Source organism: Pipra filicauda, unplaced genomic scaffold, assembly GCF_003945595.2.
Source record: "Pipra filicauda isolate LSUMZ 115617 unplaced genomic scaffold, ASM394559v2 scaffold423_size595307_pilon, whole genome shotgun sequence".
In the NCBI taxonomy this organism is placed as follows: Eukaryota; Metazoa; Chordata; class Aves; order Passeriformes; family Pipridae; genus Pipra; species Pipra filicauda.
The window spans coordinates 505,141-574,002 of record NW_024104558.1 but is presented as its reverse complement, the minus strand read 5'-3'; the positions used below and the strand labels follow the sequence as shown (position 1 = coordinate 574,002).

The 68,862-nt window shown below is 55.8% G+C and overlaps 2 protein-coding genes across 3 annotated transcripts in view; both read right to left on the bottom strand.

Annotated features, from left to right (window-relative positions):
- The window catches only part of ATP8B3 (ATPase phospholipid transporting 8B3), a 20,168-nt gene extending 7,269 nt beyond the window's left edge, over positions 1-12,899 (bottom strand). Inside the window, exons 1-18 of the mRNA XM_027711562.2 lie at positions 12,818-12,899; positions 11,996-12,087; positions 11,359-11,472; positions 10,328-10,426; positions 9,798-9,859; positions 9,166-9,238; positions 9,005-9,075; positions 7,758-7,840; positions 6,676-6,834; positions 6,150-6,238; positions 5,604-5,797; positions 4,700-4,908; positions 3,399-3,433; positions 2,934-3,075; positions 2,045-2,233; positions 1,297-1,409; positions 803-967; positions 193-304 (exon numbers count right to left, since the gene is read on the bottom strand). Coding sequence (XP_027567363.2) covers positions 193-304; positions 803-967; positions 1,297-1,409; positions 2,045-2,233; positions 2,934-3,075; positions 3,399-3,433; positions 4,700-4,908; positions 5,604-5,797; positions 6,150-6,238; positions 6,676-6,834; positions 7,758-7,840; positions 9,005-9,075; positions 9,166-9,238; positions 9,798-9,859; positions 10,328-10,426; positions 11,359-11,472; positions 11,996-12,087; positions 12,818-12,872 — 2,056 coding nt within the window. The 5' untranslated portion in view covers positions 12,873-12,899. The remainder of the gene's footprint in view (positions 1-192; positions 305-802; positions 968-1,296; positions 1,410-2,044; positions 2,234-2,933; positions 3,076-3,398; positions 3,434-4,699; positions 4,909-5,603; positions 5,798-6,149; positions 6,239-6,675; positions 6,835-7,757; positions 7,841-9,004; positions 9,076-9,165; positions 9,239-9,797; positions 9,860-10,327; positions 10,427-11,358; positions 11,473-11,995; positions 12,088-12,817) is intronic.
- A 10,160-nt stretch (positions 12,900-23,059) lies between these two features.
- REXO1 (RNA exonuclease 1 homolog) lies at positions 23,060-67,829 on the bottom strand. Of its 2 annotated transcripts, none has more exons than XM_027711563.2 (16): positions 67,552-67,829; positions 51,472-53,246; positions 47,309-47,410; positions 44,900-45,092; positions 44,100-44,263; positions 41,922-42,059; positions 40,596-40,719; positions 39,418-39,531; positions 36,860-36,997; positions 34,609-34,722; positions 33,957-34,030; positions 30,260-30,370; positions 29,725-29,840; positions 29,385-29,523; positions 26,513-26,633; positions 23,060-25,589 (listed from the first exon to the last, which is right to left on the bottom strand). In XM_027711563.2, exons 1-16 carry the CDS (start codon positions 67,730-67,732, stop codon positions 25,501-25,503), a joined length of 3,693 nt encoding a protein of 1,230 aa, XP_027567364.2. In that variant the 5' UTR covers positions 67,733-67,829; the 3' UTR covers positions 23,060-25,500. The 2 variants fall into 2 exon arrangements, with proteins under 2 accessions (XP_027567364.2, XP_027567365.2); XM_027711564.2 differs by lacking the exon at positions 67,552-67,829 and adding an exon at positions 60,968-61,035.
- Positions 67,830-68,862: the final 1,033 nt, after the last annotated feature.

Sequence of the window (68,862 nt, the reverse complement as noted above, 5' to 3'; positions counted from 1 at the left end):
TCCTCTCTGGTCACAGAACCAACTGGGTTGAAAAGACCTCTGAGATCATCGACCTCTGACCCAACACCTCATTGTCTACTCGATCGTGGCACTGATGCCACATCCAGCCTGTCCTTAAACACCTCCAGGGACAGTCCTGGGGAGGAGAGGAGCTGAAATTTGTTTGTGGGGTCTGTGGCTGCCTTCACTGACCTCGTTTGTCTCCTGTCAGCACCCACACTTTGATGTTGCCCAGTTTCAGCAGCTGGATGGTCTCAGGGACTCCATCCTGCAGCTTGTCCTCGATGGCCGTGGCCCCGAGCAGCTGGAAGGAGGGAGAAGGGGTATCATGGCACCAGGCAGGGCAAGAGAAGGAGCTGGGAATAACCCCTGGATGAAGGAGGGAGAATGGGTGTCATGGCACAGGGCAGGGCAAGATATGGAGCTGGGAATTACCCCTGGATGAAGGAGAGTGAATGGGTGTCATGGCACAGGGCAGGGCAAGATATGGAGCTGGGAATTCCCCCTGGATGAAGGAGAGTGAATGGGTGTCATGGCACAGGGCAGGGCAAGAGAAGGAGCTGGGAATTACCCCTGGATCCAACCAGCAGCCCTTGCTGTGGGTGGACATGACCTGACAGGTACCTACCCCAGTGTCTATGGACACAGAGTCACACCTGGGGGGAACTCCACCTGTCCTCCCACCCAGGGGGTGGGTGTTGGGCTGGACACTTCACCCCCTCATCCCAGAGAGCCGAACCCCACCCTCCTGCCCTCTGGGGCTGCTGCAGACGGGTCCTCCCAGCCCGTGTCCTCCTCCCACCTGCAGGTTCTGCTCCATCTCCTCGTACAGCCTGTCCAGCTCCTGGGCACGGCCCTGCAGCAGCACGGCGGCCTCGTGGTGCCTCCTGCCCCACTCCTGGTACTCGGCCTCGCTCACCTCCTTGCTGGCCAGGCACAGTGTCCTCAGGGTCTCCTCTGCAAAGAGCTGCAGGGAGGAGACATCAGGACTCCCCATGGTAACCATGGGTAGAGCCAGGGACAGTCCAGGACCTGAGGGTCTCTCTCTGGGCTCTGACTCCCTCCCCCATCCTAAAGCACCCCCACGAGCATCCCTGCAGTGCAGCTGGTCCGTGCAGAACACCAGAGGTGGGTTTGATGCCCTCTTACCCCCTGTCCCAAAGCAGGTGAGGCTCCCAGAGCAGAGGGAAGAAAGTACCAAAACCCTGAAGCCAGAGGGAGAAAGAGCAGCGAGGGACACTGTGGGACACCCAGCCCAAAGGCAGCAGGAGGGAGAGCAGTGCTGGGGGGACTCACATCCAGGGCCCTCTCGGTGAAGGCCTCGCTGCGGCCCCGTCTCCGCAGCCGCTCCAGGATGACGGTGTCGGCTCCCTTGGTGTAGAGCCGGATGCTGCCCTGGGGGTCTCGCACTGGGAGGGGGGGGAAGCACAGCTTAGGCCCCCTCAGAGACAGCTCCCACCCACCACCCCTGAACAACGGCCCCGCTGAGCCCTGTCGTCCCCCAGAAGGCACCGCAGGGCTCGCTGGTGCTTTTCCACGGGAAGCACAGGAATTTCCTGGGGCCTTCATTGCCACGAGGCAGGATCAGGCCTCGGGGACTGTCAGTTCCTCACACACCTCCTCTGGGCCCTGGATTCACTTGTTTTGTCTTGGCTGGTCAAACCCTTCTCAGATGCCTTCACCGAGGTATCAGGTGAGCAGAACCTCAGGGATGACCAGGGTGACCCTCAGGAGCCCCAGTGCCAGTTTTGGTCACAGAATCACAGAATCATTTTGGTTGGAAAAGACCCCTGAGATCATCGAGTCTGACCAGTGACCCAACACCACTGTGCCACCCAGACCATGGCAGTGATGCCACGTCCAGTCTGTCCTTACACACGTCCAGGGACGGTGCCTCCACCCCCTCCCTGGGCAGCCCCTTCCAATGCTCAGTCACCCCAATGCTCAGTCACATCCATCCCAGTGCCATCCCTTGCAGGGCTGAGGATGGAAGGGACCCTCCATGTCCCCACAGGGGCTCCCTGAGACCCCCCAGCCCCCTCACCCAGGACAGACATCCTCTTGCGGTCGCTGTTGAAGTCCAGCATGGCCAGCACTTGGTAGGTCCTCGTCCTCCCCAGCTCACTGATGGTGATGGTGTCCTGTGTTCGGGCCAGAAACACGTACCCCAAGCTCCTGGCTGCCAACACCAGGGCTTCCTCATCCGGGGAGGCTGCCTGGTAAACCAGCTGGTCTGCAGAGAGGAGGGAAGGCTGGACATGGAGACTCCCGGGCAGACAATGCCCGGGCTTCTTGTCCAGCACCAACATGAGTGGGGGAAATCCCAAAGTCCAAGATAACAGGCCAGGGAAACTCAATCCTACTTGTCTCTTCTGGAGAAGGACTTTGGACAAGGGCCTGGAGGGACAGGACACAGGGAATGGTTTCCCAGTGCCAGAGGGCAGGGTGAGATGGGATATTGGGAAGGAATTGTTGGCTGTGAGGGTGGGGAGGCCCTGGCACAGGTTGCCCAGAGCAGCTGTGCCTGCCCCATCCCTGGAAGTGTCCAAGGCCAGGCTGGATGGGGCTTGGGGCAACCTGGGCTAGTGGAAGGTGTCCCTGCCCATGGCAGGGGGTGGGACTGGATGGGCTTTAATGTCCCTCCCAACCCAGACCAGTCTGGGATTCCATGATCTCTTCCACTCACTGCCCCAGACAGGACAAATGGCCAGACAGGGACGGATTGTCCCCCTGTGCTTCTCTTCCCCCCGGTGAGCTTTAGAACCCATCCAAAGGCACATGTCCATGACAAAGGGACAGTGGCACGAGCCACCCCCAGGCTCTCACCCCCCCTGCTCCCCACAGCCGAGCTCTGCTGGGCTCTCTGCAAAGAGCCACCCCAGCCTCGGTGCCCCGAGGGGCAGCTCGACCCCACCCCGAGCACGTCAACCCACCACCCCTCTCCTCCACCATGACCGTGTGGCACAGGGCCAGCAGCCTCAGGAACTCCCTCAGCACGGGGTCACTGTCCCTCTGGGCGGCTTCCAACAGCATCACGTCCACCTTCTGCTCCCCGTGGTGGTCCCAGGCCGGCCCCTGCGGGAGGCACAGACAGAGGGAGGTGGAGATGGGGCACAGGGGATGTGACACAGCGAGGCTGAGCTGGCCCAGAGCCGGGGCAGAGCCTGAGCCAGCCCTGCACTGCCCACACCCAGAGTGTGACCAGGTTGGGAATGAAAAAACAAAATATGAGAACTGTGTTATTTTCCAAACCCCCTTTCCCTGTCCTTCCCTGGCAGCCGAGGACGGGCAGGGATCATCGCCTGCTCCAGCCCGAGGGAGCACAGGCCACTCTCAGAGCCTGGACACACAGGGCTGTGGTGACACTTGGTGTTCTGGGGCAGGGGGGAGTTACTCACTGGTGGCTGTTTGTTCTCATGGCCTGTGCCTGGACCTGCCAAAATAAAAACACTTCAGTTAATCGGGAGTGTCACCAGCGGGGCTTGGAGCAGCTTCTCCAGAGGGATTCCTGCTCCTGGGGGCCAACAAACGGCCAAAGGGCAGAGCTTTGGGATCGGGGTCAGGCTCCACTGGGATATCCAGGTCTGATCTTTCTGGGTTTTGGGCTGTTCAGAGTTTTGATACGATTTTAATGTTAAAAATTCAGCTCTACTTTCCCCCGCATTTCCTGGGATATTGGCCAGAGGCTGCCGGGATCAGGGAGATGCTGCTCCAAGTGGTGCACCCTGACACATCAGAGAGGGCAAAATTGGGGTTATTCCTGCTTTAAAACTTTGCTAGATTTTTTCCCCCTCCTTTCTTTTTGCTTTTATCACTGTCCATTTGTCTCAAGCACCTGAGACAAACTTTCCCTTATCTCAGGAAGAAGAGCTCCGTGCTAAAGCTCTGGCTCGCTCCACCCACTAAATTTCACTCGTTAAGCACCAAGGTAGCTCCCAAAAATGAGCCAAGAGCTCAAGTGAGTGTGGCAAGAATAGAAGGGACTTGGAAATTTTCAAGTTTTTAAGGGGAAAACCAGGCAGAGTCATTAAAAATAACAATTTAAAAAATTAAAATAAAAAGAAAAATGAAGGGCAATTTCACACATTCACTCTAATTAAACAACTTAAATGGAATGATAATTTCTTTGCCTCCTCCATAGGTCACCTGAAAGCCTCCAGGTGCCCAGATTTGGAAGCCAAGCTGGAGATTCACCAGAAAATGATGCAAAGAAGAAAAGCAACATCTTTTCTCCATGAGACCTTAACAGAAAATAAAAATCTGTGGGCTTCTCTGGCCCTTCTCCTGCTACTCATCTGCCTGGAGCTGATGATTCCAGGTGGGATCCCCCTCACCCAGGCTCTGTGTTTGCAGCTGGGTTGGGCTCCTCCCCCAGACTCCCTTTTGTATTGGGGAAACCTCACTGATCTCAGCTGAGTTTGGGCCATGAAGCCTCTCCACTGCCAGAGGGCAGAGCTGTGCCCTGATTCCATGTGCTGGGAACACCAGGCCAGTGGGAGCTCGGCCGTGGTGGCCCCACAAAGCACCGGTGACGTGGGACATCAGAACGAGCTGAATCCCAGCAGCATCATCTGTCTCCGTGCTGGACCACCACGGTCACTCCACGTGCCCTGAGCTTCCTGGCCAGGCAGGAGGAGTGGGAAAGAACCAGTTCCAGGCCCACACGAGCCCCTCCAAACTCGCTCCCAGCCGAGGTTACCGTAGATGGTGCCGTTGACGCAGCACTTCTTGAAGGTCATGATGTTCTGTGTCAGGGTGCCAGTCTTGTCTGAGAAGATGTACTCGATCTGGCCAAGCTGGTCATTGAGGCTGGTGCTCCTGGCCTTGGCTGGGATGTCCTTCACAGCATAATACATCTCCAGGTCCCAGTTGATAAAGAAGCTGTTCACCAGGTAGATGAATTCCAGCCTGGGGAGAAGAAAACAGGGAGAAGGAGACTGTGTTCCTCACATCCCAGGGGCACCTGGGCACCTGACCCGGGAAGGAAGGGCAGGGGGGAACTCCCCACCTGGATCTGGTTGCTCTGGGCTGGGGGAGACAAGAGGGTTTCTGAAGCTCAGGGCCAGGTTTCCAGAAGGTTCATCACCCACCCAGGCAGCTGGGCTCCCCTCTGGAATTCTGGCCCTTGATGACAGAATTCACAGATCTGGAGATTCAGTGAAGGGCCAGAAAGTTTGGAAAATGCTTTTTTTTCCAGCACAAACTGTGATCGTTGCCTGCTCACGGCGACTGTGCCCTTCTCTCCCCCACCCTGGGAAGCAGCACCTTCACCAGCCTCCCCCTCGGCCTGCCAGTGATTCCCAACATCAGAGCAGGTCTTGGATCCCTATCCTGGTTTTCCTTGGGGAATACCTCAAAGCACATCCTCAATGTTTGTAGGGTACACACCCCACCCACCCTCCCCCTCTCCTGGATAAGGGAACACATGGGAATGAGGTGCCCCAGGCCACACCCTGACCTTCAGCGCAGCCCCAGTTTGAGGCTGTGACCCCAGTTTGGGGCTGTGACCCCAGTTTGAGGCTGTGACCCCAGTGGCACGTGGTGGGCGAGGGCAGGGGGTGGGGTCCCGAGCCCTGGTCACCTCCCAGCTCCGTGATCCTTACGTGATGTACATGGACATGGGAATGATGACGCTCAGGAGGATGGTGAAGCCCCAGAAGGTGAGGAAGGCCTGCTGGGCAGGGCTGGTGTTCCTGTAGACAGCAGCCAGGTAGCTGTGCTTCTCCTGGAACGTCCGGGCCCAGAACCCAGAGGCAACGGCGAGGCCGAGGGATGTGAGCAACAGCAGCAGGAAGATCTGGGGAGGGAAAAAGGGATGGAAACGTCCCAGGATGGGAATGTCCCGGGATGAGAACATCCCACCACAGAGACCACCGCTTTTCTAGGACCAACGTTGCTTTGAGCACCCTGGTCCAGTGGAAGGTGTCCCTGCCCATGGCAGGGGGTTGGAATGAGATGGGCTTTAAGGTCCCTTCCAACCCGAACCGTTCTCTGATTCTGTGAATGTGTCAAACTTAAGGTATTTCGGGCAAAATATTGCAAGCTGAAGAAAATCAGCATCACCCAAGCAAGCAGCCTCTCATGAGGAGGCTGGTGGGCAGCCCCAGGAGGCTGGTGGAGCAGGGCAGAGGTGTTGGCACCACACTCACCACGACCACCAGCCGGTCCATCATGCGGTCCAGCTTGGTTTTCTTCCGCTTGATCTTCCCGCAGTTCCTCATGATTTTGGAATCAAATCCTGGACAGGGAATGTTTTAGAAGTAAAAAAGCGAGTCCACAGCCCCCCAGAAGGTTGGCTTGCAGCTGAGTGACGGGGGTTTCCTCCACAGCAACATCTTCCCTCCTCTGGAGGCTTTGGAGGACCATTCTCCGAGCAGTGCTGCTGACACCACATCTCCCCCCACGCCAAACCCCAGTGCCTTGACCTACAACGTGCAGAGGACCCAGGGTGTGGTGCAGGTGAGATATCACCTGGCAGAGGTTTGATGCCACCACACCGTGTCCCTGCCAGCGAGCCCGACACCAGCGAGGCTCAGGACCAACGTCTGGGGCTTGGCTGAGGCAGCAGCTCCTCCACCTTGTCTCTGCTGGGAACGGGACCTGCTGGTGCCAGAAGTGCTTGGGCAGCTTAAAATCCTGGTTGTTTTGTGCCCCTGTGCCCGGGGGTGCTCTCACCAGCGTAGATCACCAGCCCGTAGCAGACGTCGGTGTTGCGGATCCTGCAGCCCCTCAGCAGGATCCTCTCGCTGTCCAGGGAATGGCTCTGTCCCCTCCACTCCAGGGTGCCCGTGAAGCTGTGCATGTGGCTGTTGGGCTCCTCACAGGTCACCCTCCCTGCAGGAGAGGGCACAGGTCAGGGGCAAGCAAAAGGACCTTCCAAAGAGGGGTCTGGGGGCCTCTCGGGGAGATTCAGGCTATGCCAGGGCATCTCTTGGGATGCAGCTGCAGGAGTGCCAATAATGCCTCTGCCAACTCCAGCAGCTTTTATTCTCCTGTCTCTAGTGCCATAATAGACAGTGCCAAGGCAGAGGGCTTGGCTTTAGAAAACATGATGCTGCACTGGCAGGCCTTAAGCTGAGTCTCAAGGCTCTCAAAATTAAGGCACTTTCTCCTTTCCCAGCTTAAATTCCCGGGAATGAGTGCGGGATACAGCTGCAGGAATTGGAAGGCTGCTGTAGCTTTGACTTCCCAGCACAGCTTCTCCAATGTAATTTTCTCCATCCTCCTCACATCAGAAACAGTGAACCTGTACTGGCTTGTCTGAATTAGGTCAGTGACTAAGGGCACATTTCTCTCTTCTTCTGGTGCCTTCACAGCCCAGCTGAAGCAGCCAAGTGGAGCTGATTTGGAGGCTCAGATTCAGGTGAGGCTGGAAGTGCTGGGAGGTCGCTCAGTGCAGGATCTGCACTGGGATAGGAACTAGAGGAGGGACCAACACAACACCCCCAAAGCCTCTGAGAGGGGAGACTGAATCCTGGGGAGGAGCAGAGGAAAAAAAGCCCAGGGTCTGAGCTCAGGTTTGGGAACCAATATATTGATTCCAAGTGGGAAAATCAAGATCCAGGGCAGGGGGAAAGGTGCACAACCCTGATGGACCCATCACAGAGCCACTCAGCCGGGGAAGCACCTCCACCCAAGGTCTTTGTGTCCTGGCAGGCAGGAGGAACTGATGCATGGACTGACGGGGACAAGGGATGGGGGATCACTTCCCAAGGCTGAACCCATCCCATCCCAGTGGGATGGTCCTGGACACTCACCATCAAAGGCAGCCATGCTCTCCTCGCTGCCCAGCTCCTGGTGGGTGACCAGAAGGGCTTGCCTGAACTTCAGGTTTGTTTCCCTGTGAACAAGAGCCAGGGAAGGGAAAATAAAACAACCCTGTGGGGTGACAGAGCCATTAATCCTGCTGTGAGAGCCGTGGGACAGAGGTGGCCATTAATTACCAGGTGATTACAGGAGTGATGGCAATGAAATGCCAGATGGGGACTTATTGTGCCAGACTTGGGGCACCTGTGCAGGAAGAGCCCTGGCCTGGGGTCCCTGCCTTTAAATCATCCTGCAGATGGAGGGACAGGGAGCCACTGTGCTCCTGCAGCTGGGAGGGACTGAGACATGGAGACACGGCCACAAGCCACTCTGTGGAAACCTCACGAGAGGTTTCGGACTCCCATTTTCAAAATTTGGGGCTCAAATTCCATTTCTAGGGTGCCTGTGGGTTTGGGGTTTTGGAGGATCCCCCACATGCTTTGGTTTCTGCTGAGCCCTCACAGGGTGTCCATCGCTGGGGGGTCCCCAAGACCGGGGACTTCAGCCTCTGCCCCTCTCCCCCCATGGCCACGGAGTGCCCTGTCAGCTCCTCACTGCATGGCCACAATGTCCCCTGTCCACTCCTCCCCCCATGGCCATGGAGTGCCCTGTCTGCTCCTCACTGCATGGCCACAATGTCCCCTTTCCCCTCCTCCCCCATGGCCACAATGTCCCCTGTCCCCTCCTCACTCCATGGCCATGGTGTCCCCTGTCCCCTTCTCACTCCATGGCCATGGTGTCCCCTGTCCCCTTCTCACTCCATGGCCATGGTGTCCCCTGTCCCCTTCTCACTCCATGGCCATGGGGTACCCTGTCCCCTCTTCACTGCATGGCCACGATGTCCCCTGTCCACTCCTCACTCCATGGCCATGGTGTCCCCTTTCCCCCCCTCCCCCATGGCCACAGTGTCCCCTTTCTCCTCCTCCCCCATGGTCACAATGTCCCCTGTCCCTTCCTTCCCCCATGGCCATGGTGTTCCCTGTCCCCTCCTCCCCCCATGGCCATAGTGTCCTCTGTCCCCTCCTCCCCCCATGGCCACAGGGTGCCCTGTCCCCTCCTCACTCCATGTTTATGGTGTCCCCTGTCCCCTCCTCCCCCCATGGCAATGGAATGCCCTGTCCCCTTTTCCCCTCATTGCCAGGGGGTCTCTTGTCCCCTCCTCACTCCATGCCCACGATGTCCCCTGTCCCCTCCTCACCCGTCGATCTCCGCCGTCTCCACGTAGCACAGGCTGCTGGGCTCGGAGCTGCACAGCAGGAGCACGTCAGCCTTGAGGAGCCCAGAGGAGGAGAGAGGAGCCGGGTGAGCCCTCTCTGCTCACCAACAACCCCCCCCGTGCCCAGCCAGCCCCGGGCTCACCGGGACGACGCTGTCCTTGCGCAGCCGGACGATGTCCCCGACGCGGATGTGGCGCCACTTCTGCCGCTGGAACCTGCGGGAGATTTGGGGGGGGGGGGAAATGTTTGTCCCTGCAGAGCAGTGGGTTGGAGGCCCTGGGTGTTTCTGCCCATGCCTGCCCCAGATTCCTGTGGGAATGGGGTCTCCAGGTTCCTGTGCTGCAGGAGCGAGGGATGGCTGAGCACTGAGGGTGGCACAGGAGCCACCTGTCACATCCCTCATAACCACAGGGGACAGGGACCTTCAGCCCCCTGGGCACAGGGGGGAGAAGCTCATCCTTCCCTGGACCGTGCTGAGCAGGGACACGACTCTGTGGGTTAGATATGGTGACCTGGAGGGGCTCTGTGGCCAAGGGAACCCCGCTGCCAGCACAGCCCAGGGGGGCTCTCCTAGACCTGCTGTCCATGACCGGAATGGGATCGTCCCTACGGGGGAACAGTTGGACCTGCAGCAGATTTGGGAGCCAGTGGGAGTGTGCAGAGCCAGGGACAGTCCCAGCAAAACCAGCTGGGACTGCTGGATTCTCAGCCCTTCAGATGATCCATCACTCCACAGTGTGGAAAACACGGGCACAGCTCCCCAGAGCCCCTCACCTCTTCCCACAGAGGATTTCACAGGGCCTGCTGTTGATGCTCCTGTCGCTTTGGTGACGGCCCTGCACAGAGGGGAGAGAGAGAGAGGCCAAAGCAAAGGGATGGGCCATGCCAGGCTGCCCTGTCCCAAAAAACAACCCCCTCAATGCCACCACCTGCCTCCTCAGCCCCAGGGCAGGACCTGCCTTCTGAGCTATCAGGAGTTGTGTTCTGATTAATAAAAGGGTTGAATTCCCCCCCCCCAGGTGCTTCTGAGGACCAGCCTGGCAATACAGCCAGTGGTTAAGGTGTTAAAGATGACAGAAATGGGGGTCTAGACCCCCGAAAAAGCACCCAGCTGGTCACATCCTCCCCAAGGGAGGATCAAAGCACTGTGGATGTGGTGCAGTTGTTGATACCTCAAGAACTACGGACAACAGCAACTCCTGAGCTTCTCAGCTCACCTCACAGCAAGGGGCCCCTCTCTGCTCCTGTCCCCCAGGCCCCACATCCCACATCCCACCCCACATCCCACATCCCACCCCACTCACGATGTCATCGATCAGGTCCCGCAGGCCCCGGATGACGAGGAGGCAGCTGAGGGGGAACAGCAGAGTGTACCAGGGCACCGTGGAGATCTCGGGGAAGGTCTAGAGGAGGAGAATGTTACACCACTGACACGACTTTCACCCCACCTTGGGACTCTTGTGGTGGCTGAGTAACCCCCTCACTCCCCAGCCAGGGCCTGAGGGCGGCAGGGACCTGCCTGGGAACCATCGGATCAACATCTCTGCCTGCAGAGACCTGGATTGCTGGATTGCCACCCCTGTTTGAAGGGAAATGTGTGAAATGTGTCGTGGGTCTCTGGAGGGTTGGATTTCTGTTTTGGTCATCTGTGTGAGCTCTGGCTACATCCAAGCCCAGTGAATGTCACTGAATCCCAGAATGGTTTGGGTTGGAAGGGACCTTAAAGCTCATCCAGTGCCACCCCCTGCCATGGGCAGGGACACCTTCCATTAGCCCAGGTTGCTCCAAGCCCCGTCCAGCCTGGCCTTGGACACTTCCAGGGATGGGGCAGCCACAGCTGCTCTGGGAAACCTGTGCCAGGGCCTCCCCACCCTCACACCCAACAATTCCTTCCCAATATCCCATCTCACCCTGCCCTCTGGCAGTGGGAAGCCATTTCCCCTTGTCCTGTCCCTCCAGCCCTTGTCCCCAGTCCCTCTCCAGCTCTCCTGGAGCCCCTTTAGGCCCTGCAAGGGGCTCTCAGGTCTCCCTGGATCCTTCTCTCCTCCAGGGGAACCCCCCCAGCTCTCCCAGCCTGGCTCCAGAGCAGAGGGGCTCCAGCCCTTGGAGCATCCCTGTGGCCTCTCTGGACTCTCTCCAGCAGCTCCACATCCCACTGACGTTGGGAAAATTTAATTTAAAGTAACCAAACAACACGGGTTAAACCCCTCAGAGTTCACGAAAGACACTGGACACCACGGAAAAGCAACACCCTTGGAAACATTTTAGACCCAAGTTCCCCCCTCTGAACTCCAGAGAACCCTCCTCTCCCACACCCCCCTGGTGTCCTTGTCACCTGCAGGAGGATGACGAAGACGAAGTAGACGTTGGCCATCCTGTGGAACTGCTCGTAGAGGTTCAGGGGCAGGAAGGTGAGCAGGTTGTACTTGGCTGTTTTGATGGCATTGCCCTGCAGGGGAAAGGCAGGTCACAAATCAGGGATCTGCTTTCTGAATCCCCAAAACATTCCGGTGTTTCTGGGACTTTTCATGGGGTAAGAGGTGCCTTAAAAATAACCAAAGCCACGGGGGAAAAAAAAAGGGGGATTTATTAGAGCAAAGGGCCACATAAATTTGAAACAAGATAATTTCTTTTTGATCACCTAAAGCCCAGCTGACTGACCCCAAACAGATGGCCATTATTTAGCTAAAATAAAAAAAAAATCTGATTTTGTTCAATTAAAACTTTTTGAAAAAACTTTATATTTGACCATCAGGCTGAAAAGTTTCCTTCACAGAGTTGTGGTCCTTGTCTGACAGTTTTAGGGGCACCTGAGAGGGAGGGAGCAGGTTCTCACTGAGGACTATGGATGGGACTCTCCACCCCACTGGAGACCCCTCTGGAGCATCTCTGCCATGTCCCCCCACCCACCAGAGGCTCAGGAGTGAGGAGCTTGGTGAGGGAACAGCCCAGGCTGGGCTGGGCTGGCTCACCCTGTACTTCTTCCTGCTCAGGCAGAAGGCAAATTTCTTCTTGGACTGTGCGTGGTACCGTCGGTCGTTGGCCCTCACCTGCCACGTGAAGGCTGGGAAAGCAAGAGGACACCCCCCAGCTCCCACCAGAGCCAGACCCCCAGCTCCCACCAGAGCCAGGACACCCCCAGCTCCCACCAGAGCCAGGACACCCCCAGCTCCTCCCAGAGCCAGGACACCCCCAGCTCCCACCAGAGCCAGGACACCCCCAGCTCCTCCCAGAGCCAGACCCCCAGCTCCCACCAGAGCCAGGACACCCCCAGCTCCTCCCAGAGGGCACCAGGAGCAGTGATGGTCCCACTGGGCTCGTGGTGGGGTGGGAATTCCAGTTTTAGGGGTGCTGCTGGAGGCACAGCTGGGACAGGGCTGGGGGACAGGGACAGGGCAGAAGAGCAGAAGCTTCCAGAGGTGCAGGACCACTGGCAAACACCCCCCCTCGAGCCTCAGGCTCACCCTTTGGGCTCAGGGTTTGGTTTGTCTGCAGGATGAGTCCCCCCAAGCACAGTCTGTTCTGAAGTCCTGCTGGTTCCTCTCCTGATTTCATCTTTGCCATCCCAATGTTTTGCTGTCCCAAATTTTACCATCCCAGTATTTTGCAGACCCTGTTAAGCAGGGGACATTCCCAGCCGTGTTCCCAGTGCCTTCCCCACAGCTGGATGTTCCATCCTCACCTCAAATCTGCCTCTTGCCCACCTCACAGCCCTGTCCCATGCTCAGATTTCTCACAAACCATCTAAAAAAACCCAAGATAAAATCCCCAACCCCCCCTGGTTGCACACTGACCTGGCAGCTCCTTCTTCCCACGTGGGCAGCCCGTGCCTGGGTCCTGCTCAGCCATGGTGGCCCCAGCGCCAGGAGCTGGGAACAGGGACAACCCCAGAGGTGTGAAATGCTGAGCAGGGACAGCAGGATCCCACCAGGATCCCTCCCAAAGCTGGGCCCTCCACCCCTCCAGGGCAGGACACCACGCAGAGAGGACACCATTCCCTGCAGCCTTCACCCAGTCCGGCTGCCTGGGACAGCTCAAAGACATTTTTCCCCTCTGAGGGAGTTCTGGGGAATCACTGGAAGCCCTGGGTGAGGAACTGGAGCCCTCCCTGTCCTGCCCTCACAGCCCAGCACCCGTCAGGCAGAGGGAGCAGCCACCTCCATCAATGACAACGTTCCCCTGAGCTCAGTGACCTTCCTGCAGGGATGGTGGGGAAGATTAATTAATGCTTGTGAAGAGCTTTGTGATCCTTACATGAAAGGAGCCAGTGAGGGATAAAGCATTAATTACCTTATTATTAAATAATCCCACCAGAAGTCTGTCCCTGCCATTATTGCTTATCCCACTCCTTTGATCACCACTTTATTCCCCGTTCTTTTACTGAAGTATCTCCTTCCCTCTTGCTCCTCGTGGATGTTGGTTTGCCCCAACACACTCACAGGTGCCACCAGCTGGACACCCGTCCTCATCCAGGTCACCTCATCCTGGCTCCCATCCCAGCTCCAAGAGACCCTGAGCTCCAACATGGGCAGCACCTCTGCCCCTGCAGCCCAGAAAAACCTTGGATCCACGACATCCTTCCTTACCACCAAGGACTCGTGTGCCACCGTCCCTGGATCCCAAATGACACCCAGGCTTGGGTTGGGTTGGGAGGGACCTCAAAGCCCATCCAGTCCCACCCCCTGCCATGGGCAGGGACACCTCCCACTAGCCCAGGTGGCTCCAAGCCCCGTCCAACCCGGCCTTGGACACTTCCAGGGATGGGGCATCACAACTTCCCTGGGCAAGTTTGACCCCCAATATTTGGGGCCCATCCTTGTTTTGGCAGCACAGCTGAGGAGGAAGGAGCTGCTGTGTGTGGTGGGACACTCCTGCTACATCTCACAGCTCCCACTACCATTTGTCCCACAGATAGGAGGGAGTGGGAAGCACAGGGGTGCCTGGAGGGATGAGATTTCTCCCAGGAGGAAAACCCACAGAAGCCCCTCGGTGCCCTGATTGGCCCTTCCCCTTTGCTTTGTTGAGGCAAAATAGATTTGGCCCAGGGTCAGGTGCAAATCTCCACATCTTCCTCCCTGCTGTGACCCCACTGGTGCCCTTGTCCCAGGGGCACTGTCAGCTGGGGACACCTTTCCCTGCAGACGGACTGTCCTGGGCTGGATCTGGTTGGAAAGGGCCAAAGGGGGCACAACAAATCCCTCCCTCTCCAGCTCCTGGCAGGCACATTTCCCTGCCTCCTCCTGACAGAGGGATGGGCTCCCCTGGCCACAGCAGGAACCTCCTCCTCAGGGGCCATAAATGGGATCCAGGCTCAGGGGGGACACCTGCTCATGGAGAGCATCCAACAGGAGACCAGAGGAACCTCAGGGTGTCCAGTCACCTGCTCCCAGCCCTCCCAGCCAGCCAGTGCCCCGTGGTTTGTCCTGGTGGAGGTGACAATCCCTGCCCTGACCCCAGCCCTGGGAGTGTCCAAGGCCAGGTTGGACGGAGCTTGGAGCACCCTGGTCTGGTGGAAGGTGCCCCTGCCCATGGCAGGGGGTTGGAACCAGCTGAGCTCCCTCCCAGCCCAAACCATTCCAAGGTTCTAACCTGGAGCACTTAGGACAGAGCCAGGGGTGGCAGTTGGGGTCAGCCCTGAGCCTGGACCTCCAGGCAAGCTTGTGATGATGAGGCAGGTCCAGATTCAAGCTTGGAAGTCCACAGTCAGGATGACAAAGGAGACAAAGGGCAGGGTGAGAGGGTGAGACAGAGCCCATCCTTTGGGACAGGACAGCCCCAAGAGGCAGGGACAGGGCTGGGCCCATGGCCAGGCACGGATGTGTGGCCAAGCTGGAGACAGACCCACCTACCTGGGGGCTTGGTCTAGAACTGACCCCTGGGCTGAGCTTCCCAAGCCCACAGTGATGGGTGAGGGGTCCCAGTGAGGCTGCTCAGAGCCATTAACTCCTGATCATGCCCTCGGGGTCCTGGCCCTCGGCTCAGAGCATCTCCTCACCCCCTTCTCCAGGACACCACCCCTAGAGGTGAGGCTGGCAGTGATCAGTGCCAAGGTGTTTTCCTGGGCTCTCTCCTTCCAGACCAGCAACGGTGGTCAAAGGGTCAGGCCCTGCCCTGCTTCTCACCGAGACACACACGGGGACCTGGGTTTGTCTGTGGTTGTCCTGGTGCCCCCTGTGCTCAGGATCTGGCCTGGAGCTGGTGATCCATCACGTCCCCACCGGGCCTGGCACCTCTGAGCCCCATTGTACCCAGCAAGGCTCCAAAGTGTCCCTGTTCCCAAACAGTGCCAAACAAAAGTGTGGCTTATTAAGCACCTGCACTTGGCAGATGTGGGACACTCCAGGGGCTGAGAGCCGTGCAAAGGCAGCCGGGAAAAAAATGCCTCTTGTGGGGCCCGGAGCAGGGGGGAAGGGAGGGGAAAAAAGTGATCTAAAGCACTTGAAAAATAATTTCACGGAGGTATCCAAGAAACCTCAGTTCCAAGAAGGCTCTCGACAAACCTCACTCATCGCCTCAGTAATTAGAAATAAAACCTGCACTCTGGGGAGGCAGGAACAGGCTGGGAGTGGGTGCCAGGGCCCCCTGCCAGCCCCAGCCCTGCGGGCCCACAGCCAAACCCTGCACTGACCCCGGCCTGGGGCTTCCCAGGACACCCTCTGAGCACTGCCCCACACCTCAGAGCCCAGCAGTGATTTCCTAACCCATGGGCTGTTCCACCAACCCAACACCAGGATGATCCAGCTGGTCCATCCAGCCCAGCAGGGAATGTCCCATCCTGCCCATCCCTGAGGTTTCCAGCTGCAAAACAGCCCCACGGTGCTGCTGGGTGCTAACAGGACCCAAAGTAGGGTTTCCTCCCCCCAGCAGTGCAGGTCTGGGCTGTTGGGGGTTTGCAGGGCTGAACAAAAATCAGGTTTAAGCAGGGCTGGGCGTTGAGCCACGAGGGTTTGGCCCAGGCTGGGGAAACACGTGGAGATTTATGTCCCTCACTGACCCGACCCCGCTGCCACGGGGCTTCTGGGGCCGTGCTGTTCCTGAAAGCACCGGATCAATGTGGGGCTGTTGCCCGGTGCAGGAATTAGTTGGGTTCCCTGGGAGCACCCGGGAGATCCGGCACGGCCGGGGGGTCCCTGCTCACCTCTGTGCCCTCCTGCTCCTTCCCAGACAAAAACCAGGAGGGTCGGGACCAGCCTGACCCTCGTCCCTGTCCCGGTGCTGGCACAGGATCCCGTAAGCATCCCCGTGAGCGCTGCTGTTGTTTACCCGATCCCAGGGTCCCGTGGGACCCCCTCACCGCCAACCCCGCTCCAGCAGCGCCCCGGGCATCCCGTGTCACCCATCGCGACATCCGACAGTGACAGCGACACAGGACACGCCGAGCAGGTGGGTGGGGGCCTCCCCCCGCCCTCGTCACGCCGGAAACGCCCCCGCGCTTCGGTGCATCACGGCTCGTTAAAAGCCTCTCGGGGTTTATTTCCCCACTCCGAGGACGTGCCCGAGCCATGAGTTTCCCTCCGCTCGCCCTGTTTTTCCACCCGCTTTGTTGTGGTTTCAGGTGAAAAGGCGGCTCTGCCGATCCCAAAATGTGCCGGCATCCCGATCCCCGCGCCCAGCATCCCGTGCCCGGCATCCTTAGGGTGGACTGCCCTGGGTACCCCCCTTCTCCACGGGGTCCACGGGGAGAGGCGCAGCTCTCCGGGGAGCCCCAGATCTGCCCGCCGTGACCCCCCGCTGTCCCGGGGGGGTGTGGGTGGCTCGGTGCCACCCTGCTCCCCCCGGGGTCCCGGTACCTGCAGCGATCCCCGGCTCCGGGCAGCGCCGAGCTCCTGCCACCTCGCCCCGGGCGGGACTGCTGCCACCCGTCCTGCCCCACGCGGGGACAGCCCACGCCACACCTCCAGCCCTGGCTCCGCAGGGACCTGCCCGCCCTCCCTCCCTGCCCGTCCCTGTCCCTGCCCGGGCACCCCCGGCTGCCCCTCCTCGCTGCCCGCATTTATCGTCTCTGTTCCGAACACCTCGAGCTGCTGCCGCGGGAGCCGCTCCCGTGGGATCTGCCGGGGCTCGGGGCCGCGGTGTCACGCTCAGGGTGTCCCTGTCACCGTCCTGCTGCACAGTCGGGTGGTCCCCAATGGGTGCCAGGGCGCGGGTGGGCACGAGCACCGCGGGCGGGGAGCAGCGGGTTTGGGCAGCCCCGGGGCCGAGCTGCTCTCACCGGGGAGCGCTGGGCTCTCGGGGGCTCTCGGGGGCTCCCGGGGCCTGGTGCAGCTCTGCGGGGCTCGGGCAGAGCCCTGAGGAGCGAGGAAGGAGAGAGGAAGAGGCCGAAGGCACCAACGAGCCCCGGAGCCTTCGAGCGGCAGCACCGCGAACCCGGCCGGGGACAGAGGCCACCTCGTTGGCGACAAACCAGCGAGGCCAGAGCCAGCCCGGTGCCTGCCCTGTGCCCTGCACTCATCCTGCACCCCCGCAGTGGCTCTACCTCCCCCGTCATTAGATTAATTGCCGGCCGTAATTAACCACAGACACCCGGGGGCGATTCCCCAGCGCGGCCCCACAGTCCATAAAGCATTTACTGCTCAGCCAGGAATGGCTCCTTCCAGCCCCAGAAACAGCACCTGCTGTGTCCCTGTGTTCCCAAATGTGTCCCCTGTCCCCATACGTGTCCTTGTGCCCTCATGTCCCCATGTGTGTCCCCACAGCTCTGGGTCCTCATGTCTGCAAACACACCCCCCTGTCCCCCTGTCCCCCTGTCCCCCTGTCCCCCTGTCCCCATATCCCTGTTCGTGTCCTCATGTTCCCAGAAGTGTCCCCATACATTTCCCCATGTCCCCGTGTCCTCATACATGTCTCTCCATGTCCCCTGTCCCTATGTCCCTGTATGTGTCCTCGTATCCCCAATAACTGTCCCCATGTCTCCATATGTGTTCTCATGCCCCCATATGTGTCCCTGTGTCCCCATATGGGTTCTCATGTCCCCACAAGTGTCCCTGTGTCCCCATATGTGTTCTCATGCCCCCATAAGTGTCCCTGTGTCCCCATATGTGTTCTCATGTCCCCATAAGTGTCCTCGTTCCCCCATATGTCTTCCCATGGCCCCAAACATGTCCACATATCCCCATAAGTGTCCCCACATCCCCAGATGTGTTCCCGTGTCCCTGTGTCCCCATGTCCCCATACGTGTCCTCATGTCCCCATAAGTGTCCCCATGTCCCCATACATGTCACTATGGCCCTGTGTCCCCATAGGTCATCATGTCCCCCTGTTCCCATGTCCCCATACATATTCCCATGTCCCTGTGTCCCCATGTCCCCACAGTGCCTGGGTGACACTGGCAGCACCTGACCTACAGCAGTGGGGGCAGATTTGGGCACATCCCCATCCTGGGGCTGCTCCTCACCTCCTGGAAAAGGAGGGAAAAGCCCCTCCCAAGGGGCTGGTGATGGTGACACACGTTTGGAGACAAAGCACGGTGGCTGCTGAGGGGGGTCCAGCTCCAGGGGACGGGTCTGGGGCACAAGGGGCAGGAGGGGACGTTTGTCTGGAGAGAGAGGGCAAGGCCAGAGTGGGGCTGGGCTGGGGAGTCCTGGAGTCAGGACTGGTTGAGGCTGGGAGGGACCTTAAAGCTCACCCAGTTCCACCCCCTGCCATGGGCAGGGACAGCTCCCACTACTCCAGGTTGCTCCAAGCTCCTTCTCCCTTCCCTCTCTCCAAGTCCATCCCTGTGGATCCAGCAGGGCTGATGTCCGGCCCTGGAGCAGCACCCAGGAGGGAATTCAGCATCTTGGCCCTCACCTGCCACCTCCCACCCTCTGCTCCCCCTGTGGCACGAGCAGCACCAGAACCTGCCAACCCCCCTCAGACCAAGGTGGCACCCCCGGGAAGGGCCAGTGGCCACCAGGGCACAGCAGGGACAGGCCCGGCCCCAAACTCAGTCACCCTCTGCTTCCTGCAGCAGCAGACTGGATTTGGAGGACGGAAAGGGATTTCCACAGCCCAGCCCTGTGTCCCTCCTCCCTCTACAGGGGCACGGAGGGGGTGGCTTTGGGCACCCGGGAACCCGGAACACCAGAGAGCACCGAGGTCACCCTGGCAACAGAGGCTGGGAGGTGACATTTCACCAATCAATCACCCCCTGCAATTAGTGACCCCCCGGGCAATTAAGGGAGCGCCGGGAGGCCGGGCAGAGGATGCTCCTGGGGCGCCACAGTGGCTGTCCTGGTGTGTCCCCTCTCCTGCTGCTCCAATGGTTGTCCCAGTGAATCCATTCCCTCTCCTGCCACTCCAATGGCTGTCCCAGTTTGACCCTCTCTGGGCACCCCAGTGGCTGTCCCAGTGCAGGCATCACCCCTACAACCACCACAATAACTGTCCCAGCCTGTCCCCGTTCCTGCCACCCCAAAGGCTGTCCCAGTGAATCCAGTCCCTCTCCTGCCACCCCAAAGGCTGTCCCAGTGAATCCATTCCCTCTCCTGCCACCCCAAAGGCTGTCCCAGTGAATCCATTCCCTCTCCTGCCACCCCAAAGGCTGTCCCAGTGAATCCATTCCCTCTCCTGCCACCCCAAAGGCTGTCCCAGTGAATCCAGTCCCTCTCCTGCCACCCCAAAGGCTGTCCCAGTGAATCCAGTCCCTCTCCTGCCACCCCAAAGGCTGTCCCAGTGAATCCATTCCCTCTCCTGCCACCCCAAAGGCTGTCCCACCCCTCTCCGGGTGCAGGAGACCCTTGGTGGGAGCTGCCCCGTGGCAGACCCTGCCCCCTCACAGGGAGGAGTTAAACCTGGAGCCTGGTTTTCCCCCCTCCTCAGGCTGCTCCAGGTGCCCCGTTCCGAGCGGCCGAGCAGCTACAAAGCCCCGTTTGTTCGGGAGAAAATAATAATAATAATTTAGGAGCGTTTCCCTGCGGGACAGGGGTTGTTTCTCAGCCTGGGAGCAGCCTCGGGTGCAGCCCACGGCCTCCTCCAGGCTGGCACCTCCCAGGCTCCCACTGATGTCCCAAACTCCGTTCTGGAGGCGGCGGCAGGAGCGAGCGGTGCCCCAGCACCAGCACCCACCTCCATCACCGAAAACTCCCCTCCCAAAACCTGCACAACCAGTCCCTGCTGCCCTTCTCCCTGCTCCTTCCACCCTCCTCTTCCACCTCCTCCCCTGTTCCAGGCCACCCTGCAGCCACCTCAGGCCAGGGGAGGGGACAGGGTTGGTCACTGGTGCTGACCCTGTTTCTCGCCTCTGCTGCCCAGTGCGGCCAGTTCCTCTCTCTCACTGGTGGCTGGAGGGTGCAGGAGGATCCCAGTCCCTGCAACGACACAAGTGTCACCCACCTCACCCTGCGGTGGGTTTAGGGCTGGGGACAAGGACCCCAATGTCTGGGGAGTGTCACAGACCCCCTGCCCTGCACTTCGGGGGCACAGGGCCATGGAGGGGCACAGGGTGATCCATGGAGGGGCACAGGGTGATCCATGGAGGGGCACAGGGCCATGGAGGGGCACAGGGCCATGGAATGGCACAGGGTGATCCATGGAGGGGCACAGGGCTGTGGAGGGACACAGGGTGATCCACAGAGGGGCACAGGGCTGTGGAGGGGCACAGGGTGATCCATGGAGGGGCACAGGGTGATCCATGGAAGGGCACAGGGTGATCCATGGAGGGGCACAGGGCCATGGGGGGGGCACAGGGCCATGGGGGGGGCACAGGTATCCCCCGCTGCCACCCAGGAGAATCCCTGTCCCCACTGGCAGTGGCAGATGGGCCTCACCACGCCAACGTCACCACGTGAGGAGCTTTGCTGCCTGCACACAGGACCCTGACACGTGTTGGACACTCATCCCTTCATCCCCTGCCTCAGCCCTCACCCTCCCGGAGGGTCCGGACAAACCGGGATAAAAAGGTTTTTAGAGAGAGGGTCAATGGCCACGGTCACCTCTGAGCTGTGCCAGGAGGTTCAGTGGCAGGGACTGACACACAGACACCCCTGGGATGCCCCTTGCTGGGGGAAGGTGCTGCAGGACAAGGCAGAGCCCACCCCAAGCCCTGGAGCACAAAGGCACACAAAGGGGGCAAAGGTTTCAGAGAGCAGGAAAGCCCCTCCCTGGGGTTCTGGTGGCAGCTCTGGCAGTGCCCCTGGGAGACAGGACCTCCCAGGGAAAAACAGGGGTCACAGAGCTCGGAGGCAGATCCTGAGCACACATATTGGGCACTGGTCCCTGAATCCCAGCCTGGTTTGGGTTGGGAAGGACCTTAAACTTCATCCAGTGCCACCCTCTGCCATGGGCAGGGACACCTTCCACTAGCCCAGGTTGCTCCAAGCCCTGTCCAGCCTTGTGTCCATCTGTCCCTCCACATGTCTGGGCTGCTCCCCTGGGATCAGGGCTCTCATAATCCTAAAAACTCCACCTGCCTCCACCCTGGGCCCCGAGGAGCCTCGGAGGGTCCCTGTCACCCTCCAGGCTCCAAAACAACAACAAAGCAAAGTGCTCTGGGCACCACGGGGGTTCCCAGGCGTCACCTCGGGGTGTCACCCCCTGCCAGCACCCCTGCATGGCAGCAGGTCACCTGCAAAGGGGGGACACGGCGGGGGGAGAGGGACCAGCCACCCCCAGGGGATGGGATGGCACCCGGAGGTTGATGCCAGAGCACCCAGTGCCCCAAAGGCCCGGGGAGGTGGCAGAGAACAGGAGTCAGGCGTGACTTTTACAGCCTCCCGAGCACCCCCTGCCATCAGCAGCACGTTAAATAAAACACATTGCCAGTGAGGTCATCTAATGGGCCATTATTTCTTTATTTGAACTTTTTACCTTCACCTCTTCCTCTGTGCTGAGTCAGCTCCTTGGCTTGGCACTTTAATTCCTGCCCCATTTGGGAGATTGATTCGGGCTCTGGGGGGATGCAGAGGCTCCATCCCAGCTCCAGGACAGAGGCAGGAGCATCTCTGGGGGCAGGAAGGGTTTGCAGAGAGGGAGGGAATGGTCGTGGCACCCCCGGGCACCCCCTCCTTGGGCACTCCAAGTTGGGACGGGCACCAGTTTCACCCCTTGTCCTCAGGCCCCTCTGCTCCCCCCGGTGCTGGTGGGTCATGGAGGGGCAGAGAGCAGAGAGCTGGGAAAGGTGTGGGATCTGCTCCAGAGCCACTCGGGGGACAGGGAGGGATTAACAGCAGCTGCAAGTTGAAGGGATCATGGAATCCTGGAATGGTTTGAGTCAGAAGGGACCTTAAAGCTCATCCAGTGCCACCCCCTGCCATGGGCAGGGACACCTTCCACTAGCCCAGGGTGCTCCAAGCCCTGTCCAACCTGGCCCTGGACACTTCCAGGGATCCAGGGGCAGCCACAGCTGCTCTGGGAAATCTGTGCCAGGGCCTCACCACCCTCACAGCCAACAATCCCTTCCCAATATCCCATCTCACCCTGCCCTCTGGCACTGGGAAGCCATTCCCCTTGTCCTGTCCCTCCATCCCTTGTCCCCAGTCCCTCTCCAGCTCTCCTGGAGCCCCTTTAGGCCCTGCAAGGGGCTCTCAGCTCTCCCTGGAGCCTTCTCTCCTCCAGGTGAACCCCCCCAGCTCTCCCAGCCTGGCTCCAGAGCAGAGGGGCTCCAGCCCTTGGAGCATCTCCGGGGCCTCCTCTGGACTCTCTCCAGCAGCTCCACGTCCCTGTGCTGTTGTTCCCCAGGGCTGGAGGCAGCTCTGCAGGGGGGTCTCACCTGAGGGGGCAGAGGGGCAGAATCCCCCCTCCCCTGCTGCCCACGCTGTGGGACCAGCCCAGGGCACGGGGGGTTCTGGGTGCCAGCACACACGGTCGGGGTGTGTGGAGCTTCTCATCCCCCTGCACCCCAAATCCTTCTGCTCAGGGCTGCTCTCCGTGAGTTCCTCTCCCAGTCCGTGCTCGTGGCTGCAACTGCCCCAACCCCATTGCACTGGGACAGCTGAACCCTCTTCTCCAGCCCAGGCTGTTCCAGGGAAGCCTGTCCAGGCCCTCCCCAGCTCCAGGATGGCTCCAGCACCCCCGAGCCCGGCCCGGCCGCAGGCAGAGCAGTCCCACACGCAGGAACGTCCATCTAGTCAACACCCTTTTATTAAAAACAATTACAAAAAGTTACAGGTTACAGTCGTTCTGTACAACCCAAACAGCTCTTGCCCACCACAAAGCCCCGGGCTGGCAGTGCCAGGGTGCCCACGGGGGTCCCTGGGGAGGCCACGGCAGGACCTGCTCTGCCACCCCCACGGCGTGGCTGGACGTGGTTCTGCTTCCCCACAGAACAGGCAACCTCCCCACACACCAACCCCAGAAGCCTCATTTCAGGGGGTCCCAGCTGGGAAAGGAAGGGGAAATCTCACGGCCTGGCAGGATTCCTGCCCGGAGGAACATCCTGCCTCCCCCGAGCCCAGGCAGTGGGATCAAGCCAAGCAACCAGCTCCTGCCTGGGGGGGTCCATGTTAGAATGTTCCAGCTTTTCCAGGGCAGGAGCTGCTGGGGCAGGCCTGGAGAGAGGGGGCTGCCTCTCAAGGAACGGGGGAACCTCGAGGCAAGAGCCAGGTCTGAAATGAGTGGCTGCTCCAGGTACATTCCATGGCTGCAGCCAGGGGTGAAGATAAATGGGGGATAAACATGGGAAAGGAGGCAGAAGCAGGAACAAACCTTCCCTCCCTGGTCAGGAAGCACTGAACTATGTCTCTCCCACGGCCTGGGCAGGGACAGCACCATTCCCAGCAGGACATGGGAGAGGGGGACAGGCCAAGCTGTCCCAAGGCTGCAGGGCTGGATGTGGAGCACTGGGGCAGGGGCACTGGGGAGCTGCATTCCCAAAACCTGGGGTAAGGAACAGGAGCACAGATGGGCTCAGCAGCAACAAGAACCTTCACAGCCCCCACTTCTCCTGGTGGCTCCAGGAGGATTTGGCAGAACAGCCCCCTCCTCGCTCCGAGGGCAGCAGTGGGATGGGAGACCCTGCTGGGTGTGCCCACAACAGCCCCTGCAGCCCAGGAGGGGCTGGGGCAGATCTGCCACCCCTGCCCAGGGCACAGAGCCCAGGCCATGCTCCCCACGGGGTGGGACAGGCCAGCAGGACGTGCTGGGGACACTCACCATGTCCCCAAACCCTGAGCCCAGCGGAGTGAGCAGGACCCAGCTCTGACAGGAACCAAACCCCAGCAAGTCCCAGTCCCCTCTGCCCCCAGAGGGACACAATCAGCCCATGGCAGGGACATGGGGACCACAGCAGCCCCCAGGGGACACAACTCCAGTGCCACCAGGGTGGTGAGGGGGTCACTGCTCTGACAACAGGGCAAAACTGCTGCCTGAGCCCAGCTGAGAGACCCCATCCATGGGGACTGTCCCACTGAGCTCTGCTGTCCCCTGACAGCCCCAGTCTGGGTGCAGGGACCACCAGTGCCACCCAGTCTGCCAGGGGCTCCTGCCCCAGTCACACCAGGGTGACAGTCACACTCTCAGCAGCTGCTTTTCTGCAGGGGCCAGACAGGCAACAACGGGGTCCTTTGCTCTTCTCAAACCACCCAACATGTAAAAACCAGTTTAAAAGGAGGATTTTTCCCTATTGCTTTTGCTCCTGCCTGCACAGAGTCCCTGTGTGAGGGACAGGCTGTGGGGAGTCCTGCAGAGGGCCGAGGCCACCCTCAGGTGCAATGTGAGCTGCACCCAAGTCCCCCCAAAACCTTGATCCCAGCACAGCTCGCTGGGGATCTGCTGGAAGCTCAGGGCTGGGGAGGGACAGGGTGCCTGCTCTCCTGCCTGGCTCTGGGAGCTCTTTGTCCCTGTGTCACCACACAGCTCCCTGAGCTCTGGGCAAGGTGTGACACCCATGGCTGCCCTGCAGAACCAGGTGCCAGCCAGCCCTCCCCTGGGTCACAGCACGTGGCAATTCCCCAGTCCCACCTCGTTCCTCTCCCACCTGCTGCTCAGAGCCTCCCCCTCCTGCAGCTCCACAGGGTCTCTTCCCAGGTGCCTGATCCCCAGCTCCTGCCTCCCAGTCACACACCAACTCTGCAATCCACTCACTCACAGCTTCCTGCCCGACCTCCTTCCACCTCCCCCATCTCCAAACACTGTGGGAACCAACCAGCTCTGGAGCACAGAGGCAACTGAAGCTACACTTGGAAAAAAAACAAACGTACGAGATCTACCTTTAACTGAACCAAAAAGATCCTTCTGCACATATCCAACCTACCTCTACAAGCCTCTCCTAGGAACCAACAAGTTCTCCCTGGCTGTGCTACTCAAAACCACCTTGCTGGGCCCACAAGGCAGCTGCTGGAGCAGAGAGTGCCCCGGGTGGAGCACGAGGAGGGTCCCAGAGCCCTGCCCGGGCAGGGGGTGTGAGCTGAGCCGTGCCCACAGCAGTCCAGGGGTCCCATGGATGCTGGGAGAGCCGGGGAATGCTGAGCATGCTGCTGTGCACGGGTGGACAGTGTTACTCTGAGCAATTATTGCACTGCTTCACGGAGGCGCAGGAGGAGCAGGAGAGGGACAAGGCGAGTCATCGCTTCACCTTCGCGTCTTCTCTGATCTTCCACACCATCAGCTCCATGCAGGCTCGGGCGTCCTCGCTGGAGTCGTGTCCTTCCACTGGGGACACAGAGACAAGGCTGGCACTGACCCCTCTGCTGCACGTGGAATCATTCGGGTTGGAAAAGCCCTCCAAGACCACCAAGTCCAGCCTTGGACCAAACCCCGCTGTGCCCACTAATCCACACCACAACGGGCCACCTCTGCCTGCTTCCCGAACACTTCCAGGGATGGTGATTCCACCACTGCCCTGGGCAGCCCAGGCCAATTCTTGACCATTCTTTCAGTGAAGAAATTTTTCCCAATATCCAACCTGAACCTTCCCTGGTGCCTCGAGTTTTGAGGCCGTTTCCTCTCATCCTGTCCCTTGTTCCCTGGCAGCAGAGCCCAACCCCCCCCAAATCCCCCCTCCTCTCAGGGAGTTCAGAGAGGGAGAAGGTCCCCCCTGAGCCTCCTTTGCTCCAGGCTGGGCCCCCCCAACTCCCTCAGAAGTTCTTCAGATCCTTCTCCTGGTGCTCCAGCCCCTTCCCCAGCTCCATTCCCTTCCCTGGACACTCTCCGGCCCCTCAATGTCCCTCTTGTCGTGAGGGGCCCAGAGCTGCCCCCAGGATTGGAGGTGTGGCCTCAGCAGTGCCAGCACAGGGGAACAGTCACTGCCCTGGTCAGGGAGGACAGAAAGGAACAGGCCACACTTCAAACAGGAAGGTCAATCTGAGTTGACCACAGAGAGGAGGGAGGGCAGGACCTGACCTTGGCAGAGCCACCCCCAGCCTTCTCACCCCCCCGGTGCCCCCCTGGCCCAGGGAAGGACGCAGAGAGCGCCGCTGCCCCTGGCACAGGGCTCACACTGCACAGGGCTCACACTCCACATGGGGAACACTCCCAGCCACTGCCAGGGGAAAAAAGATTAGGAGCAGGAGGATGGGAGCAGAGGAAGGCAGAGCCAAGGAGCCTCGGAGGCGGCAGGAGCCCCCCAGCCTCACCGTTGTCCTGGATGATGCGCTTGAGGTAGTCGGCCATGAGCGTGCGCAGGGCCCGCTTGTAGGGCAGCCCCAGGCGGTGGGGGAACACGATGGCAGTGTCCACCACGGTGCCGTGGATCAGCTGCAGGAGGGAGGGAGCACCAGAGAAAGGGGGTTACTGTCCCACTGCCACACGGACAGACACTCCTCAGCACTGACCCACCTCCCGGCCAGGCCCCGGGGCCGCCAGCAACTCCCAACCCAACCAGTCCTGCAGGAAGGGTGACTCCCCCTTGGAGGGTGCTCTGCCAGGCAGACACCTGCCCCCAGAGCCCTGCCCATCCCACATCCAAGGCAGCAGAGATTCAGGGCTGACTCAGCTCATGGAACTCAACAGGACAGGTCAGTCCTTAATATCCTGGCCAAGCTGGAATAACCCTCAGAGTCTTTCACAATGAAGAACTAAACTGGGGAATCAGTTGACCTCACAACCTTGTAACAGCCTTTCAACTGCTTCTCAAGATGAAGCAGCTTGACCTAGTGAGTGGCAGCCTGATCCAGAGAGTGCCATCCCTGCCCATGGCAGGGGCTTGGAACCAGATGATCTTTAAGGTCCCTTCCAACCCAAACCATCCTGGGATGATTCTAAAATGTGGACAGAAGTGGGGAAGATGAGCAAGACAGAACTGCACCTGACCCAGTGCACATCACCTGCTGCTACAGAGCAGGCCTGACCTTCAGGGTGCAAACAACCCGAAATCCTCCCGTCCCTCAGCAGTGAGTCACCAGGAAGCTTTTAACCAGCACCAGCTCAGCCAGGATGAGGTGGGACAGGGAGATCCTATCACTGAATCACATCAGAGAATGGTTTGGGTAGGCAGGGACTTCCAACCCCCTGCCATGGGCAGGGACACCTTCCACTAGCCCAGGTTGCTCCAAGCCCCGTCCAACCTGGCCTTGGACACTTCCAGGGATCCAGGGGCAGCCACAGCTGCTCTGGGCAACCTGTGCCAGGGCCTCCCCACCCTCACAGCCAACAATTCCTGCCCAATATCCCATCTAACCCTGCCCTCTGGCACTGGGAAGCCATTCCCCCTTGTCCTGTCCCTCCATCCCTTGTCCCAGGTTCCTCTCCAGCTCTCGGAGCCCCTTTAGGCCCTGCAAGGGGTTCAAAGGTCTTTCTGGATCCTTCTCTCCTCCAGGTGAACCCCCCCAGCTCTCCCAGCCTGGCTCCATGGCAGAGGAGCTCCAGCCCTCTAATCTGATGCTGCAGCTGTGAAGTGACATCCTGCTGGAGGAACTGAGGTCCATGTGCTCCCTGCCCTGCACCAAGGGCCTGGGATGGCCAGGAGGCACCACCTGCCCAAGTCCACGATCACAGGGCAGGCTGGCTTTTTTCACACTAATTTCTAACTCTCAGGCTAAGACAAGAGCAATCCTTTCCTGCCAAGAACTGTGTTCAGTGAGAGCTAAAGGGAGGTGGATGAAGGCAATCCCACATCTTGAGCACAGGAATAAAATGCAGGGTCTAAAAGATAAACCTGCATCTGACCAAGACAGCTCTGCAAGTCTCGACACGGGATGACTCCTACAGGACCCTGATAATCCCATCTCCCTGCCTGCCTCAACTCTTCTGAGGCACCAGCTAATACTGCAGGACAACCTGTAGCTCCATCACTAACAGCTCCACAGCCCAGCTCCAAAAAAAATGCCCGAGAACAGCCGCACTCGAACAGAAACAACCTGCCACGCTCTCCGAGTGTAAAACTGCCAACGGTATGGATAATCTGTCCTGGGCTGCACTCAGCTCTGGCACCGTCCCAGGCACAATGGTAATTACTTATGTAGATCAGGAAGGCTGAGGAAAGGGGATAATAAAGCTTTAAATAAAACTTGAAGTGCTATCACCATTTGGAGCTGGCCACGGCCATTAGCGAGACGTCGACTTTCTGCCACAGCCATTAAAACCTGACATCCCACTGCCTGTCAGGCCCTGCTGGATGGCTCTGGGCTCCTTCCCTTGGCAGTGCTGAGAGGAAATCATGCCTCTAAGAGGCCAAGGCAGTCATCTCGAGCTGATAAAACTGTGAATGATGTTTTTGTGATGATGATGAAGTCTCTCCGGGGCTGGGATAAAGGGTGCCACGGAGAGGTAAAGCGTTTTACAGGCATTTAAAACCTCCTGCTTCCAACCCAGAGCCGTGAGCTGGCAGCCACAGCTGCTGCAGCAGGGGGGCTGTGGGATGAAGGATGGCTGGAGGAAGTTCTGGCCTGTGAGCACAGAGCAAAGACTCAGCTCCTGCCTCCCACACGCTTTCTCAGTGGCCCTGGACAAGGCCCTGGGATCCATGTGCAGGGGGCAAGGGGAGGGAACCTTCCTGGCAGGACAGCAGGATAGCTGAGGGATGTGCAGACCAGGCTGACGAGGGCCAGGCAGGAAACAAGACAGAAAAGGGGTCAAAATAGTGACCCAAAGTGCTCAAAGTAACCCCACAAATCCCAGCAAAGCAGGCAGAGAGCAGAGAACAAACGTGGCAGAGGTGAAAGGCAAATGATTTCAGATCAGTCACAGAATACATGGAATGGATTGAGTTGGAAGGGACCTTAAAGCTCATCTCATTCCATGGGCAGGGACACCTTCCACCAGACCAGGCTGCTCCAAGCCCATCCAACCCTGTCACCTCTGGACAGGTCTGTCACCCTGGGCAGCACCAGCACTAAAAGCTGGGCTGACACCACAAATGACACACGACCCACTCCCCTGCTCTGCCACCACAGACAGGATCCCACCAGCTCAGAGATCAGATCTGCCCTCGGAAATGAACACCTCCTAAACTGCAAGGAGGCACTGAACACCCCCCAGGGGAGAGGGGAAGGCAGGACACCGAGTTACCTTTAGTGCAAATAAGTCGCTCTCCAAGCTGTGCCCTATCAAGATGGTGTCTGCACTGAACATGTTCAGGAGCACGGCCTGGACATCCCGCAGGGTGATGCTCGTGTTCTCCAGGTCCTCCTCTGTCACACCTGAGAATCTGCAGAGCAAGAGGAGGGAGCTGGGAGGGAGGAGACACCTCAAGGCCCCACAGCACCTCAGCTGTTAGGAAGTGGTGGTCAGTGGTTTCAACGAGTGCTCCCAGCCATCCCTCCAAGTTCTGGCAGAGCACAGAGCTCTGTCCCAAGGAAGAACCACCCTTGCCTGGTGTTCCAGTCCTTCTTTGGTGTTCAGTCCTTACCTGGTGTTATAATCCACCACCTTGGAGTCGGGTTTGACGAAGGTGTCGTACACCACCTTCAGGTCCGAGTTGATCACAGTTACTCTTGTCAGCTCCAGCCCTTGCTTCGTGTAGCACTGCAAGGAACAGGGCAGGAGTGAAGGGCAGCACACACCAGCCCCCCTGGGGACCCCCCTGGTCATCCTGAAAGCCTCCCCTGCAGCAGGTTCTGAACGGGTTGAAGGTCAAGGGGAAGCAGGAACAAGGAACTGAGGACGAGGCAGAGGCTGTGAGTGCCCTTCAGCCCCCTGACATGGTTTTGGCCAAATGGAGCTCCCCCAAGTGCTGCAGTTCCCAAAATGCAGCAGAGAGTGCAGAGAGGCCAGGCAGCAAACGCTGCTCAGGGTGGGCCAGCCAGCCACGGGTCCCCAGATCAAACACAGCAATCCCTAATTTGCATGAACAGGACCAATCTGATTTAGAGTCCACAGGAGAACGGAGAGAAGAAGGTCAGGAAACAGAGCTTGGCCTTCCCCAGAAAGCTTTATGGACCCACCATTTCACAGTCTAAGGCGTAGATCCCAGGGTACCCATCAGTTGTAGGCAGCTTCTCAAAAGTCTTCACAAAGCCATCCAGGCTCTCCTTCCTCCCATCATGGACGTGTTGCTTAAAGGAAAGAAAAAAATAATTTGTTGATGATAAAAACAAGAACCCAAAAAGTCCACTTCAATGATCCCCAACTTGGATCCATTTGAGAAAAAAAAATGATTTTTTAATAATTTCTAAAGGTTAACAGGGAGTAAGTTTTGCCTACAGTGGGTCTGCAAACTTCACCACAACAGCGAAGACAGCCATGTGCAACCCCAGCTCCAGATCAGGGCTGGTGGCATCATCCTGACAGTGCAAGGAAGAGCAGGACATCATCTGGGGACAAGGAGCTTTCAGTCTGAAGTAGAATTAGTCAGGAATTGACTAACTGATCTAACTCCAGCTCCTGGTTCCCGTGGCCACGACATGCCCAGGTGCAGGATTCTGATCCCAGGAATCCCTGTGTGAGCAGGAGCATCAGGGGCAGATGCCATGAGAAACTGGTGTAACTGAGCACCAGAAAACGTCAAAGTGTGCATAAAATCAAAGCCACTGTGTTCCAAACCCAGCCAGTTCACACACAAACAGGAGCTCCAGCCCACAGCACTTGAGGCAACAGAGGGTATTTCCAACCACTCCTGTTATTCCCAGCTAAAGTTCTAAAGGTCAACAAGATCCAGCAGGAAAACTCAGGGAGTGATTTCACAATCGGCTTAAGCCAATGCAAGACTGAGCTGCTGTTGCAACAGGTACTCCCACACTGCTCCACAGCCACTGATCCCACCCCCTGGGGATCCTGGAAGCCCTCCCTGCAGCAGGAATTCTGAACTGGATGGAGTTTGAAGGGGAGGCAGGACCTGAGGGCACGGCACAGGCTGGGGCTGCCCTTTTGCCCACTGACATGGTTTGAAGGCAGACTGGGGTGCAGCACCACACCCAGAGGTGATGCCCTCCCTCCCTCACCCCCCAGTGGCTCTTGGTTGTGCTTCAGTTTTGTCTGTCCCTAAATCTCAGTGTATTTGTGCACAATCACAGCAGCCTGGGCACAGCCTCCTGCACTGTGCTTAGGATCATGGAATCCCAGAAGATCCAAGACCCCAAAGATTATCAAGTCAACCCAGCCCCACCACTGTGGCCACCACTAACCCCTGTCCCCAAGTGCCACATCCACATGTGTTTTGAACACTTTCAGGGATGGTGACTCCACCACTGCCCTGGGCACCCTGTTCAATGCCTGACCATCTATTCCATGAAGGAATTTTCCCTAATCTCCCACCTGACCCTCCCTGGCACAACTTGGGGCCATTCCCTCTCCTCCTGTCCCTTGTTCCCTGGCAGCAGAGCCCGACCCCCCCCAGCTCCCCCCTCCTGTCAGGGAGTTGCAGAGCCAGAAGGTCCCCCCTGAGCCTCCTTTGCTCCAGGTTGAGCCCCCCCAGCTCCCTCAGCTGCTCCTGCTGCTCCAGCCCCTTCCCAGCTCCGTTCCCTTCCCTGCACACGCTCCAGCCCCTCCGTGTCCCTCTTGTCCTGAGGGGCCCAGAACTGCCCCCAGGGTTTGAGGTGGGGCCTCAGCAGTGCCAGCACAGGGCAGAGCTTCCCACAGACCTCACCCCACCAGGAATCAAACTGTGCTGGTTTGTCTCAGGACCAAGGGCTGGAGAGGTGAGGAGCTGAGGCCCCTGTGAAGCTGCAGTGTGTAGGCAGAGGGGTAACCAGAGCAGGATTTGCATATTTTCCTGCACAGGTCACTGCTGCAGGTGCAGCCAGAGACAGGAACTGCACCATTTGGAGTTAATGAGGTGGCTGGGCCAACTCTGAGGCCAACTCTGCCTGGATCCAAAGCCAGCACTGCTCAAAGGCCTCGTGGTTCGCTCCTTCCCAGGAGCAAGAGGCCACACTTGGCCATTCTGCATCCATGGCATGGATCCCACTGTTCTGCTGAGGGAATGGGCAGAGCAGCTCACCAGCCAGGAGACAGTAAACACTTCTCTCCCTGGCACCCTGAGCCCTCCCCTTCCTTTGCAATACAACATCACTGGGCAGTGATGGAAAGAAAAAAACCAATTAGATGTTTTTCTATGCTATAGTTGTTGTTCTGCAACGTCCCAGTTCCTCCTGGCTGGGAGGAGGGCAGAGAAGCTGCTCCTGTTTTTCAGACCAGAGGAAGCAGCAGCCTCGGGAGTCACAAAGGGCCACTCTGGGCTCCCCGGGAGCAGCACAGCTCCATCCTGCCACCTCCTGCCTCCCTGCCTAACTGCAGGACACCCGGCCAGGCGCAGCCACAGCCTTTGGGAAGACACACACGTGCTTTGCCAGGTCCAGTTACTGAGAACAGCGTCTCAGTACAAATAGTTTCTGGTTTCAGTGCCCTCCTTCCAAGCTGGAAGATGCTGTGCTCCCCAGCATCCCAACACGTCTCTGTGCACTGACCCTGAGCAGGCTGTGGATCCAGCCTTAAACCTACCAAAGGATGCTGGGAAAACTGGGGGCTCAGAAAAAGGAGGGAGAGGGACTTTTCATACTGGCATGGAGTGACAGGGCCAGGGGGAATGGCTTCCCACTGCCAGAGGGCAGGGGGAGATGGGATACTGGGAAGGAATCCTGCCCTGGGAGGGTGGGGAGGCCCTGGCATGGGTTGCCCAGAGCAGCTGTGTTTTTATAGCCCCACCAAATCCTCCTGACTGTCATCCCTGCTGGATGGGGGGGTTTTTGAACACTGACTAAAAAAAGAACCTCATTTTACATTAAACAAGAAGAGAAGTAGCAGGCTGAGCCCATCCACGCTTCCAGCTGTGCAGGGCAGGCTTTTATGGTGCCCAGACAGAAAACTCTTCCCATTTTAACAAACCTTGACTTTCCCACCTCTGGCTTTTGGTTCTCCCCTGTGTGGCAGCTCCAAATATAAAAATGCCACTAAAACAAGTGACAAGGAGCATCCCCAGAGAGCTGAGGGAGAGGCAAAAGAGAGACTTGCTCCCTTCAGCCCATGGTTTGAGAGGACTGGTGATGCCAGGCTGGGAACCAACTCTCCTGCTGCCTGAGGAAAGCAAAAAACACCCGTGCAAAGGTATCCAAAACAATGCTCAGCTTTATCCAAGGACAAAACCCCACTCCTGAGCAGGATTTTCATTCTGTTTTCTAGTGCTGGGCTCCCTCCTCAGGAGAAGTGATATTTATCAGTTACAACAGGCTCCTTGGGAAGGTTCCTCCCCTGACTGCAACAAAGGGAAGGCAGCAAGCAAAGCTTAGAAAAGACATAACCTACAGCAGAAAATTACCTTAGCATGGGAATCTGGGAAAGGAAAAGACAGGGAAAAAAGTTTTGGCACACTGTTGTCAAGGCTCTGAGACTGCTCCTCAAAAGGAAATCTCTTATTTCTCATTTCTGTGATTCCCTGAAGAACAGGAGCTTCTGTGCACCCCTCAAGGAGATGAGCTTTTTGGGCAGCTGAGGATCAATGGAACCACCTCACTCCACACAGCTGAGTGCCAAACACTGGATTTTCCTACCTTTGCAGAGCAAAAAATATTTAAGTGGCACTTGTTTTCCTCCCTTAAGGGAAGCCACTGCTCTTCCAAAAGCTTAAACAAGTGTTTCCCAGCCACTGCCACTGTCAGCAGAGCACAAATGCCACTGAGAATAAAAAGGTTCTGCTCAATGACTTACTTTAGCAACCTGGCAGCCTGGTGAGCCCACAGCTCCTGAGCAGCAGCTGTAATGAGTTTCCCATCCACCTGGCACTGCAAGAGCAAGAGATTCAGAGTCAAAAAGTCTCGTTACCAAGAGGCCTGAACTTCAGCTCTCACTGAGAGATACCCTGGAAGAGCACAGCAACAGTGAGGTGTCAAACACAGGGGGGAAATAACTCTGGATTCACAGGCAGCAATCTGAGGAGTTCAAGCCTCTCGTGCTCAGCCAGACAAACTCCAGAAGCCACCTGGATAATGTGATGGAAAACCAGAGCAGAGCTCAAACTAGGTTAGTGTCTCACTGCAAATGAATTCAACCAAGGGCAGCAAACTCTCCTGGGAGGGACAGACCTTTAGTGCTCCCAGCCAGCCTCCTAAAAGGCTGGTTTTTTTTTCAAAAGGCACAGGAAGGTTCAATTTTTCTTCTACTTCTTTTAAACACAGATGAACCACCTCTGCTGCACCCCCAGTGTCACGGTTTGGGGACTGTCCCACCGCCCAGCAGCTCTTTGCAAGGCCATTGCAGCAGCAGCGGGGCCACCAGTGACAGGACCAGGAAGTGCCAAGCCCCAGAATGAGGAATGCTGTGTGTTTGGAGCTGGGGCACAGCCCCCCTGGCAGGGACAGACCTCTCTGCTTGCGCAGCCTCCCCCAGTGATGGACACACTCCTCCTTGCGGATGCAGTTCCCCGAGGCTGAGACCATGTACTCGGTGCCACAGCGACAGCAAATCCTGCAGGAGGCTTGGGGAGAGCAGAGAAACAACAGTCAGGTCACCAGAAACCCCTCAGCCAAAGCACAGCCAGGTCAGACTCACTCAGACTCATTCAGCAGCGAAACGTCTCCTGTTAGAAAGGATTCCAAATGTTGTTCCCAACTCCCACAGAGACACAGCAATCCCTCTGAAAATGCACTCCCGCAGCATCTGCCCCTCTAAACGCTTCCCAGAGGTAAATCACAGGACTCTGCTGGGTTTGGTGCACAGCAGCAGCTGCACCACAGCTCCATCAGCATTTGCTGCACTGTTTCCCCATCCACGGCAAATTACGTTGGACTCTAACACAGTTATTTTAAGAAACAGGATAAATAAGTCATTCTTTGGACATCAGGGCTAATGAGGCCTGGTTTCCAGGGGATCTGTGCCTTGTCACTTCCAAATGACATTTCAGTCCTTCCAGGGCACAGCTTTCCTGCAAGGATTACCAGCACCCAAAGATGGGAACACTCCAGCAGAGCCTGGCCCCCAGGTCAGGGACTGTTCTCTCCTGCCAGCTGTGCTTGTGCTGCCCAAACTTTGGAGAAGGGGGATGCAAAAAGCCACTGTAAAGTAGTGGACTCTCATCCTTCTGATCTCCAACAATTCCTCGAGTCCCAGCTGTGACCGTTTCAGCTGTTATCACATTCCCAGCCCACTGGTGCCCACTGACCACGGTCACAGCATGAACAGACCTGCAACGGCTCGAGTTCAACAGGGAGGAATTCAAACATCCTGCAACATCTGCAGGAAGCTCCAGGAACATGAGCTCAGGATCACAGAAAAGAGCTGGCTGGTTACCTGGAGAAAAGGGCTCTAACAAATACAGCACTTGAGAGTGTTAATGCAGGAGGGCTTTAATCCAGGTTGCTTCAGCAACCACAGGACAAATGTAGACACAAGGTGTTAACATGGATGAGCACTTAACACACTCCAAAGAGGTCTCTCCAAAGAGATGCTCAGAGGAGCGTGGAAAGGCACCTCCAAAGAGATCCTCACTCTGGGTTTTATCCCTGCTGCAGCACAAACTGCTTTAATCGGTGTCTGGGGAGCAGAAACTCTGCCAGGAGTTCAGAAAATTCAGACAGAGAAGGAGCCCATCCCATCCTGAGGAAACCTGTGGGATCAAGGCCAGGTTGGACGGGGCTTGGATCACCCTGGGCTGGTGGAAGGTGTCCCTGCCCATGGCAGGGGGTGGCACTGGATGGGCTTTAAGGTCCCTCCCAACCCAAACCATGCTGTGATTTTATGATCATTTTTTCCAGTTGCAGCAGAAAACGCTGCAATCCAGCCCAGCAGGGCAGGCCCCACTGCCAAACCAGCCTGGCCCAGTGCTGGTCCACAGCCCCACACAGCAGCAGCTCATATACACAGAGGCAGAAAAGAATCCTTCCCCTGGAAGAGCTGAACATCCTCAGGCGTGGAACAGGAGCTGCTTTCCAACCACTTCCCTTGCATTTATTGCCTTGGAGTCCAAACCTGAGTGAGCAAGTGCAGAATGTGTCCCTGCAGGGGGGGACAAAGGCAGCTGGTCCAGGGGGACAACCTGCCCAGTTCCCGTTCTTTGGCAGCACAGAATCATGGAATCATGGAATTGCTAAGGCTGGAAAAGACCTTTAAGGTCTTTGAGTCCACCATCAACCCAGCATGGTCACCACTAAAACATGTCCCCAAGTGCCACATCCACGTGCTGTTTGAACACTTCCAGGGATGGTGACTCCACCACTGCCCTGGGCAGCCTGTGCCAGTGCCTGACCACCCTTTCCATAGAGAAATATTCCCTAATATCCAGCCTAAATCTCCCCTGGCACAACTTGAGGCACTTTCCTCTGTTCCTGTTATCTGGGGAATTAGAAATTAAAAAACTCACTCAGCCTCACAGCCCCAAAGTGTAAACCTTGGGTCAAAAATAACATTCCCAAGCTGGAGAAACTCATCCTCCAGGAACACAGCAGGGTTCTGCAGCCACACTCCTCTCCCCCATGACCTGTGGAGAGGGCTCACAGCCAAGGAGACCCATCACAGCAGGGGCAAAGGGCTCCCTGCTGAGAGCTCTACACAAGCAGCAGAGGTGTCTGCTGGGTGCTGGAGCAAACACAGAGGATGGCAGAGCCAGCAGGACTCACAGTCCAGCACTTTCTTCTCCTCTGCAGTGAAGAGGACGGCCCGGCCGGCCTTGTCCGGGTGAGGCATCGGGTACCCGTTCTCCTTGAGCTGCTCCTCACTCAGCAGGTAGTCCTTGAGGCGCCGGTACAGGGCAGCTCCTGCACACACAGACAGTGCTCAAGTCACACCTCTGAAGTTTCTCTTACTGCTTTTGGTGTTATCAAGGTATTCCCACTGAATTCTGAACGTGCTGCCTAAAATCGAAGGAATAATTCTCCGGACAGGGTTAGTACTGAAAGGTAAAAACAAGCAGCTCTTTAATAAGAAGTCTTAGGTGCACAAAGATGGCATATCCACACCCACAGGTTTTACAAACCTATAGCATCACCTGAATGTGATATCTAACTGTTACCTCACAGGGATACACCCAGCCCGAAAATTGCCTGTCCCCCAGGTCCTCCCCCAGGCACACCTCCCAGGACTGGGCTGGTGGTCCCAAGACCCCACATCTCCATCAATAATGTGTGCCCTGCTTGGCTCTCTTTCAAGGATTCTGGGCCTTCTCTGACAGTTTAGACTAAGGCTGTATCAAGGAATGTGCTGACTGTGTTCTTCAGTCACAACAAGACTGGATGTTCTTGCTGGAATCTTTACCCATTGAAATCCTTGAGAAGAACACTAAACAGTATTTCTGGAATTTGGGGCAAAAGGTTAATTAGCTAAAAGTGCTATTCTGAAGTGTTGGAAGGTTGTGCTAATATCTGTATAATGTGTGTTTTAAGGCATCACAGGATTGACAGGGAAATAGGTGTCGGGTGGTATATTTTAAAATCTGGTCATTGGTGCACAAGCTGATTTTTAACCACTTTGAACAAGCAGCATTAAGCCTGGAAAGCACAGCTGAAACAGAATTCTTCCAAAAGGCCCATTTTCAGGCCTTTTTGTTACCAACAGAGCCACAGAATGGCTGGGTAGGAAGGGACCTTAGAGATCATCCAGTTCCACCCCTGCCATGGGCAGGGACATCTCCCACCAGCCCAGGTTGCTCCAACCCCCTCCAACCTGGCCTTGGACACTCCCAGGGCTGGGGCAGCCACAGCTGCTCTGGGCAACCTGTGCCAGGGCCTCCCCACCCTCACAGCCAACAATTCCTTCCCAATATCCCATCTCACCCTGCCCTCTGCCAGTTTAAAGCCATTCCCCCCTGTCCTACTACTAAATGTGAGACTTCTGCCACATTAATGCTTTCACTGATAATCAGTAACAGCCCACAGAACACCCTCAAAGGCCACCCACAGCTCCCTAAAAACTTCATTATCTGCAGCTTTCTTTCTACTGCTGATTTCAGGCTGCTCGTTTCATTGCACAGAATAATTATAACTTTTTTCCCCTCTGCTCAATATTTCCTCTCTCTGCTGCATAAACCCTTCCAATACTGCTGGGTGCCCTTTGATGTTGCTTAGCTGAGCTATACTGCCCCTTTTAAGCTTTCTCCCTGTCAATTCCTTCTGCTCCGTGGCCTCCCCATCTCTCCTCTGATCTCCTCGACAATTTGCCTACATCTCTTGGCAACCAAAACACCCATAACTGATTTGAGCCAACGTGAACAGTGCCCGTGGCACAGCCCTTTGGCTACGATACGACCTTCCTGTGACATTGGCAGCAGCGGAACCGAGCCCTGCAGAGCAGCTGCAGATTTGTAAGTTTGCCTTTTAATCTGACAGGCACAGTGTAAAGTACTGCTGCAGGGCAAGAAAGTTAAACTAAAATAACACCCAAAACACCAGAGGCAGCTCTGAGTGGTTATTGATGCTCCATCAAAGCCGGGCTGGGAGCAGCAGTGACCTGGCAGCGGAAGGAGGAAGCGAGGAGGGCACTGGTCAGTGGTGTCACCCCCCACCGAGGGACTCTGTGCTGCAGTCAGGTAATAAAACCTCACACTGCCCCCAGATAAACCCCAGCACTCCAAATCACAGAACCCTAGAATGTTCTGGGCTGGGAGGGACCCACAGGGATCATCCAGTCCAACCCCTGCCCTGCACAGACACCCCAACAATCCCCCCCTGTCCCTCAGAGCGTTGTCCAAACCCTCCTGGAGCTCTGGCAGCCTTGGGGCCGTGCCCACTGCCCTGGGGAGCCTGGGCAGTGCCCCAGCACCCTGTGGGGGAAGAACCTTTCCCTGAGATCCATCCCAACCCCCCTGGCACAGCTCCAGCCCTTCCCTGGGTCCTGTCCCTGGTCCCAGAGCAGAGCTCAGTCCCTGCCCCTCCGCCTCCCCTCGGCAGGAGCTGCAGCCCCCGAGGAGTCTCCCCTCAGTCTCCTCTGCTCCAGCTGAACCAGCCAAGTGCCCTCAGCTGCTCCTCAGACCCTTCCCCTCCAGACCCTTCCCCAGCTCCATGTCCCTCCTTTGGACACTCCAACAGCTTCAGATCTTTCTGACACTGTGGCCCTCGAACAGCCCCCAGGACTGGGGTGAGCTGCGTGGGGTGAACAAACCAGCCTGATCCTGCTCCCCCAGTCACAGTAACACCTCCAGCTCCACCCTACACGTTACAGCCCCACAGGAGCAGGGTCTTACCTGTCAAATCCTCAGCTCTCAGGCTCCCTGAGCGGTTCAGGGTGAAGCTTGTCTTGGCAGCGAGCTTCCCCCCCAGCACAGCCTCGTGGGACACCACCTTCTTGTTACTCGTCTCTGCAGAAAGAAGGAAGCAGCAAAAGAGGACAGAGATCAGGTACCAGCAAGTGACTTCAGTCCTAGTTTGGGGCACTACACATGGGCAAGAGGAACTCTGTGTTTATCCTCTTGGATTCTTGCTTTGCTCCAGAAGTGGATTCTGTGTGTAAGGTGCTGGCCCAGCATTTTCATCCCAGCGTTACGGTGAGTTTTCAGTTCTCACTGTCAGGCCACAGCAACTCATTTTAAGGGCAGCAAGGACACTTTTACAGTTTTTCCAGAACCTCGTAGCTCTACCTGCTCACCCTGCACTGACCAAAAGCAAGACAGGACCAAGCACAGAAGCAACTTGACCCCACCATGTGCTGCGTGGTGGCATCACCCACCCACAGGAGCAGCTTTGTTGCTGGGGCCCTGCAGAGCAGCCTCCCACGCTGAGTGTTTCAACCTCTTTCAGAAAGGAGCTTCAGAGCTCTGGGATATGCTCAGCACATCAGACAATGGCAGAGAGGGGCTTTTTACTAATCATTAGCTGGCAGCCCTCTCACAAAGGCCAGCCTCCCAAGTTCAGCCGCTCTGACTAATGGCCAGGAACGTAATGAAGACAGAGGGGAGAAAAGGGAAGAGACTGGGGGAAGAAAAAATTCACAAGAACAGCACAAATTGATTGTTTAATGTACCCTCTCGAGAGCCAATAATGAAATGTCTTAACCCTCTTCGTTTCTCTCTTGAAGCTTAATGTGTGTAACAGATTTCTGGGGTGATGGACGAGTCTATCACTTTGAAGGCATCATGTGAAAGTTACTCCATTAGCAGGGCTTTTCATTTTAAAGAACTTGTGCTAAAAAAAAAAAAGGGATCCGTGTGGCATTATCTCCATTTAGGTTCAGAGAGCCAACAAAGCGTTGCAGGACTCGCCTCTTGAAGGCCCATTAGAGCTTGCCAGGCTATAAAAAGCTGAGCTGGAGCTGTTTGCCTTTCAGCACAACTGAGAAATGGGGGCTGCCTTTGCCACACGTTTGTCTCCGTGGTTTCTGACCCAAGCAGGGCCCCAGTTATTAAAGCACAAGTGTGGTACCTACTGTTGGTGCTGGATGGGGAGTTGGGCACGAGGCTCCTGAGCTTCTTCAGGGTGTTCACGGCCACGTTCAGGTAGATGTTGCGACTGGTGCTGCGTTCATAGGCCACCTTCTCCTCTGACAGAGCCTGGGAACAGCACAGCCCATCACCACACACTCTCCTCCCTCTTCCCAGGATCCCACAATGGTTGGGGTTGGAAGGGACCTTAAAGATTGTTTTCCACCCTCCTGCCGTGGGCAGGGACACCTCCCACTATCCCAGGCCGCTCCAAGCCCTGTCCAACCCGGCCCTGGGCACTTCCAGGGAAGGGGCAGCCACAGCTGCTCTTGCTTTCGGGGAAAAGAAATGTTTGGCTCTTAAAATACAGGCTCCAAGTACGACAGCAAAAAAAAAAAACAAACTGCCTGGCAAGGAATTGAGTCATGAATACATGGCACAAATATGCACTGGGTTTGGGGCCTGCTCAGGTGAGTCAGAGAAAAAAAATAATGGGTTTTAAGCAAAGTGCTGAAAAAAGCATTTCCATGGGAAGCTCGCCCTGAGGGATTAACAAAGCAGTTCTGGAACTGCCTGGGAAAGGCTGTGTTCCCCACTGTGGTGCAGCACAAAATCTTAACTGTTAAGAAAAATAAGTTTGGCAAATGGTGGCTCCTCGGATGCAACAGGAACGTTTTCCCCAGGGAGCTGTGAGGGTGAAATCCCACCTGCTCTGCTTACAGAACACCCCACACAATGGCCTGTGTTTTCCCAACTCACACTAATGGCCAAAGTTTTCCAATAAAATGTATGACTGCCTCAACTCTGCTTTTGGAACTCCCACTATACTGTTCCTGCTGCCTGAAGGCTCCGTAAAAATCTCCTGAAAAGCCTTCACAGGGAGCAAGGAACAACTCCCAACCAATTCCATGTATCCCAGACACTTCCCCGTGCTCAGCACTCAGATTCCAGGAGGTGTTTCCTGCTGTACCAGAGCAACAGCTCTTTCTGTCCAGCTGGACCATAATGCACATTCCCCTTGCATTCCTCTTCTGGGCTTATTAAAACACGTCAGATGAAGGGAAAGATGGGACTTCCCATTGGAACCCCCACTGGAATTCCACTTTCTGTTGCCCAGTCTGGAATTATTCAAGGCCAGTTTCCTCTAGAGAACTGTGTGTGCATAGAAGAGTTTTCCCAGAACCACGGAACGCTTTGGGTTGGATGTTAGAGATCATCCAGTTCCCACTCTCAAGTCTTTGCAGGCACAAATCCAAGCCAGTTTTCTGGATCTGCTACAGTTTTAGAAGGTCTTGGCCTTTATTCCCTGAGAAGCAAGGGGCTGTACAGACCTTGTCAAAGGCTTCCTGGGAGGAGGAGCAGAACTTCAGGCACTCATCGATGAAGAGATTGAGATATCTTTGCCGAATGTTGGTTGGGACTTTAGCACCAAATTCTGTGGGAATAACAGGCCTCTGTAAGGTGGGGCTCTGGAGATGAGACAGAGAGAGAGAGAGAGAGAGAGGCTGGTCAGGCTTTAGGAAGTTGCTCCGAGTCTCTCCCATTTCCTGCTGTTATTAATACTGCTGTGACTTCCTTTCTGAAAACCTGCCCAAAAGCTGAGCATAACTTGCATCATTTTTGGTGCTAAAAATACCCCTTGGAGATCCTGTGCCCCCTGCAGCATTTGAGCCACCAAAACCAAGCGTGGTTTGTTCTGCAGCTCACCCGGGGGGCCAAGGACTGCAGGGGCCTCAGTCCCAGCCCTGCGTGCACACACAGCATTCCAGAGCGGGAAAATGCTGACATTCCCACCAGGAGGGTCAGCAGGAGGATGGTCCCATCCTGAACTGCAGCTGTGACACGTGACACCAGCTAGGGGGGTTGTGACAGACGTGGGGTTTGGTCCAGGAGGCCCCTCCTGCCAGGCTGGCAGCCAGCAAAACCCTCCCACCTCCCGGGGCATTCCTGGAACTTTACTGCCCTGGGGTTTTCCTTCCTTGTTTAATGCCAGTCACCACGTTCCTGAAAGGATTTCCCCCTTCAACAGAATGACAAGTTCCTCAGGCACAGACACCTGCATGTCAGACCAAGTTATGACCTCCCACTGCAGCTTTCCACTTGACACCAGTTTGTTCCCCAAATCACACCATTTGCCTCTTTTTCAGAGAGGAGGTTGTACATTCACCTCTAAAACACCCAACTGTTCTCCATCCCCCCCCCGAGAGACATCCACAAACCAAACCATCTGCTGCAATCTGGAGTAAAAACAGCTCCCTGGAAGACATGAGCATGTTCCAAGGGGAGCAACTGGTCCCACCTCAATGGGAAAAGTGCTCATTTCCCCCAGGACATTTCCACTTTGATGCCCTGTTCAAGGGGATTTGGTCCTTTCCATTAAATACATATTTTCTCAATCTCTAATATGATACCCTTAAGCACCTCTGTAACACTGGTAAATATTTTATCCTTTCAGTTGTTTCTTCTATTTTTAATCAGCTGAGAGTTCTGTGTTACTGTGGCTGCTGTTTGAGTGGGGAAAGAAGAAAATGGCTTTTCACTCTCATAGAAATAATCAGAGCATGTTATCACATATCTTGACACCAGATATCACCAGTAAGAATATCCTGGCACCAACCAGGTTCCTGCCATCAGGAATTCTACTCTGAATTGTCTCAGTGTGTAACAGGCTTCCGTGGGGAAAGGAGGGACTTGTAGAATCATGGAATGGTTTGGGTGGGAAGGGACCTTAAACCTCCTGCCACAGGCAGGGACATGTTCCACCATCCCAGGTTGCTCCTTTGATCCAACCTGGCCTTGGACACTTCCAGGGATCCAGGGGCAGCCACAGCTTCTCTGGGCAACCTGTGCCAGGGCCTCCCCACCCTCACAGCCAAGAATTCCTTCCTAATATCCCATCTAACCCTGCCTTCCTTTTCCTCCTTCATCTTAAGGCCATTCCCCCTTCTCCTGTCACTCTGTTAAGTGACTTCTTTGCTGAGGAACTCAGAGCAAAAGTACCCAAAGGCTGGGCAGGCATCCCAATGAAAAACAAACAAACAATTTTCCCCCCCTAAATATTTACAGCAGCACGAAGTTCAGTGGTCACATTTTACTGCCTAGGTCACAGTGGGACATTATTCCCAACCACTTGCCTCAGCCTGGCCCACAGAGCCCGGGAAGGCCACGAATCCATCCGTGTCCTTTGAACTCCAGAGGCTCTGAGTCCCTGCCCCAAACAGCTGCAGCCCTGGGCAGTGAGCACAAGAGAAGGCTCAGACTGAGCAGGAGGGATCGATACCCAAAGAGATCAGAGCAGCACTTAAGCACCTCTGTCTTTTTAAGCTCCTGCCCCCAAGGGTGTTTCATTTTTTGTACGATGCCATCGAGGAAAACCACAGGAAGAAACAAACCCATTTAACCAACCCAATCAAAACCCCACTTCCAGGGAGTGCTAAGTTTGGAACAGTCTGATCAAACACACCCCCCTCAACGAGGAATGAGAGGAGAAGAATCCAAATCTCCCTTACCTGCAAGGAGGGAACGTGGGCTACCCTTTTGGGCACGATGGTGCTGGTGGTCTTGGAAGCCATCCCAGCTAAGGTGCAAGCCTTGAGAGGGAGGGTGGGGGCTTCAGAGTCATTGGAAGGTGTGACACTCCTGCCAGCAACAGCTGTCTTGCTGCTCCCAAGGCCTGCAGGGGACAGAAAACAGCCAGGTACAAATCCTGCCACGGGCTCCGGGCTGCCAGAGGGAACCCACTATCACAGGCCAACGCTGCCAGCTGGGGTTTTTATCAAATCCAAGCCTCCAAAGGGATACAAATTGGGTAATTTTACCACCTCCCAGGCAGGGATGAAGGAACCTCCTGCCAGGAAAGGTGCCTCATTTTTGTTTGTTCTGGGGTAACTGAGTCAGCAGAGTTTAAAGAGGTGACTCTGTCCCTGCAAGGCACTGCCTGAGTCACGTCAGCTCTGACTACAAAGGGACAGCACCAAGCATTAATTAGCACTTCCCATCTGCTCTGTGCCACCTCTGAAGGCTTAGATGGAAGGGGGAACGAGGAGCAAACCCAACCCAAGGAAGAAACAGAAAAAGGAAAGGCTGAGGTGAGGGAGGCAGGGTGAGAGATGGGGCTGGACATCCAGCCCGCTGCTTTTCGGAACAGGATGGAATTCCTCAGAGAAAGGCCTCCCACTGGTCACTGTCAGTAAAGATTCAAGTCTCAACACATCTCCTGATAGCTTCACATCTGCCCTGGAGACATTTAAAGCCAAGGCAGTGTGTTTTACCAGGGGGAGGACAGACAGCGATCCCAACCACCACTTACTTTGCTTGGCTGCTGCGGCGAGGGCGGCATTTGGCACGTGGGCAATCCTCCTCTTTTCTCCTGGCAAAGAGAGAGAGGCCTTCTGAACCAGCTGTGCTGCCTGCTGCTGGGCCAGCTGGATCCTCTGGTAGCACACCTCCTGGGCCGTGGGGGGACGGTAGGGCCGCACCACGGGCCTGCTCGGGGCCTCTGCCTGCACACACAAAGCGCCGTCAGAGCCTCCCCCCGCCGGCCCCATCCCCGCCCCACACGGCCTCTGCTCCTCACCCCCTCTCCTGGCACCCACAGGGCTCTGGGAGGAGAAGATGCCAACTGTCCTCCAGAGCAAAACAGTCAGAGTCACCCATCCACAACCGTGGCATTGATGATTCACCCCCCGGGGAGGCCTCCCGGCAGGTTCCTCGCTTGGCAGGTGGTGTTTGAACTGCTTTTAATGCTGTGATGTTCCCCATCACTGTGCCTAACCCACTTCTGGGCCCTGCCAACACTCTCAGGCTTGCACTGGAACATAAATGTAGCAAATGTAGCCCTGTGCTGCCTACTTTGGTTTGTACTGCAATGAAAAAGTGACGATTGGCCTCCACTCCCCTCTGTACATGATGCTGAGCTTCACAGCTCTCTCCCTGCACATCCACCTCTCTGCACCCTCCCTCCAGGTCTCCAGTCTGGAGCTACCTAAAAGCCTCACAAATATGTATTTCTGGGATTAGAGCACTACACGAGCTGAGCTCAGCATTTCCAACAGGCTCCGTCCCTGCCCACTTCTGGAGGCACCTCAGCACCAACAGGTTCCACGTGCTCTTCCTTTGATGCCCAAATTTAGGCTGCAGGAAAAGTGCCAGAAATGATGTCAGCAAAGAGAGAAGTTTTCTAGCAGCAGAAGTAGTACAAACTTCTCCACACTACTTAATAACCTTTGAAACGTGAGGAACAGGCCTTGCCTCCTGGAATCCCTTCAAGAGAAGGGTCAATGTAACACAGCAAATTGGGGGCAGGCTGGCACCTCCTGCATTCCTGGTCTCTGATGCTGCCACCAGCTTCTGGATACCAAACTGAGGGCAGTCAGACATTAATTATAATGACAGACTTGTGAGCAGGACAGGCCACTCATTTCGTGCCTCACCTCCAATTCCTCTGGGCCGTCATTTCCCCCAGCCCAGCTCGGCTCCCTCCCCTTCTGCTGCTCAGGGCCTGAGCTACAAAGCACTGAGCAAACATTGCACTTGGAGGGACATGGCAAAGCACAGGGCTCGGTTCTGTGTGGAAAAGCAGCAGTTCAGGTCTGAAGCACCTGCTGGAGCTGAGACACTCCGGGGAAGGCGGGTGCCAGAGCTGCCCCCGGAGCTCACCAGATTGGCTCTGTTTGCCCAAGCAGAGCCTGTGCTGGGGCTCCCACCTTTGGAAAGCATTTTGGGATCAGCTGTCACATTAAGAAAATATATTTAAAGGTTTGTACATGCCTAAAAGGCGCCTCTTTACGATAAATGTTTGAGTTAATGAATTTCCAAGCCATTTGCTTCAGTCTCTTATCTCTTCACTTGGGAAGAAAGGGCCCTTATCAAACCACACGAACTGGCTGAAGATATGTAGTTAAATAAAACACATTGTATTGACCTCAGGGCTTCAAATTATTAAAAGCAAAAAAAACCCCCTCTTTCCTAGGCAGAGAGGAAAGGAAGAACAATTAATTTGGACTACCCAGCTCAAATCAGTGTGTAAGTCTCCACTCTTATCCTGCTGGAACATAAAACTAATCTGTGCTCAGCACCTGGAGGGAAAAACATTAAACCCGCAGAGAAAACATGAATTAAAATCCCAGGGAGAAAGGAATGAAAAAATCAGAATGTCTTCCTTGCCTTTTTCTTTTTTTTTTTTTTTTTTTTTTTTTTTTTTTTTTTTTTTTTTTTTTTTTGTTTTAATTCTTCTCCTCTGTATTTTTACAGCTGGGAAAGAAGAGGATCCAAACAGATACTGCTGATACTCCTGGCTGATTCAGAACAGATGTAAGGCAATGGTTTTAAACATCTGACAAAATTCCTGCAGCTTTTAGCTCCACAAGACACAGAAAAGCAGCATCAGGCACAGAGTGACCCTGTGTCCAGCTAATTTTTATCTAAGTCACTGAATGAACATCTCAACCTATCCCAAAGGGTTACAAACTGCAGAATCCATTCACTCTTCCACAGCTTACAAATTTTATTAGAGTTTTGCTGCCATTTTTAACAGATGCCTAAACATGGGGTTTATTTAGGGATTAGAAGGAGAGGAAATAAAACTAACACAGACTGATTCCAGCACAAACAACTCAGATGCCCCTGCCTGGCCCTGGGACTGAACCTTTTTGCAGGGTCAGGACAGAAAATCCTCACTTGAAAGAATCTAAACTTCTGCTTCTAAATGTGCACTTACATTTCCTTGTTTGACAAGATGAGAGATCCTTCTTTTCTGGCCAGGAAACAAGGTAGTTAAATTATCTTCTGCCTTTTCTTCATTGGCTTCCTCTTTGGATGGCTGGAAAAGAAAAGAACAAGCTCCCAAACCCGAGCAGACCTGAAGATCCCTCTCACCAGGGAGATGTGAGAAGTCTCCTTTGGGGTTAACCTGGCAGGTGGAAGGTGAGAACATGTGCTCAGCTGCTGAACCTCTGCAAGAAACCTTGGTTTGACCCCAGGAGCCCCCAAGAAAGCCAAGGAACAGCAGCAGGACAGTCCCCACTCCACGAGCTGTGCCCAGGGCAGGACTGACACAGCTCTGGACAGCCCTTACCTGCCACAGGAGACCTGACCCCCCCTCTCCTGCCAGCCACTCACACATCTCACCTCTGCTGGCATTCCTATAAAATCCAGGGGTGTTTGGGGTGTGTTTTTTTGAAGAACCTGGGATCTGACTCATTTCTGCCCCGGGCAGGTCCTCACAACCTGCTGGAGACCAGAGCACGGTGCCCCCACTCCACCTTCAGGGAAAGGGTTCTCTGCAGGTCTATCCACAGCTGGAACGGCAGAGAGGGAGGGGACAAAGGTCCCACCTGCACCCCCAGAGCCCCAGGAGGAAGGAGCAGCCCCTCTCCAGCCACAGGTGCTCCGAGCTCACCCCTCAGAGCTGCTCCTGGACAGGGGGAACAGCTTCAAAACCCGCTCTGAATTTGACTTGGCTGTTCATTTATACACAACACACCTCACAAGCTTATTTTCAAAACTCCAGCTGCTCTCCAGGTAATCTCACTTGCAGTTTTCCAACACAACCCCTGGCAAAGCTCTGAGATGAGCCTGAGAACCTCTGGAATTCAGAGACAGAACCCAAGGTTGGATTTGGGATGAGCTCAGACTGCACTTGGGATGAGCTTGTGTCCAGCAGCACAAGGACACTCAGGGTGAGCACTTCCCACTGAACTACCCGGCTCTCCAGGAACTCCAGAGTCTGTTAATTCACTTACATCCCTAATGAACTCTCTCCCAAAGCCATTCTTCCTGGTGGAAAAGCACCACACTGCCCTGTACCTGCAGAATCATGGAATCCTGGAATATCCTCAGTGGGAAGGGACCCCCGAGGATCATCCAGTCCAACTCCTGGCCCTGCCCAGGACACCCCAGCAATCCCACCCTGTGACTGAGAGTGTTCTTCCTGGGGGAAGAATCTTTTCCTGATATCCATCCCAACCCTCTCCTGACTCACGACTGAGACCAAACAACACAGGCTCCACCCACCAAATTATTCCACCATCAAAAAACAACTCCCCATGAGCAATCCCACCTGCCAGGGACCCCCTCACAGGCCCCCATCTCCCAGGTGAGGGTCCCTCCGTGGCAGGGTGTGTTCCTCCCTTCCCAGAGCAGCGAGAAATTCAATCCCAGTGCAGGGATGGAGAGGAGCAGGACCTGCAAGGGAGCCACACATGGCTGCTGCCAGCTGAGCTCTGCCACCCTGGACCACAATTAACTGTTTGCAGTGAGTGGCAGCTCCTGGTCCAGCACTTTCTGAATTCAGGGATTAGTAATTCCCACACAGATATTGTGCCCTTCAACTACTTTCACTTAAACTGAGAAAAAAAGAGAAAAAAAAAAAGCCCAAAATAGAGGTTTTTTTCCTAGCTGGGAATACTAAACAGCAGAATTTTAAACAAGCAGTGCTTAACAGTTGAGAAGAAAACCATCATACAGAACTGGTTTATAGTTTCTTCTGTCCAGGAGTTCTGTGTGAGTGTAAAAAAGGTCTTTAATTGTCAGCGACACAGAGTTCCCTGAGGAACCCTGGGGACATCAGTGCACCAGAGAGCTCAGCAGAGAGCTTTAACAGCCCAACTCCTCTTCCCAAAACCTGACCCCTCCTCCCCACACTGCACATCCAGTGCCCTGGGTGCTCCACACACAGATGGTCCTGACGGAGGGAGTTTTGTTCCCTGCACCCTCCCAGTCACAAAAGCTGAACACCAGCACTGATTTCTGGGCTGGGTTTGGAACTCAACAGTCAATCCCAGGAGGAGAAACTGCCTTCTCCCCACGGGATCCTGCTGCACTCACCTGCCCCTCCCTCACACCAACCACCCCTAAGGGAGTGGGGGTGAAGGGGCCTAAACTGGGACACACTGGTGTCCCAGTGCCTCCACTATCCTGGGTGCAGGACAGCTGCAGCTGAAGGCACTTGGCAATTCCTTGGATAAGCACGTTTGTCCCTTGGTGCTCCCTCTGCCCCAGCACACACGGGGCAGCTGATTTTGTCACATTAAGCCCCTTCCAGAGCCTAAAGGAGCTCCAGGAGAGCTGGAGAGGGACTGGGGACAAGGGATGGAGGGACAGGACAAGGGGAATGGCTTCCCACTGCCAGAGGGCAGGGATAGATGGGATATTGGGAAGGAATTGTTGGCTGTGAGGGTGGGGAGGCCCTGGCACAGGTTGTCCAGAGCAGCTGTGGCTGCCCCATCCCTGGAAGTGTCCAAGGCCAGGTTGGACAGGGCTTGGAGCCACCTGGGCTAGTGGAAGGTGTCCCTGCCCATGGCAGGGGGTGGCACTGGATGGGCTTTAAGGTCCTTTCCAGCCCAAACCATCCATGACTCTCCCAGGTACCACAGCTGACCCAGCAGCCCCAGCACTCCTGTGCTGCAGCCACAGGGATAAAACCAGACACAAGCTGGGGGGGTTTCCTCAATGTTGCCAAGTTTGTCACCTTTTAGTTCCATAAAGCTCTTTCCAATCCAAGTCCCTGGACACCCAAACCATCACCCACAGAACCTGAGCGTGCTGGGTCTGACAGCAGCTCCCAACCCCTGTCAGTGCCCGGGAGCTGCGCCAGGATCGAGGCCTCGGCCCCCTGCCCTGTCAGACTGGATGTCAGAAGATGAGGGACAATTTTTATGTGCCCCGAATTTCCTGCTTCAGATGCTGGGGGGGGGAATCACTGCCAGAGGCTGCTTTGTAGCCATTTACACTTAGGATCATGGAACTAAGGCTGGAAAAGATCTCTAAGATCACCAAGTCCAGCCACCAGCCCAGCCCCACCACTGTGGTCACCACTGACCCATGGCCCCAAGGGCCACATCCACAGGTTGTCTGAACACTTGCAGGGATGGTCACTCCACCACTGCCCTGGGCAGCCTCTTTCAATGCTTGACAACCCTTTCTGTGAAGAAATTTTCCCCAGTATCCAGCCTGAGCCTCCCCTGGCACAGCTTGGGGCTGTTCCCTCTCCTCCTGTCCCTTGTTCCCTGGCAGCAGAGCCCGACCCCCCCCAGCTCCCCCCTCCTGTCAGGGAGTTGCAGAGCCAGAAGGTCCCCCCTGAGCCTCCTTTGCTCCAGGCTGAGCCCCCCCAGCTCCCTCAGCTGCTCCTGCTGCTCCAGCCCCTTCCCAGCTCCATTCCCTTCCCTGCACACGCTCCAGCCTCTCAGTGTCTCTCTCACTGTGAGGGCTCCCTTTGGTTTTGATATTCAAAAATGAGGGTCTTTCATCCTCCAGGGACCACCTCAATCAAAGCCTTTTTATGTAAATACTCTTTTTACCTCCTTACTCTGAATCCTCTTGTACCACTGGAAGAAACTTTACCCTCCACTTCTTGTTTGCACCACCCACAAGGTACCCAGAGACCCTCCTAAACTATGTGCAGTACGAATTAAAAATAGGAAATAGGAATCTGGGGAGTCCCCAAAGTGTCCAGTGACAAGTATATGGACTTACTTGCACCAATATACTGTCCAGGTGTTACCCCTGTGTTCCTCAAACTCTTCTGCAAGAAGAAGGCATTGCCCACACTGGCAAATTCAGCTTTGAAAGGCCCAAAACTTGCTCTCTGAAGCCCTTTCTCCAGCCACCCGGGCCACCACTGTCCTCAGGCCAGGTGGAGACAGAAGGAACTGATAACCCTGACAGCTAAAGGATGTTCCCCACAAAAGGGAACTGGATCCTTACATTTCCCAGCAGGTAAATTCAGGGGCAAACTCTTCCAAGCACTCAGCCATGACAAGGATGAGATTCTTCCAACCCATGGAGTCTCTTCAGCTACTTGAAATGAGCAGCACCACTAAACCAAACCAGAACCCTTCCACCTCTGGAGGAGGAGAACCCACCACCCCAGCCCAGCGTTACCTGCTTCCCCAGCCTTCCCTTGTCTTCAGTCTTCACATCCGTGGACTCGTTGAAAATCCTGAGACACTCCTCCATGGGGTCTGACTCGAAGTCCACGTCCTTCTCCAGGATGGAATAGTCGATGTCATCGGACGTGGAGGAAGATGACGAGGACCTGGACAGCCTGGAGCGCTTCACTCTCCGGGCCCTCTCCCTGCTGCTCTCCGAGGCCGAGCCGGAGTCCCCCCCGTCCGAGTCCGAGCTCGGGGCGCGCAGGGAGGACGCCAAAGGCCGGCCCTCGGCCTCGTCCTCCCCGCTCTCATCCCCAAACAGGTCCACGTGGCTCAGACTCCGCTGCTTCCGGCCCTTCTTCGCCTCCCCTTTGCCCGCAGGACTGACCTTTTCCTTCTTCCTCTCCGCTCCCACAGTCTTGGTCCCTTTCTCCTTGTTCTTCCGGCCCGAGGTTTCCTTCCCGTTTTTCACGTCCCCTGATTTGCTCTGGGAGTCCTTCCTGCTGCTCCCCCCTTTCTCTGTGCTCGAGCCCTTGCTCACACCCTCACTCTTGCTTTTTCCTGAGCTGCTGCTGCTGGACTTGGACTTTTCCTTCTTGAGCCCATCCGCTCTTTCTGACTTCTGCTTTTCAGGTTTCTTTAAGCTCCCATCTGTTTTCACTTTGACACTTTTATCTTTGCAGTTTTTCTCTTCATTCTTGGGTTTCACTTTTTCTTCTTTCTTGAGCGCTTTGCCTTTTTCTGTACTTTTACTCTTCTCCTTCTTCCCGGCCTCACCGAGGCCTGGTGTCTTACTAAGGTCTGATTTCTTCTTTTTTGTTTTGTCTTTTGAGTCTTTGTTTTTATTTTCAGTCTCCTGGCTGTTCTTAGCAGAGCACAGTTTCACCGCTTTTGTGTTCTTGTCTGGTAAGTTTTTGGCAAGGTTCTTCTGGGAGCTGGGAGGGTCCTCCCTGCCACGCTGGGCCGCTCCTTTGCTCTCCTGGCCTTTGCTATCCAGTTTGGTGCTCGGCTCTTTGCTGGAGAGCTCGTTTGACTCACTCTCAGAACCAGCTTTGGATGGTGAACTACCAGAAGCTGTTTTATATTCCACATCAGCCTCATCCTCGGAGGAGGAGAACCTGGCAAACACCTCGTAGTCATCGGGGTCTTCGCAGAGCTTCTTGGGTGAGGGAGAGTAGGATTCCTCGTAATCAGCCACCCTCTCCCTTTTGGACCCCTTGGGCTCCTTGGTCGTGGCTTTGCTCAAAAGCCTGGCTGAGTAATTGGAAAGGGGGTCGTATTCCAGGTCTGTGGAAGGCTTGGAGTCATCAATCACGTACTTGTTGTTAGTGACAGTGCTGCTGTATTTCTTACTCTGCACCACAGCCTTGGGAATATACTCCAGAGCGCTCCCTTTGGAGCGGGACGAGTCCAGAGTGTATTTACTCGACCGGCCAGCAGCACTGAGAGGGGTGGGGTTGTAGTCTGAGTTATTGTTGAAGTTGTAGCTCCCTGGATTGTACTCCAAGGAGGCAAAGGAATCATTCTGAGTGCCAGCAGCCGACACGGGCGAGTTTGAGAGGAGTGAGGAGCCCTCCGAGGCCCCAAACTCCTTCGTGGTTTCCAGCAGCTCCTCGTATTTCTTCTGCTCTCTCTCCACCTCATTTTTCACAGCCTCGATGGCCTTGTTGACCAGCTCCAGCTCCAGAATTCCGGGTGTCACGTCTGTGAGGTCAGCCAGGCTGCCATCCTCCGTCTCCAGCGAGGCCCTGGGAAGCTCTGGGTTGTAGGGATCATATCCTCGCTCTGTAAAAAAGGGAATTAAACATCATTTACTGCCAGCAATTCAAGTAAAATTTTCCTTAGCGTAAAATCCAAAAGAGGTCTTTGTAAGGTCTGCTCTTATCAAAACCCAACCTTGCATGACAACCAAAAGCACCACAGAATAAATAAACATTGGATACCAAAAGCCACCAGTGATGTGCTTGGGCCTAGACTAGACTAGACAGTACAAACTACCCCCAGGATTAAAGATCCATTAACAAAGTGCTTTTACTACTCATGGAAATCTGTATAAATTAAATATTCTTCAGGGCACCAAAGAATAATCACAGCATTAGGCCCAAGAGGAGCTGAGTGTGCACAGAATTATCTGCTTAATTCGACGGAGCAACCAAGGTGGAAAGAGGATTCCAGCAAGAAACTCTGGATCAGGTTCTCACTTCTCAGTGCCAATGCCCAGAGCCCACCAAAAGCCTCCAAGATTCCTCAAATCTCGAAGTTCTCACAGCAGCTGCAGGGAAACCAGCCTTATTTGGACTGGATTTGGAGCACTGCTGGTAAGGAAGAACCTCAACAGGCACAATTCAACCCACGGAACAACCTCCAAACAGGAACACTGAACAGCCAGAACCTGCCCCTTTTCTGGCACTCCCACACAAGTCCTGAGGATGTGCTTTGGCCACACTGCACAGCTCTACAGGAGAGGTTCTGGTGATGATCCACCCTGTGGAACCATGTGGGAATGCCAAAGGAACCTGCCCAAGGGACAACTTCCCGACTGGAAAGTCCATCCCAGCTCACCCTGTAACGTTCACCTTCCAAAGGACACAGGAGCAGTTGTCCCAACCAGAAATGCTCTGCCACCAGCCCAGACTCTCCTTTCCAACTCGTGGTGAAAAGGAGTGGGGCTGGATGAGCTTTAAGGTCCCTTCCAACCCAAACCATTCCATGATTTTTATAAAAACCACATTTAGCAAGCTGACAGAAGCTACAGGTACATTAAGAGCTGCTTCTGGACTCTGAACTGTTTTCAATCCTTCTTTTATCAGAGTGCCTCTGGATGCCAATATCCCAGAGGAGCCTTTTGTTCTTTCCTACAAGGATAGCAGTAAAACTGCCTTTCCAACATGGATATGCAGAAGAACCAAACAATAGGCAGAGAGATAAAAGACAGAACATAAAAATCCTCTCAGGTTTTTAAGAGGGATGACAGAATTTCTTGTAAGTCAGAAAGTGTTAAAGGAGCCGTTTCTCCCGTTCCCACAAGACTGAGGGTTTTGAGGGGGTTGTTTTGGGTTTTTTGGGGGTGGGTTTGGGTTTTTTTGAGAGAGGATCCACACATGCACAGCTTCCTTTGGCAACAAGAACCTGTCTAGCAGTTGGTAGAACCGGCCCCTGAGGAAGCAGAGTAAGAGAGGTTAAAACAAAGGCAGTGGTTTCAGAAAATACTTTTTACCTCCTTGGGTTTGCCAAGTTTCTTTCCAAACCAATTAGCTCCTGATTGAACAGGGACTCTGGGCAATCACAGTGTGATGTCACCGCCTTCCGAGGGACTGCCAGAGCCCTGCTCAGAGCCAGGAACGTGGGGAAGGAGGAACAAGGGGGTATTTCTACAACCAGTTCCCCTCCAGCTGCTGCAAAGAGCTTTAGTGATGACACAAAGAGCATTTCCAAACCCAGTTGTGCCCTTCCCCTTTCTGACACCCAGCACAGCTCACACATGGGAGGAGAGGGAGGGAGGAGGTGGCAAACCAGAGCAGTGGACACTGGACAGGCTGATTCCAGAGCCCTGTTAGAAACCAGGGAGAAATGAAGGTAACAAGGAAAAACCACGAGCAAACCCAGAGGCAAAGAGCAGCAGCATCAAGGTGAGTGTAGGTCCAGATGATCAGAATTATGAGGTATAAATACCAGCCTAAGGGCTGATAAGGAGCAGAGAGCCCTCCATACCCAACCCCTCATCTCTCACCACTCTGTGAAACATCAGCTCCATGGGGGCAGAGAAGACCAGCTGAGGAGTCAGCTATTACCCTCTGAATCAAGACTGAGACCTAAAATTGAGCACAGACATTTCAAGGGAACAGCTGAAGCCTGGCAGTTTGTGCACAGCCGAGTATGAGGTGCCCTGTAAGGAGAGAACACAGAGTCTGCATCTAAAGCCTTGCCAAAATGAGACAGAAACAAACCCAAACTACACAAAAGGCATCTTGTCCACGCAGAAAACCAAACTGTTTTAAATGTATCAGGATCAGGTAAAGCAGAAGACAACCCAAGCACAGACCTGGTGTCTGAGCCTCTGCTGCTCATCTGCAGGACAAAACTAATGGCCCGTTTTGTGTCGAGGAGATGAAAACACACATTACGAGCTCCGGACACGCAGCAGCTTTGAGATGGGCCAGGAAAGAGCTCTTGTGGAGGAGTGGAGGAGGCCTGATGGATCCCCCAGCACTGCTGATCAAAGGCTGCCTGGCCATGAAAGACTCTCTAAGAGGCTCCACGAAGCTCATCAGCACCGGCACCTCTGGCCAGGGTGCATTTGCAGATAATGCAGGAGGGGGAGTTATTTATATAAACACAGAAACAGAGAGAGCCATCAAGCCTCCAAAGTCAGAGAAATCAACCTGCTATCTTAAATCAGACCTGCCTAATTACACTCCCAGGAACCCAGGAGAGGGAAGGATCTCTCGGTGCCCAAGCCCAGACCCACCCACACACCCCCTTTGTACCACTGGGATCCCAGACTCAAAGGAGTCTGTTCACCTTTTGCTTTTATTCCTCTTCATTTCACTGATCTGGACACTCAGGATGTAAAGGGAGATTAAGTCCAGGATGAACTGCACCAGGTTTGCTGCTGTGATGGGTGAGATGTCTGCAGTTCCTGCTGGAGCCAAAGGAGGGAGAGGCACCATATACTGAAATAATGCTTTTTGGAGGGATGTTTTACATGAAAGTGTGCCAGGGAGGTTGGGATGGATCTCAGGGAAAGGTTCTTCCCCCAGAGGGTGCTGGGGCACTGCCCAGGCTCCCCAGGGCAGTGGGCACGGCCCCAAGGCTGCCAGAGCTCCAGGAGCGTTTGGACAATGCTCTGAGGGACAGGGTGGGATTGTTGGGGTGTCCTGGGCAGGGCAGGAGTTGGACTGGATGGACCTTGTGGGTCCCTCCCAGCTCAGGAGATTCTGTGGGATTCTGTAAAAGAGAGTCCACACTGTCCCTTGGGAATCACGAGATAATGAGGCCTGAGATGGCAGCTCCTGACAGGACTGTGAAAACTGCCATCAGGGCACTCCTTAAGGTACAAACTGTTTTAATAAATTAACGTACTTGAGACATACGAAATAACCCTCCTGAGACACACAGAGGTGAAGTTACCACCAACACTGCACAAAACAAGCCATTACTAATTTCCACAGGACCTCAGTGAAGGTTTTCTCTAACCCAGCACTACTTCAGAGCACATCAAACCGAGCTGTGCCCGAATCAGCCCTTCAGCACAGAGAATGTGGAGCACAAAACAAGATTCTGCCAAAAACACAGGGCTGGCTGCACTTTTTCCTGGTTACTGCTGTGTTGGTTGTGGGACACAAGGCCTCAGTTCTGAGGTGGAGCTGGTTATTACAGAGCTTCTCTAATCCAGCAGCTCCTCCCTGGTCCTTCTAGTTTGGGCAACAGGCACGGGCAGTAAACAAAGCTGACATTAGAGAAGAATGGGAGGACAAGGTCAGCAGTGTGATGGTAAAACTTACTCTACAGTGAATCATTCTGGAGAAAAAGATGTCTCTTTTTTTTTTTTCCTCCAGCACCCACCACAACACATACCTGAGATGCTTTAAATACAGAAAAGCCACTGACCCTGCTGGTCAGTGCAAACCTGCAGGGGCAGAATGTGGGACACAGAATCATGGAATGCTTTGGGTTGGAAGGGACCTTAAAGCTCATCTCATTCCACCCTCTGCTGTGGGCAGGGACACCTTCCACCAGCCCAGGTTGCTCCAAGTGTCCAACCTGGCCTTGGACACTCCCAGGGATGGAGCAGCCACAGCTGCTCTGGGCAACTGAGTGACAACCAACTACCTCCCTCCCAGACCTGACAGAGCTGCTGCTGCCAGGCAAAAAGGTGGCAAAAATTAGAAACTTGCACATTTACAGCAATTAGGAATTCAAAACAAAAGGCTTTGCTGGTCAAGTTGCAGAGGGACCAGCACAGGCCAAAAGACAGCAAACATTTCTTGACAATATTTTATGATGAGAAGGACATGGAGGGGCTGGAGCGTGTGCAGGAAGGGAACGGAGCTGGGAAGGGGCTGGAGCAGCAGGAGCAGCTGAGGGGGCTGGGGGGGCTCAGCCTGGAGAAAAGGAGGCTCAGGGGGGACCTTCTGGCTCTGCAACTCCCTGACAGGAGGGGGGAGCTGGGGGGGGTCGGGCTCTGCTGCCAGGGAACAAGGGACAGGAGGAGAGGGAACAGCCCCAAGTTGTGCCAGGGGAGGTGCAGGTTGGATATTGGGGAAAATGTTTTCACAGAAAGGGTTGTAAAGCACTGGCACAGCTGCCCAGGGCAGTGGTGGAGTGACCATCCCTGGGAGTGTTCAAAAAACACGTGGGGGTGGCCCTGGGGGACAGGGGTCAGTGGTGGCTGTGGTGGTGGTGCTGGTTCACTGTTGGACTTGGTGACCTCAAGGGTCTTTTCCAGCCTCAAAGATTCCGTGATTCTGTGATTTTCAAGACCTGCCACTGCCAAAGTCACCCATTTCCCTGGATCACCTGCAGCTGGCAACAAAAGCTGCATTCATAGGGAGGTGGGGAAGGTAAAAGCTGTTTGGAGACTCTTTAGAGAGGTGGGGAAAAAAAAAGGCATTTTTATTTCACGTCATCAGAAGAGCTTTGTTGGTTTAACAGCTCCCTGTGTTTACTGTGCCAGCACTCAGCAAATGGACAACCTCTGCAACTACACAAAAATTAGCACCACTGGAAAAGTATTTTATGCTTTTCATTTAATGCTTCACAGAAGAGACAGTGGTTCCTCCAGAACAAAATGTTTCAGAAAGGCTTTACCAGCAGGTTGAGTTCTGTTCCTCTTCAGAACTAAAGAGTGCAAAAGAACTGGCAGCTCTTGGCACAAAGCTCATTTGCCAGTACCCAAAGCAAATTTCCAACAATTAATTTAACAATAATATGCAACCACTTGGAAATAATTAATGCTGAGATTTAAAATAGTACATTTCAAGTAATTGTCCAGAGGAAATGGGTTAGGAGGGCAGGGAAGGGGAGCTAAGAGAAATGTTTCTTCAACTTTAAATATAACCTTTAGTCCTAAGAATTTGTTTTGCCCCTTCTTTCTCTTTTTAAGTAGTAAATTTAATTCTTAAAATTAAATGTTACAAGCAGAGATAGCCCTGTGCTGATCAAGAGACATCAGGAAGCAAGGTTTGAACCCCACTCCTCTGATTTGTTACTCCAAGGGAGGTGTTTTAATGCCACAGCATCAAAGTACATCATGAACCTCTACAGTCATTTCTTTAGTGGAAAAAGGGACTCAAATGTGAGAAAAGAAAGGCTGAAAAAAGCTGAACAGTCATCTCTCACAGGGTATTTTTAACCCCGCTCTCGGGCAGGGTTGGTTTCTCCAGGTGCTGTTGCTGCCAGCGGTGCCACCTGAGCCCGTGGGCTGAGCAGGGGGTTCCCAGAGGAACCAGCACGGGGAGGGGGGGTCCCACCAAGGGACAAGAGCAGCCAGACATCCCCCTGTACCATCCACAGGCTGTTTGCTCAGCTCAGCCATCCCAGCCTCCTGCCGGGGGGGAATCATGGAATGACGGAATGGTTTGGGTTGGAAAGGACCTCAAAGCCCATCCAGTGCCACCCCCTGCCATGGGCAGGGACACCTTCCACCAGCCCAGGTTGCTCCAAGCCCCCTCCAACCTGGCCTTGGACACTCCCAGGGATGGGGCAGCCACAGCTGCTCTGGGCAACCTGTGCCAGGGCCTCCCCACCCTCCCAGGGAACAATCCCTTCCCAATATCCCATCCAACCCTGCCCTCTGGCAGTGGGAAGCCATTCCCCCTTGTCCTGACACTCCAGGCTCTTGTCCCAAGTCCCCCTCCAGCTCTCCTGAGACACAGACCTGCCTGCCTGGGTTCATTCCAGCAGGGAACAGCTCCAGCTGGGCCGTGTCCTTCCCAAGCAACTCCATGGGAAACCCCTTCAGCAGGTGAATGTCAGGGCACATCCCACAGGGCAGCTCAGGCACCAACACACCAGGACACAGCACACACCTCCCCATTCTATTCGAGAAAACACAACTTTGGGCAATTTTGCCTCTGGCACTGCCAGACAAACATCTAAAAGGTCCTCAAGCCACTGAACGTGGCAGCTTCACCCTGTGCGTGGCCTCAGAGACATCCTGGAGGGCAGCTGGGACTGTCACTGCCTCCCACAGCCCCACCAGGGACATGCAAGGATGGAAAAGCCACCACAGGACAGTCTGGCCCACCCCAAACCATCATCTGCATCCCTCCATCAGCAGCACTGACGGTCCCACCCGCTCCGGTGGGAAACAGCACCCGGCAAAGAACGTGGAGGCCTGTGACAAATGGAATGTTGTCCTCAGAGGGAATCACTCCACTGGCACATTTCTCCCATAGCTTAGCAAAGAACTGGGAACCAGAACTGCTGCACCTGCCAGAGAGCAGAGGCTGGCACCCCAAATCCACCCCGACCCCATGGCTGGTCACACACAGGCACCTCACTGTTTGAAAATCCATGAGACATTCATCTGGATATTCAATGTTTGGATTCTTTGGAGATCTTTCCACTGCCCCTCTCATCCCAGCTTTAAAGTTATTCCTCAAAATACAAAAAAAGTTGATATTGTTGGGAAAAAAAAAAAAAAGAAATTGAGAGACTTGCTTTTTCTGTTTCTGAGAAAAAGACATGGAAACACTTCCACATTCCCTGTGTAACTGCTGGATAAAACTAAGGATCTGCTCCAAAATCTGATTAGCAGAGCATTAGCAGAGCAAATCTTCTTTAAAAAGAAGGAGGAAAAAAAAGAAATATTTAAGTATTTCACTGGTGTCTTCTCTCTATTCAACTCCACCTTGAAAACTGACTTTGACCAGCACAGTCAAAAGCAGCTACACCCACCAGTGCTTTAATTTTCCAGCCTTTCTCTGGTGTGCTCAAGATAAGTTATCTGCTTAACACCTGTCTTGTTTCTTTAGCTATTTCAGGGGGAAAAAAAAACCCTAAAGAACAACTATTTCAATACAGTCACAACTGGACACCTTGAAATACAAAGTCAAAAGTTAAAGAAAAGCACCTTTCAAGCTGTATTACATTTAAAAAAAAAAACAACTTCAGCTGTGCTTTATGAAGGGTTAAAAGGAAAACTTAAGCTGGTTTTGAAACCTGTCTGGCTTTGCACAACTCAAAAGCCGGAATTAAAACTTTGCAGCTCCTTTGGGACCGGGACACCTGCAGCTGCACAGCGATGCCAACACCCTCAGCACAACCCCCTCTGCAATGAAAACCCGAGATCCGCAGGGAAATGAGAACCCTCGTGCAACCAAATCCCCCCAAGGCGAGCTGAGCTGTCGGCACAGTCCATCTCTTCCAGAGGCAGCAGCCCGAGGACCCCGGGCCGTCCAATGAATGGCACCACGTGAAAGCCGCCCGGGAGAAGCAGCTTCTCTCCGGCCGCGCCCCCCGAAACACGAGTTCCCTGCGCCAAAAACGCCGAGAAGAGTTACCTGAGCTCCCCGTGGTCAACAAACACTGCAGGTATTTGTTCATGCCGGCCCTGCCCGGTGCTGCTGAGACACCCCGGCCAGGGCTGGAGGCTCCCGAGTGCTGACACTGCACCTCGTGGGGGAGAGATCGGGGCAGGACCCGCCGGCCGAGTCCCGCCTTCGCCCTCCCTCCCTGCCGGCCCGCTCGGGCTCCGAGCGGCTGCGGGGGCTTTCTGACCGGGTTCCTGTTCCCCAGAGCTGCTCCCATCACCCGGGGAGTCCCTGACCTGCTCTCCCCGCTCCCCGGCTGCACACGTGGCTTTGGGCTCGGGGTGGGCCCCACGAGTGGTTCCCCGACATCCATCCCCCATCCCAACACCCCCGGCACCCCCGGCACCCCGGGCAGTGCCAGCAGGGCAGGGGGCTGCAGGGCAGGGGGCTGCAGGGCAGGGACACGGCCTGGCCGTGCCTGTCAGCGCCTGCCCAAAGCCCGCCCTGGCGCCGCCAGCCTCGCCCAGCGCCGGAACGTGGGCTGGGAAACCCTGGATTAGGGAATCGTGCTTCCCATCAGCACAGCGTGGCAGGGCTTGGCTGGAGATTAAAAAAAACAACAGAGGAAGTGTTCAAAGGATTTTCCACAGTGGAGAGAGATCCTGTGGGAGTGCACGAAGGGCTCCTGTGGGAGCTCCCCAGCACGGGCACAGCTCCGGTGCCCCAGCACCGGGCAGGGGCTGCACCTCCAGCCTCCAAACCCTGCTGGTTTGAGGGACATTTGCTCCCACCTCCTGCTTTTCAACTGGAGCAAGGAAGTGCCACGTGGGGAGACTCTGACCTGGGGCTCAACCTCCCCACAGCCACAGAAAGAGCAAAAACCCAAGTGTCCTGTCAGCCCAGCCCAAAATCCTGGCACATCACCCAGCTGCCCCTGCCCACCCACAGGGATCTGCTGGGACACTTCAGTGACCACAAATCCCAAACTGCTGGGGAGCCACAGCGTGAAAAGACACGTCCTGACCTTACCACCAATTGTTTTTTCAGTCTTCATTTCAAAACTTCAGCTAAAAATAAAATGCACTGGTGACACTTTGGTAATTACTGTCCTAAACACAAAGGTGGGGGGAAAAAGCAGAATTAATGCCCCCATGCAGAGTTCATGGGGTGGAGGACCCAACACTAAACCCCCTCTTTCCTCTCTCAGGGGTGACACTGAAGGCAGTTCATGCGTTTCCATTTCTCCTCAGTGTCCCTGTAGCAAATACAGTAATAAAAGCTCTTTCCTGAGCTGATCTTGCACAACATCAACTACAGGGAGGAAAATGCATCTGGAAAGACCCTTTTTGTCATCCCTTCTACATGTAGAATGGAGCTGCACTGCACATGGCAGTCAGAGAAGGGCAATCCCAGACTGAGCTGAGGCTGCTCCCACCAAACCCAGCAGAGCCCTCAGGAAAGTGCTGTGTGAGGAACTCGACAATGGCCCTGATCCCACAGACACACAGGCCAGGTGGGATTACAGTTGGGGTTTAACATTTAAAGAGCCTCTTTAGTTTTAAAGAAGACCCACAGGGATCATCCAGTCCAACCCCTGGCCCTGCACAGACACCCCAACAATCCCACCCTGTCCCTCAGAGCGTTGTCCAAACGCTCCTGGAGCTCTGGCAGCCTTGGGGCCGTGCCCACTGCCCTGGGGAGCCTGGGCAGTGCCCCAGCACCCTCTGGGGGATCCTCCCACTCCCAGCCATCCCAGGGCACTGCTCTCTGGCAGCAGGGACAGCTGAAGTGCCTCCCCTGAACCACAGACAGGATCCACAGTTCCGCCTGGGGGGATAAACCCAAGGATTTCTCCACACTTCACCCCAGCCCAGCAGCTGCAGCAGCTCAGGCTGGAAAGCTCCCAGAGCTGCACAGCTCTGTCCCTGCACCACACAAACCCAGCCACACACCTTCCAACCACGGCAGCCAACCTGCAGAGCCTTGTCCGGCCAAACAGAAAATCCACACAGCAACAAAAACACTCCCCGAGCTTTGCACCGCGGCAGGAAACTGCTGGGCAGCTCGGGAAGCCCAGAGCAGAGCAAAGCACTGCGGGAGGGGCTGAAAGCCTGGCTCTTCCCAGCTCCCGGGAACACAAGGATCGGGACCCAGGGAAGGGCTGGAGCTGTGCCAGGGGGTTGGGATGGATCTCAGAGAAAGGTTCTTCCCCCACAGGGTGCTGGGGCACTGCCCAGGCTCCCCAGGGCAGTGGGCACGGCCCCAAGGCTGCCAGAGCTCCAGGAGCGTTTGGACAACGCTCTGAGGGACAGGGGGGGATTGTTGGGGTGTCTGTGCAGGGCCAGGAGTTGGACTGGATGATCCCTGTGGGTGCCTCCCAGCTCTGGACATTCCAGGATTCCAGGATCAGAGCAGGCAAAAGAACTCAGAGCTCTAGATCAGGACAAAAGTTTCTGCTCTGGGTTCAGACACATCCACCCCAAACACCTTCCTGACAGCCCTGAAACCCAGCAAACCAAAGAGCTGCTTTCCTTAAGATATTTATGAAGAGCTGTATTATGCCTCTTTTATGTCTTTCAGCACACTCAGGACCCAGACTTTAAAGAGAGACCTATTTTTCCCCTCTACAGCTCTTGAAAAGACGCTTTTAGGACTGAAGGCAGTTCTTCCCTCCTCCTTACACCGCTCGCTTTCAAAGCACTTCACACACATTCAATAATCTTTTCATCCTGCTCTGAAGCAGGTGGGTTTTAGTCGTCTCACAGATGGAAAAAGCACTTCAGCCAAGTCAGGATTAGAATTTGCAACCTCCAGGTTCCCAGTCCTGCACAGAAAATTCCCCACCAGCACAAGCTCCAGCCCCTTCCTCAGTGCTCAGCCAGCCTGGGATCTCCACGAGCCTCCAGGGAGCCACATTCTGTGACCACACAGGCAGTAAAACATGGGAAGAGACTTCCCATGCCAAGTATCCCACATTTCAGACCCCAGTTCACACGTGCCCTACAGACCAGACACATCTCAACAGCTCCCTCCTCACTCCACACCTTTGTCCTGACTGAGCTGCCCTCAGAAAGGAAGGAAAGGGAATGTCTGACACATCCAGAGGGCAGCAGACGGGGAAAACTCAGTCCTCCTGCTCCTGAATGGGCCTGGAGGCCTCTTCTCCCAGAGCCTGGGAGCACACAAGCACTGTATGAAAAATATGGATCACCTATTAGGAACACCTGAACTCTTCATGCCTTGGGAAGTCTGGAATGGTGAGGGTGGGACAAAAGAAAGGGGGAACGGTGCCACATCCCCCTAATTCCTCTTTTCACATCCTCTCTGCTCCATCTGGCCCGTGCCCACAGCCTCCTCCCTCCACAACCTGCCAAGGCCAGCTCCACTCTCACTTTTCAAAAGCTCCTTTCAACCCTCCAAAGCTGTACCAGGAGTTTTGGGGTTCCTGCCAGTCCTCCAGTGATCCTCACACATCAAAGCCAGCCCCAGCCTGGAATCAATATGCTTAGCAGGCTGCTCCCTTAGATGTTATCCTTTTTTTTCTAGCCACTATCCCAGAAAACACAGATCTGAGCTGCAGCTCTTGCTGTAGAGACCCACCTGCTTTGGCAAAAAAATGATGCTTTTAAAGCTTATTTATTGAGTGCTGTGATTAAATGGGTCAAACCTGCCCAAGTGCTACTTCAAAACCAGACAGGCAGTTCCCCTGGCAGGGAGCAAGTCCTGCTGGATGGGGAACCTGCTCCCAGAAGATGGTTGCCTGGTTCTGGCTGGACTACTACACCCTCTAGTGTAAATCCTACAGATCCTGCCAGGCACCAGGAGCTTCAGGCAGGCAGGGAAATGACAGGAGCACTTCAACCTGACTCCTGCTGGGGAAGCTGAGCCAAGCACTGCCTACAGAGCAACTGCCAAGGTGTGTCTTCTGCTCCTACAGAAATCAGGAACCTTCCATGACCCACTGGAGTCCACTCTAAAATCCAGGGATTGCAGCAGGTCCATTGCTCATCTCCCATTTCTCAACTGAAATCACGGAATCCTGGAATGGTTTGGGTTGGAAAGGACCTTAAAGAGCATCTCATCACACCCCCTGCCATGGGCAGGGACACCTCCCACTAGCCTAGGGTGCTCCAAGCCCTGTCCAACCTGGCCTTGGACACTTCCAGGGATCCAGGGGCAGCCACAGCTGCTCTGGGAAGCCTGGGACAGGCCCTCACCATCCTCAACAACTCCTTCCCAATATCCCATCTCACCCTGCCCTCTGGCACTGGGAAGCCATTCCCCCTTGTCCTGTCCCTCCATCCCTTGTCCCCAGTCCCTCTCCAGCTCTCCTGGAGCCCCTTTAGGCCCTGCAAGGGGCTCTCAGTTCTCCCTGGAGCCTTCTCTCCTCCAGGGGAACCCCCCCAGCTCTCCCAGCCTGGCTCCAGAGCAGAGGGGCTCCAGCCCCTGGAGCATCTCCGTGGCCTCCTCTGGACTCTCTCCAGCAGCTCCACGTCCTTGTGCTGTTGTTCCCCAGGGCTGGAGGCAGCTCTGCAGGGGGGAGTCAACACAGAACCAAGATTAAAAAATGGCTGGAGCCCAACCCTGAGCTGAGACAGAAGGGACAGATCCCTGTTCCAACAGCCTTGCCGTGCACGAGATGCCAAGGCTTTGGGAAGAGGCAGGAACAGGCTGAGTGGAGCGAGGCAGGGGCTGGGATCCTTGGGATCCTGCTCCTTTCACAAGTGGCAAAAACCAGGCCCACGCTACAGCTTTTGTCTGTCACAAGCCAGAGCTGCTCCAAGAGCTGCAGCAGAGTGGATGAGGTTGGATATCAGGAAAAATTTCTGATTGGAAAAGGTTGATAAGCACTGGCAGAGGCTGCCCAGGGCAGGGGTGGAGTCACCATCCCTTGGAGTGTTCAAAGGACGTGTGGATGTGGCACTTCAGGGTGTGGGTTAGTGGTGACCGGGGTGGAGGTGCTGCACTGACAGCTGGACTGGATCTTGGAGGTCTTTTCCAACCCTTATGATTCCAAGGAAACCACCCTCACTCCCCAACACTCAGGCTGCTTCTCCTGGCTCTGACATAACCAGGCCAGGCCTAGCAAGACATTGGGGTGATTTTTCTTGCCCTCCACACTCTGCTCTTACCCCAACACTTCCAGGAGCACACGCTTTCCAGGGGCACCAGGAGGTTTCATTGAAAACCCGTTTTCACTTCCCCATCTCCACACCCAAACCCAGCCCCAGCTGTTCCCAAGCACCCGGCACAGACTAAAATGAGCCATTCTGGTTCCAAAGCTGACACTCCACAGATATTTAAAGACACACAGGAATAGCACACTGCAAGATAATTATGATATCATCTAAAGGACCATCCTAAAGGGTTCCAGGGAGCTTTTGAAATTCAAAAGAACACTGAAATAGGCAAAACCCTTTGTCTTTCTGATGTGCTACCTGCCCGCAACAGCACTTTTATGCTTCTTTTATTTTAAACTAAACTAGTGGTGGTGCTGAGTTGATCTGGTAACCAGGAGACACAGAAAATTAATCCCTTTCCAAACTTGTGAGCAACCCAAAGAGTTGAGCAAGCACCCAAAAACCCACAAGTTGGGCTTCATTTTGGCAATTTCTGCTTCAGGTTTTAGAGAAAAAAGACAGAAATAACAAAGCTTTAACAAAAAGAAAGCCAGTAGGGATCTTCTGGGGAGAAGAAGGCAGGTTTTTCCCTCCAAATAAATCAGCAGAGCAGCAAATAATGCATGTAAGGAGAATGACAGGAGCTGCTGGGAGAAGGCAGAACAATAACTCACTATTGATCCTTGTGAGGCCCTTCCAACCCAGGACAGTCTGTGATTCCCTGATTCACTGGGGGGTCGTGCCAAGCTGCCTTTGGGGAGCCTGGCAGTGCCCCGTGCCTCCCCCAAACCCCTCAGAGCGGGGTCTGGCTCAGCACAGCCCCCCAGGACAGCCCAGCACGGGACCTCCTCCCTGCACCGGTCAGGACCCGGGCACCTCCAGCTCCTCCTGCAGGGATCTAACGGGAGCTGGAGCTGTCAGCACGTTTGGAATTCGGCCCTGACACCTCAGCGCCGAGCGCCCGGAGCGACAAAGAACGGGCTGAGGGCAGCGCGGAGCTCCTGCAGCTCCCGCAGCCGCGCCGGGGACACGCGGGCTCGTCCCAGGCCCCGGGACACCCTGGAAAACTGCTCCATACCGCCCTTTGTGCCACGGGAATAGCGGGAGAGACACCCACGGGGCTGGAAAGCTCCTCTAGCCCTTCCTTGGAGGGAACAGGAGGTGACAGCGCAGGGCTGAGCACACGTGGGGGGTCCCATCTGCCCCGCCGGGTGATGCCCCCAGAGCCCACCGGGCTGCGGGGAAACACCCGGTCCCGGGGGCACCGGGGGCGTTCAGGAGAGGGGGCGGCGGATCCAGGCCCTGGTGGGTGGCAGGAGAGAGGAGGAGAGCCGGCACGGGCCTGCCCTTGCAGGGGGAGAACAGCGGGGACCGGGCTGGGGCTGGGGGGGCCGGACCGGGCTGGGGGGCGAGGGGGAAACCGGGAAGGGGCGGCAGGACCCGGGAGAGCCACAGCTCGAGGAAGGGCAGGACGGGGCCGGGGGAAGGGGGTACCTGCGCCGTGTCCGAGCGGGATCCCCGCGCCGGGGTCTCCGGAGGGCCCGCGGGGCGCGGGGGGCACCGGGGGGTGCCGAAAGTGGCAGTAGGGCCTGCGGCACCCCCCGCCCGACCCCGGCCCGCCGGCGCTGAGGAACGGGCAGTCGATGCCGCGGAAGTAGCCGGTGGACCTGAGCATGCCGCCGGCGGGGCGCGGGGGCCGGGCGGGGCCGGGCGGGCGGAGGGGCCGCGGGCGGGCCCGGGACGCGCTCCCGCCTCACACGGCCGGGACCGGCCCCGCCGCCATCTTGGGAGCGCCGGAGCCGCGCCGAGGACCCCGCGACGCCACTGCCCGCACAGGGCTGCCCGCGCCGCGCCTGAGCCGCGACCCGCGGGACGGGACAGCGGGGCCGGCACCGGGCCCCGGAGCGTCCCGAGCGGGAAGGGACACACTGGGATCATCCAGTCCAACCCCTGCCCTGCACAGGCACCCCAACAATCCCACCCTGTCCCTCAGAGCGTTGTCCAAACGCTCCTGGAGCTCTGGCAGCCTTGGGGCCGTGCCCACTGCCCTGGGGAGCCTGGGCAGTGCCCCAGCACCCTGTGGGGGAAGAACCTTTCCCTGAGATCCATCCCAACCCCCTGGCACAGCTCCAGCCCTTCCCTGGGTCCCGATCCTTGTGTTCCCGGGAGCTGGGAAGAGCCAGGCTTTCAGCCCCTCCCGCAGTGCTTTGCTCTGCTCTGGGCTTCCCGAGCTGCCCAGCAGTTTCCTGCCGCGGTGCAAAGCTCGGGGAGTGTTTTTGTTGCTGTGTGGATTTTCTGTTTGGCCGGACGAGGCTCTGCAGGTTGGCTGCCGTGGTTGGAAGGTGTGTGGCTGGGTTTGTGTGGTGCAGGGACAGAGCTGTGCAGCTCTGGGAGCTTTCCAGCCTGAGCTGCTGCAGCTGCTGGGCTGGGGTGAAGTGTGGAGAAATCCTTGGGTTTATCCCCCCAGGCGGAACTGTGGATCCTGTCTGTGGTTCAGGGGAGGCACTTCAGCTGTCCCTGCTGCCAGAGAGCAGTGCCCTGGGATGGCTGGGAGTGGGAGGATCCCCCAGAGGGTGCTGGGGCACTGCCCAGGCTCCCCAGGGCAGTGGGCACGGCCCCAAGGCTGCCAGAGCTCCAGGAGGGTTTGGACAACGCTGTGAGGGACAGGGGGGGATTGTTGGGGTGTCTGTGCAGGGCCAGGGGTTGGACTGGATGATCCCTGTGGGTCCCTTCCAGCTCAGGAGATTCTGTGGTTCTCTAGTCCAAGCTCAGCCAGGTTTGGCACGTCCCTGGACCCGCTGCCCC

Bases quoted from the DNA above. Each gene is read 5' to 3' on its own strand.
- REXO1 (XM_027711563.2), bottom strand. From the start codon at position 67,732: ATGCTCAGGTCCACCGGCTACTTCCGCGGCATCGACTGCCCGTTCCTC. The intron at 45,093-47,308 runs GTAAGTGCACAT...TTGTGTGTGCAG, and splicing joins ATCTTGTCAAACAAGGAAAT to GCAGAGGCCCCGAGCAGGCC. The intron at 25,590-26,512 runs GTGAGGCTGGGG...CTGTGTCCCCAG, and splicing joins GCGCATCATCCAGGACAACG to TGGAAGGACACGACTCCAGC.